Source organism: Aptenodytes patagonicus, chromosome 1 (assembly GCF_965638725.1).
Source record: "Aptenodytes patagonicus chromosome 1, bAptPat1.pri.cur, whole genome shotgun sequence".
NCBI lineage: Eukaryota > Metazoa > Chordata > Aves > Sphenisciformes > Spheniscidae > Aptenodytes > Aptenodytes patagonicus.
Window position 1 is genome coordinate 56,173,335 of NC_134949.1, and position 60,948 is coordinate 56,234,282.

At 39.9% G+C, this 60,948-nt stretch overlaps 1 protein-coding gene across 1 annotated transcript; it reads left to right on the forward strand.

The window, feature by feature from the left end:
* The first annotated feature begins 5,592 nt into the window (after positions 1–5,592).
* On the forward strand, positions 5,593–59,425 carry UBN2 (ubinuclein 2). Its single transcript, XM_076336513.1, has 17 exons — positions 5,593–6,057; positions 10,708–10,800; positions 16,763–16,864; positions 28,078–28,215; positions 29,412–29,524; positions 30,549–31,047; positions 34,536–34,606; positions 35,321–35,450; positions 38,513–38,631; positions 39,286–39,399; positions 40,758–40,901; positions 45,669–45,719; positions 47,093–47,135; positions 47,812–49,350; positions 53,386–53,632; positions 54,409–54,498; positions 55,674–59,425. Exons 1-17 carry the CDS (start codon positions 5,593–5,595, stop codon positions 55,721–55,723), a joined length of 4,008 nt encoding a protein of 1,335 aa, XP_076192628.1. The 3' UTR covers positions 55,724–59,425.
* The last annotated feature ends 1,523 nt before the right edge of the window (positions 59,426–60,948 follow it).

Genomic DNA, 60,948 nt, shown 5'->3' on the forward strand with positions numbered 1-60,948 from the left:
CCAGCATTCTGCTTGCTAAATGCACCCACTTAAAAGCTGATGTTTAATGTCTTAATATCTCACCTCCTCTCCAGGATTGAAAGCTGTTCCCAACAGCAGCTTCTTGGAGCAGCTTGCTCTTCCTTGGCCAAGATGCAGTTCTTCTTTCCATTTTCTCTCATCCCTTTTTCTTCCTAATCTGCTATTCCACGTAAATGCAGCATTTGAAGCTTTCCATTTTCTCTGAGGTTCCTTTAAGTTAACGATCTTATTCTATTTATTAGCTTAAAGAATGTTACAGTATTCTGTAGAACATAAAAATCAATAGTCATACAGAGGTTGTGTCAGTTTTGAAGTCCTCATTGAGAAATTGCATGTGAATAGCACAGATGATAGATAACACCCCCACCTTTGGTTGAGGAACTCACACTGCCATGACACATGCAGTCCTGTAAATCCCTTTACTTTTTCTAACATGAAGACTTGCCCTGGTTTCTAGCTTATTTTTAACATGAGATAAAAGCCAACATTTTGTTTTCGTCAGCTACCTCCTAGATACCTAGTACTGCCATTTATGCTGTCCTGGCACACAACACGGCATTGGAAGATCATTCCTCATTTCAGGAAGTGAACAAAAGATGCACAAAAGATCCACTTCTGAAGGTAAAAAGTGTTTCCAGTTACAGGAGCAGTAACTACCTTTTGCATAAAAACTGTTGCTACTCTTAAAACTTCCTATTGTCATTGAAACCTTGAACTTTTGATCAGGTTTGTTCAAAGCTTTTCTTGAAGTTCTTGAAAGGACTCCAGTGTCTCATAGGCTCAAACTTTCATTCTCCAAGAAGAGAGGTTTTTTATTCCTTGATTCTGGATCTGGCAGGAAGCAACTTAGTAAAACTGTAGGAGGAAAGACAAGTTCAAAAAAAAAGCACACTTGAATTCAAAGAGCCTCATTAAATAGAAAACCAGCAATGCCAGCCAGATTGTTGGTGCAGTGGATTCTTGTGATGCAGCAGCCGTTCTAGTAGAAGCTACACAAACACCATCCTACCTGCAGCTGTATCATCTCCTGACACAGCAATGAAAGTTGCAGCTGCTGCGGCAGCAGTTTCAGTGAAAGGACCACGAGGATCAACAAGATGCCTGGTTGGACCATAAGAAACCAAGATACCAGGAGGTTATAGTGAGGAAGCAACCCATGGAAAATGAGGATATTCTCACAAAAAAACAAAGCCCAAACCTGGTAGAAGCATCTCTTGGAGACTTTTGAGTGGCTGAGATCTGACCGGCACAGGCATGAACTGGCTACCAATATAGCTCCCACCTCAGTGTAGCTCCCAGTGCTCACCTTAAGCAAAGCAGAAAACAAACTGCCGTCCTGTGCCACCTAAGCTTGAGTGGGGAAACTTAGAATCATAGAATCATAGAATCATTGAGGTTGGAAAAGACCTCTAAGATCATCGAGTCCAACCGTCAACCCAACACCACCATGCCCACTAAACTTACTATTGATATAAGCAGAACACGTTTTCCCCCACATTCCCATCCTAGGGCAACAGCCTCACAGCTCATGGAAGTAAAGTATTCAGCCTTTGAAACCGAAAGCAAGCTCCCTGGAGATAGACACAACTGATCATAAGGACAGCTCTGCCTTCTGATGGGACCCTGGGCCTGCTGCTCTGGGGCGTCCAGCCCAGGGGAAGCCGTACAGGCAGAACAGCAGCTTCCATTAGGCCCAGGAGAGCAGCTAGCACTGGTCTGTAACGAAAGAGGGTACAGCTCTGACTCTAACACAACGAACACTAACAGCCCAAAAGGAAGAGAGAGTGCTAGAGGTTTGTCTCCCAGACATAAAAGCCATCCCAAGGCAGAGCAGGAGGATCCCACCTGCACCAGGGTAGAGGCGTCTGGTGGCTTACTGGGCTGTCTCTGTCGTTTTCTGTGTTTGAAACAGAGTCAGGCCAAGAAACTTCCACTCATTGATGCGGCTGTCGCACCTGTAGTTCTGAGCATCCACTTTGTATGATCTGCTCATACTGGCTTTCACCAATGAAATAAAAAGCAGCTTCAAATTCACCTCAGAATTACTCTCTTTCTGCAGTTGTTACATTTTTTTAACTCTTAATGTGCCTCTTTCAAGGGACACTTTCATTATTAAGTGTCCTTCAGAAAACGTACAAAAGCAAGGAATCTGTATTCTATGTTGGACTATTTTAGCATGGTCATATCCTGAGAGAAAGCAAAATAATTGGCAAAACATATCTAATTACTTTTTTTAATTTTTTTTTTTGTGCCCCACTGACAAGTGCAGCACATTATACTATGTACAAACAATACCTGAAACAGAGTTTTAACACCAAAGAACAAAACAGGTAGCAGAATAGAAAAACCCAAATCTAACTCCTCTTGAAACTGTTTGATATTGCACAAGCACAAACCCAGAACTCTTCTGGTGTATACAAAACTAAATTCCTGGAGAACTTAAGATTTAAGATCTTTAAGAACTTTAAGATCTAGTGGATTTGGTTTGTTTCTTGGGAGTCTTTCCTGAGTGCTTCCCGTATCTTAGACCAAATGTAATGATAACATATTCCAGTAACTGCTGGAATCCAAGCAGCATCCACTGCTACACTTGGATCTGCTGCCAAGTTTCTTTGATTTAGTTCAGATACTCAGATCCAGAGCAAGCTGTCTTTGGTGATTTCACTTTAAATTCAAAGATCCAGAACTACTGTTTGTCTAGTTGCATAAACAATTGAGCCTCGTAAAAAAAGATGTGTGCTCCAAGATGCTCTGAGGTTAGATAACACATAAATATGAGGGTTTATTTGTCTAATTAAACTCCCAGAAGAGAGAGAGGAAGTGGGGGTATATAAACAAACCAGTAAATATCTACGAAAACCTTAGATGTGAAAGGCTGCTTCTATTATCAAAGTCTGCAATCTCATAACTTAGAACAAATGGCTACCTGAAACTATTTCCAGGAATTACTTCTGTTTTTCTCTGTAACCCTATCATGGGTCAGATGAGTTATTCCTATCCAGCTTATTTTTTTCCTACTTAAAAAGCATGTTAAAAATCTGACCGGGATGTGCTTCCAGGTGTTATCTACACTACAACCAAGATAATTTGACGTACTGAATTCGGATACTTGCAAAACTCATTTTCTTGTGGAGTACCTGTCCTACATTCATTACTTCTGAATACATATCCTAGGGGACTGAAAGACAGAACTGAGTTTTAGGTTGGATACTTAAACCACACAGCTTATCTTCACCCCTTTCCGAGGATATGTCCAAGTATTACCTGCGAACATAAATTGCTGTATTCCTGTTATTATTTCAATGTCTAGTCTCCCATCTGGTAATTGAAAACAAGCATTCAGCAGAGCTGCAGAAGAGCCCATGATTTCCACATAAGACTTTTGTTTGTTGAGCAATAAATTGCTCTTTTGCTGAGTAATAAATTGCTCTTTTGCTGAGTAAGGGCCCCTTTCTACCATCACAAGGTTTAATGACATAGACTACATAGAAACCTTGATGAGAACTAGAATCTTCCTGGCAGGATCTGCAGGTCTGGAGCTTAGCGATACTCACTCAGTTTGAATCCAGAAATACATTGCCCTTTATGTGCATCATCAGATAGCTGTATGAAATTCTCAACAGGAGAACAAGTGGGATCTCCAAATAATTTTATTATGATGCTTAAAGTAAAAACATATTTGTTTTTTGAGCTTGCTAGAACATGCAAGGTTTTAAGATAAAACAAGTCCCTTTGACTATAAAGCTCCACAAAGCCTTTCAAGCTTCAAAAGGAGACAGCCTACGTTTCTCAGATCAGGTCAGTCATTCCACTGACTTCCTGCTGCAAGCAGTATTCTGGAATGTCCTCCCTTCCCTGTTAGTGAAATCATAACTTTCAATAACACCGTTCTAGTGTCACGGATCTTCTCTGGAGTCTAGATGAATGTAAGCAGTCAAGTCAAAAGACTTCATACGCAATGAGAGGAAAACATCAAGCACTGTGATGCATGCAGTTTGGAAAGTGGAGTAATGTGCTGCACAGAATGGTCTGCTATAATTATCCAAAATAATATACATAAATATACATATGTAAATTATGTTTTCTTTGCATAACATGAGTACATTTTTAAAAAGGGAACAGACTCCCCCTCACCTAGTATTTCTGAGGCTAAAAAAGAGCAAAAGATGGTAACGTCTTTCTCTCTGCTCCGATGAAGCTGGAGAACACAATGCACATGAAGACGTTCATAGCTTCCCGAAACTCAGCAGTGCCTTGGTGGCACACCTCCATCTGGAAATACCAGCCATCAGTCTGTCAAAGTAGGTGGTGACAGACTGAAACACTTGCACTGTTTGCAGGCAGCTCTTGCTCACGAAGGAAGCCTCGGTGCTGCTCATACCCTGCCTTCCTTGCGTTGTCCCCTGTCTAAAGGACAACGCTTCCTCACCAACCCACAACTGCTCCCTGCAACCAGAACCGGCACCCTACAGCCCAGGCATGGCCGCAGAACAAGCTACCTTTCCTCAGAGGACAGCCTGGCTACCAGAGCAGCGCCTGCTGTTCTGCAGGGGCAGGCTGGGCTCAACCCTCTACGGAGCAATTTTGTCAAACCCTGATCTTCTCAGCTGATCCAGCAGCGCTTCATAAGGTGTGCGTTGATGCCACTGAGACAAGAGGCGTTCATGCCATCGCCCTTTCAGCCCGGAAACGGCCAGTCTCCCCCGCAACTGAACTCTCGATCGTGTTTAGGATTTAGGGGTGTTTTTTTCTGGTGACTGACCTACAGCTGCCGAATTCAAGAGGCCTCAGAGCACCTTCCTCTAAGCAGGCCCGCGGGCCCGGCAGCCATCCCACGCTGCCCCGAGAGGACGAGCGTTGCACAGCCCCGCCAACACCCGCTGCCGGCAGCAGGGGCAGCCCCCGTCCCGTCGAGGGCTCCCGCCGCCCCGTCAGCACGAAGCAGCCCGGGCCGGGTCTGCCCCTTTCTCCCGCGCCGCGCCTCAGGGGAGGGGGGATCCCCCCCGAGGCCGCTCCCTTGGCGCCAACGGCCGCCCTCGGGCAGCCGCGAGGTGGATGGGGCAGGGGAGGCGGCGGCGACGCGGCCGCCATTGCCCCGTGACGGCGTGACGGCGGGCGGGGGCGCCCCGCGCCGCTCGGGGCGGCCGGGAGGGCGGCGAGCGGCCCGGCGGGCCGCGGGCCCTTTAAGGCGCCGACGGCAGGCAGCGTGCACATCGCCAAGGCAACTGGGGGCGGGCGCCGGCGGCCGCGGCGTGTGGGCGCCGGCGGCCGCGCTGACGTCGGGGGGAAGCTGAGCAATAACAACAGCGACGCGGGGCGGCGCGCCGGCGTCGGCGTCCGCGGTGCGCCTGCGCGGCCTGCGGGCCTGCTTCTATTTATGTGGGGGGGCGCCAAGATGGCGGGGGTGGAGGCGGCGAGGAGAACGTAGGGGGCAGCTCCGACCGGGCGGCGGAGGGGGGAGGGGAGAGGGAGGAGGAGGAGCCGGTGGGAGGGAGCGCGGAGAGCGGTGTCACCGAACGCGTGAGGCGGGGGCCGGCGAACGGCGGGCGGGGGGCGGGGGGGCGGCGGAGGATGGCGGAGCCGCGCCGGGTGCCGTTCATTAGCCTGTCACCCGTGAGGCGCCGCGAGGGCGAGAGCCCGGCGCTGGAGCGGGAGCCGGGGGGCCGCGAGCCGGAGCCGCCGCCGGCGGGCCGCGAGGCGCCGCTGTTGGCGCCGCCGGAGCCGCCGCACGAGCTCTCCCGGCCGGAGCCGCCGCCGCCGCCGCCCCGCGAGAGCGCCGCCCGCCTGGAGCCGCCCCGCGAGACCGGCCGGCCCGAGCAGCAGCCGCAGCGGGAGCCCCCCCGGCCCGAGCCGCCGCCGCTGCCGCCGCCGCAGCTACCGCCGCCGCGCCAGAGCATCCGGCAGGAGCCGCCGCCGCCGCAGGAGGCGCTCCCGCTCCGCCAGACGGTCCGCCTGGAGGTGGTGCTGAAGGACCCCACCGAGGAGGGCTGCGTGGAGTTCAGCTACCCGGAGCTGCTGCTGTGCGGGGACTCGCGGGTACGGGACCTCCCCTTCCCCTTCCCCCTCCCCTCCCGCCGGGCTGGGCCCCGCCGCGCTTCCTCCTCCCCGCTCAGGGCCCGGCGGGCAGCTGCCCCTGTCCCCGGCCTTGCCGATAACGTTATCGGTCGCCCCGTCCTGCTCGGGGGTGGTCCCGGCCAGGCGGGGCGGCGCCCTGGAGGGAAGTCCGGCAGCCTCGCCGTCGCTCCGGGCTCCCCCTGGGGCTGAGGTTGCGCTTGTGCCCGTGGGGGAAGGGGAGGCTTCGCACTTGTCGCCCCTGAGCTGGCCCAGGGCTCCGGGGTGGCTTTTCTGGGAGCTCCTAGCGTTTGCCGCGAGCAGGGGCGGGGGAGGGTCAGCGTCTTGTGCCCGGCTTACCCCCAGTTCTCCTTCCCTCACCTTGCCTGCCCGGGGAGCGGTAGTGTTGTATCCTCCCTTCCTGGGATCGTTTTCCGGCAGCTGAACGAAACTGTTGGTAGGCCGGTCCGTTTTCCGCATTGTCTGTAGGCTGTGTGCAGGTAAATGAAGTGTTATTAGCCCGGCCCTGCTACAAGCTTTGAGAAGCAAGGAAGTGAGCGTTAGCAGACTTGGAGACGAGTTTCTGCAGTCTTGGGGAGGCGGGGATGAATTAGAGTTAATGTTGTTGAAACTAGAGCCTCACCTGTAACTGTTACGAGCTTCATTCAAGAAAAAAAAAGTACTTTCCTCTTTCCAATTCCTCCCAACCAGAAAATATTTGGTACTCGAACTACTTTGGTTTTTAAGGAGAAAAGCTTGTGCAGACAACTTTAAGAAGCAAGCAGCATTAGCCAATCAACAGGACCTAGTGTTCAAGTAGGAAGGAGAGACGCGTGCCCTTATGCTGGTCACACTTAAGCCACTCTGGGTTGAAGATACCAGTGAAGTTGCACTTGATTTAAATAGTTGTGGCTCCTCTTAATTCTGGTACACAGGCAATTTTAGAGAAGGTTTATATCTTATTGGAAAGGGCAGGGGACAAGGAAGTAACTACTGCTGAGAAGGTTGTGATAGCTCTGGTGATAAAAGCAAACCTCAAATACTAGTACTGATACCGCCATTGGATTTTTACATCCAGCATGAACTCGAGAATGGTTAAAACTGCTGTTTTACGAACCAAAGTGTTTCTAGGTGATGATGATGCTGTAACTATACTTAGCAGCCTGCTCGCTTTTTGTTCTGTAGTAGGAGGGATGTACACACTAGACTGTGTTCAAATGTGGAAGACAGAAAAATCAATGACTGTGATTTTAATCCTTCTGAGATCTTCTGATGCGAGTTAAAAGGTTCCTTCTGTTCATCCTGTCCCACAGCTGTTGTGGGCAAACAGTGCCAGTTATGACTCCTCCGAATTGGTGTAGCATAAGCATGCTGCTCTGTGAAGTGCCACCTTTCTGGGCAGTTCCTGTGTGAAGGTGAAAATTGTGTTAGTGTTTAGAAGTGGTTCAGTATGTGGAGGTTGGCTTTTCCCTTTGGCAGTTCCCAGTTCCATAACTGCGTTTCTTCTGTAGGCTGGTAATATGTTAATCACGTAATCGAGGAAAAATAGCTTTTTTTATGTAGTTCTGATGCAAAATCCATGTCTTCTGGGGGGGAGCATTGATTTAGGGGATTTTTGGTACAATTGGGATCAGAGACTGCTTTTAAGATAGAAGTAGTTGTAGAAATGCTTTATAAGAAATTGTGTATGTTTTTCAGCTTTCTGTAGAGTCCAGATTGAAATGAATGTATCATAATGGCCTGTCTATTGCTGGACTGGGTGGAACAATCAGCTGATTATGTAAAACTGTCATAAATTATGATCCTTTTAAAGTGATTCTGGACTTTTATTCTTGTTTAAAAACTGATGTGTACTTGGCCTGTCAGTTTAACTTCTTGCTTGCTGTATGGTAGAAGCTGGAAAAGCTACTCTGATATGGTAGGGAGGACTTAAAATCTTGTATTAAGCAGCATGAAAAGAGAGGGGAAACACATTTTATCCAGCAATAAAATTAGTGCATGCTGGTTCCTTCATAATTAAAGCAAATGCAAGAAGAGTGTTTGCTCTGCGCACAGCACAGGAGGCTTAGGATGACAGAAGTCTGTCTTTTACCCTGGTTGTTCTCAGACCGACAAATTATGTAACCTGTTCAAAGTCCTAAAATACAGAAAAAAAAAATGTGAAAGGAAAACTGATCCTGCTTGTGGAGTAGAATAGCTGTGCTGATTTATACCAGTTAATGCAGCAGAGAAAAATACCTTGTTAAAATGAAGCTTGACTGAGAAACGCCTGCCCTCTACACTTTGCTGCAGAATTTGAGATTTGCTCTTTCCAAGTAGGTAGTAACTAGTCGGCAGTTAATGCTGTGGTTTTAAGTGGACTTTTAGATTTCCAAATTTGTTGTTGTTTTTGTAGTAATGATTCAGTTTAAAATGAACAGTTCATATAAACTTAGCTATGCAAACCGTTTTTGTAGGGTGAAGATTGATTGGGTTTTCTGAAAGCTATTGTTGACTCCTTATCCCTTATAAGACATTGCTCAACTTCCTTATAAATATTCCCATTAAAGTTCAACATTACAAAATTAGGAGCTTGTCTTTCTGTCTTGTAGTGTCGCTTGGAACTGGAGTAACCAAGAAAGGTTCTCCAGAGGCAGGCTGTTCTGGGAATGCAAGGACTGGTGCACAGGAATACCTTCAAACGTTGCTTTAATAGGTCTCTTAATGAAATGGTAGAGAATCGCAAAACTTACTTGACAGGATGAGTGCAACTTCTTTTTTTTTTTTTTTTTTGTTTCAAATTTGCGTTCCTAGCCTGAATCAGAAGTTAGTGGAAATGCTTGTTTGAAACTCGTGCTGTCCTTGTCCTGCTTTTTTGCCTTGATGAAGAGAACATCCTTTGATAGGGTTGTTGGTAGAGTTCATCTTTTGGTAGGAATCATTTACGTAAAGTTTTTGGATGTGAGTAATACGTTAGTGTGGTTGAAGAGTTTATTTGCCTCTTGAAAACTGGTGGATGTGAAAGTGTGCTCCCTTTTCTGTTGGTGCAATTGAAGCTTGGTGTGTAAAACTTAAAGCGGGTGAGCCAGAAGCCCAAGTTGGCTTCTGTCAAGCAGGCTGTAAAGGTGCTGAAGTAGTAATGTCTTAAAGGTACTGCAAAGCCTGAAAGCCATCCATCAGAGCCCTCAGAAACCGTCAAAATTAAAACTTGCTTGGATTTGAGATTCCAATAGTGCTTAACTAATCAAAGTGATAGTCAGCTACAGCTTTGAGAGTTTGGTGGAGAGAGGCAAGTTAACACTTCAGTACTAAATTTTGCTTGACCTCTGGCCTCAACCTTGTCTTGTTTCACAATTAAAAGAAACCAACATTTGCCTAGCAGATGACATGGAATACGTTTTCCCAGCTAAAAGTAGAGAAAACGGTGTTGCATGAATTAGGCAGTATTTTATATTTAATTATGCCTGCAGGAAATATGTATGTAACTTAAACTTAAGTTTCAGGATTAACTACAACCTCTATTAATTTTTTCTCTAAGTACTCAGTTTAGAAAATGGAAGATAATTATATGGTGTTTGCAGTTTTGCTCAGCTTACCTTCCTCATTACATTGGTCTTGATACTATTGAGCTAGTTTATCGTTATTTGGTCACCATTTAGTCAATATATTGGCTTTTCATACTGTGGAGGAAGGATCTTGCTTTTCTGAACTTAGTGTTGCTTTTTGTTCTGTCTTAGTCTACCATAAATCTTTGTTTATTCATTGATGAGTGGTCCATGTGCAGTGAAGTTAGTTGCCATCCATAAAGTTCTGTAAAATGGAACTCCATTCCACCATATTTTAGCATCCTAGTACTTTCTCCCCTTCCAACAATTACCATGTTTTATGTGAATTCTACTTTGAAGAAGGCAGCCCTGTTTTTCTGCCATACCTTATTAAAAAAAAAAAGGCACTGTGTATACCCTTGACTACTGTTCATTGACTTCATGTCAGTGAAAACCTCTTTCTCAAAAAAAGAAAAGGAGGGGGGGTACTTCCGGCTTATTTGTACAGCTGGAATATTAAATCTTTATTGTCCTTGTGGCTGCCATAGTGGGAATCTTGTAGAATTCATGCTATGATTACTGAAATTATCTGAAGAAAAAATAACAGTACAAGAGTTAAAGGAGTTACATTAGTTATGGCTGTAATTTACTGAGCTTTTTAGTCTTTTGGCTGCTTCCCTGCTGATTAGTGTACCAGGTACATCTTGTGTGTTGTATCTAGAAGGATCACAGCACCAATAAGAGGCAGCAGTGGAAGCAGAAATGAAAAGGAGTTTGGTTTAGAGAGAGTTCTTTCTCTTTGAACCTCAAATGGCCATAGTTCTCTCTTATGCTTACACTTTCAGTTGAGGTTGTGGTGGAATGCTTGGGAAAATATAACTCTGAGTCTCTCTTAACTTTTCTGTTTGTGTTCTCATTAGAAAAAAAGTAACTGAATGATAATTGAATGGGTCAAACTAATTTTTAGAGACTAAAGTAAGTATTTGGACTCTCAGTACAAATTCTGACTGCTTAGTCATCAGAGCATTGTTTATTGACATTTAATAGGTTTTTATTAGATGTGCTCTGTGTGTTTCTTATGGAATGAATATTGAACTTCTGCATTTTTCAGAAGAAATTGGTTCACTTGGAAGATCCATTTAATGATGAACAACGTGAGCGGCATGAAGTGGAAATGCTAGCCAAGAAGTTCGAGGCAAAATACGTGAGTTACTGTACCTGTATTAAAATACACAAATATTTAATAGTGATAACTTAGGATGCTGCAGAGATGTTAACATCAGGTTTTTTTCCTGAATAGGGTTGCTAATGTAGTGTCAAATGACTTCTGTACATTTCAGAGCTGACTGTCTCATTATATTTCATTTAAGCAGCTTGAAGCTGCTACAAGCTTATTAGACAAGTCTGCTAAATAGATTTGCCTATAGGATGTTATAGCTTGTGAAGCTATTCTTGGAAAAGCTTCCTATATAAATACAACTGAGTAATAGATGCAGGTCAATATTCATGATGAATACTGTGCCGGAGGAAAGAATTTTTATGTAATGCTGTTGTACACTATTGAACAGCTCTTCTGTTTGGGCTAAATACTCATGAATCTTGATGAATTTCTGACTACTTTTGAATGCTTCCATGGGAAGTTATTGTTGAATAGCACGTCATTGCTTGATGAGTTTATCTTGTAGCTGCCAGCTGCCTAAAGATACTCTGCTGACTCCTGAAAGTGTGACGTGAATGACTTGAACAACACTAGGTAGTAACATAAAGAGGCTTTTACTAATAAATGAAGGTAGAAATCAGAAAATGTTGACTAAAACCACACCCAAACAGGTCTTTAAGAATTCATATGGGTAGGGTTGGGTGATTAATTCTGAGCCAGCAATCAAAACTCATCATCATGCTTAGGCATGTTGATATTCTGGATTACTATTAAAGCACCTCAATAATAAAGAAGGGAAACAAGAGCAGTCATTTGTATCTTTTGCTATTAATATACATATTAAAATCTTTCTTGCCTGATTTATTTAGATTTTTTTTCTGGCAAAGGCAGATTTCTGAGTGCCCAGTCTGTACGTTCTGTAGAAGTAATTACTATTTCAGGGCATGTTAGCTGTGATACATAACAAAAGAAACCCTTAAACTAAAAAGAATCACTTTCATCTTTTAGAGGGATTGATGGAACCCAGTATACCCAGTGAATTGAGAACGCAGTTCCAGAATACTGTTTGCTTTTCATTTGAATGATAATTTATTTTTTGAACTTCTAGAAAAGTACAGTTGAAGCATTTTTCTGAAAACTCATTTCCATAATACAAGTTAAGGGTTTTATAATGTCCTGAAACAAGTTGCTTAACTACAGCAGATGAAAGTCAGTGTAGAGCATGTAAAGCAATATATGTAGGAGGGAGTGGTAGTGGAAGCAATCTAATTTTACATATACATTTATGCATACATCAAAGCTAAACACGTACGTTTATGGACAAAACATGGTCTTATTAGACTTATGAAAACTTGAGTTCAATGTTCAGTAGTCATAAAAAGGGGCAAATAGATACTTTTTGCTATTAGAAAGCAGTAGGTAACAAAAACTATAATTTTACAACAGTTTAAATTCATGGTGCACTTGTATCTTGATTACTATTTGCACTTCTGATTTCTTGCCTTTCTCCCATTCTCTGCCATACCTCATGCCCCTCAGCCCCACAAAATTCCTGGGAGGGGAATGTCTTCTATATAAAGGACAACTTATTAGGTTAGGGCCACTAAGCATGGAGGGTGGTGAGGGATTAATAGTTCTTGTGTGAGATAAACCCTGTCCTTTCTCTTCCAATATGAGAACCATCGGTCTCTGCTTACTGTCCATGTTCAGAGGAGTTGCATCTCTGTACACTGACCCTGTACAGCTGCTCGTGTTCTGACAACATCCAGCCATCTTCTGATTCTTGTGGTGAGACGTTCGCTCCTTAGCTTAAACTAGAACAGGGATCCCATGAAGTAGATACCCATTCTCTTCTCTTTAACAGCGCTTCAGTGTAAAAGTAATCACTGGTTTGTATGAGAAAGTAGAGGTTTTTTCAGATTTGCAGGAAGTACTATATCCTCCTTTAACTAATTAGGTATTACTTACCTATATACATTTAAAATGGAGTCAAACAATCTTTTTAACCATAGCACATGTGGCAGTACTTCTGAAAAACTTCACATGTGAAGAACAGTCTTCCTTGAAGACTTTTTACTTCTTTTCAGATAAATTCCTGTACTCATAATCAAATCAGTACAGTATTGGATATATCTTGCAGATAATAAGAAAAAACCTATGAATAAATATGTTTTCATAAAACAAGATGCATAAAGTTAATGTACCATTTGTTTACTTAATTATTCAGAACTTTTTTGCAGTTGTTGCGTATTTTAAACATCAGCATAAAAATCTGTTCCGAATGGTTCCCATTTTCATTTTTTTGATTACTGTTATTCTCTAGACAAAATCAAACACTGTTGTAAAAACATGATATTGAATCTCGGACGATATTATACATAATGTAAGAATTTTTACTGGATCAAAACAAAGGTCGATCTAATGGATGATGGCATAGTCCTCTGACACTAGTGGAATCTCATACTTGAAAAGTATAACAGAGTAAGTGTGCATTGATATTACTTCACTGTGCCTGTCTAGCAATCTGTGGCTTAATTTCTCCCAAAGCCAAAGGTTGCGTGTTTAACTACCCTTTGTATAGCTTTCTGCCATAAATTTGCCAGAGCATTTTGGGTTCACTGAATTTCACATTGTGTTCCATAGCACTGTGTACCATCATGATTATGTCCTATGAAAACATACTTTGTGTTTAAACCTGATGAGTTCACTTGGTGCTCCATAGTTTCTTTACTGTAAGAAACAGTGAAATATTTCCTGTTCTTCTGGATGCTGCATGTGAATCTGATGCTATCATCTACATTCAGCACTTTTGTTCCCCAGCTGAAGTGTCTTAACATTCTGTTATTGTACAGAAGCAGTGGTTTTTACCTTTAAACATCCTTGTTGGCTTACTGTTCCCTTTTTTTGTTCTAATTTCTTTTTTTAAATGAAAGGATATTAATGGTAGGATGCCCTGATTTATCAGTGATATCATGGTGACTTCTGGTTTTGTTCTCTGTTCCTTTTTTTCCCAAGTCCCAATTCTTTTCTTTTTTGACCACTCTGGATTGTTGAGCAAATGTCGTAGAACTGTGTGTAAAAACTGCAGTGCTTCCTGAGCAGCATAAATTGGGAGCACACTGTACTTTCTCTTGTTTGGGTTGTACTTCCTTTGTGTAGATTACCTTGCTTTTGTTGATACTGAATTCAGCTGATGATTTATCATACTAAGTTCAGAGCAACTGTGAGGTCTTTCAGTGATTCTTCAGTTGTCTCTTTTTATTTACTATCCTCAGTAATTTCTGTCATCTCACACACACCCCCAACTGTTATCCCTCTCTGTTGCTTCTAAAGATGAATGAATACACATTCCTTGGTGATTTCACTAATTACTTTCTTTGCCAAAATGAAATATTTACTCCTACCCTTCCTTTCCTAGCCTTAAACCAGACATTAATTTGAGTGGACCCTCCCTCTTATCCCATGATAGTTTCTGGTCTTTAAAGATCTTTGGACCTTTTTTAAAGCATTTGAAGTACTGCTTCCTTCTACCAAAATTCTTTCCTGCTCTGGAGTATATTCTTGTGCCTGCTGGTTCTGTTCTTCATAACTTCTATTAACTTGCCCAATATAGAGTTCAGGTTTACTGGTTTATAGACTCTGCTGTGGCCCTTGGAAGATTCTTCAGAAATTTGCATTGTATTTGCCACCTTCTAGTCCTGTTGGGCAAAGGTTGTTTAAACCTTAGGTTAAGTGCCACAGTTAATTTGTTGCACTCATATTTGCGTTTTCTGAATACTTGCATGAGTGCTATTTGCAGCCTCAGGAACTAGACATCTTAATTTGCTTTAGTATCATGACTGCTTATGCTCTGGGGCAGAAAGGTTTGGAGGAACTCTTTTGGGAGAGGTGAAAAGCTTCAGTGGTAAAACTTCCCTGAACTGCTGTGTAGTAAGCGCTGATGCAGGTAATCCCTACAGTTCTTCTGCTGTGGTCTTGCATCCTTAACATCTTGATCATACAGACTTTCAATATACTTCCTTAAACATAACTGGGTAGAACCAGGCCTGAAGGAGATTCTCTAACTATACATACAATTGTTCAGATATTTTCATATGTCTGAGTACAGGTTACTATTTTAATCCTGCTTTTATTCATTCGGGTATTATGAGACTTCTTTTTTATTAACTTTGTTCCATATCTGCACTATGTTTTTATGAACAACAGGCAGTCAGAGTGTATTGAGACTTTTAAAAATTTTTTTTTAATGCCCATACACTGAAATCATAGAATAGCCATTGCTGCAAAAGGATTTTGGACTCAGAAACAAGGATGGTGATGGTTACTTAGGCTTAGCAAGAGATGTGGTACAGAGGTGGATGACTTTACACGTTAGTGAGATCACTAGTGGTAAAGTATAGTTTATGTAGCATTCTTCAGACAGCCTGCTGGCGCCTCAGTCAGAATCATGAGAATTACATAGGCTTTTGCACTGGAGTTTAAACAGAATTCTTAAGTGCTACCTTTATTTTTCTAAGATTTTTTTTCTTATCTCATCCAAACTTTTTTTAAAAAGAAAAAAGGAAGTACTGCATGTTTGGGGAATGTGCAGTCATTCAGATGTCTTACCAGATGAGTGACTGTAGGGGATGATAGAACTGATAGGAGAAGTTAGGAATACTTAGCTTGGAAACCTGAGGCTTCGAATATAGCTTGGAAACCTGAATTAAAAATGGAACTCACTTTTGAGGCTTTTCTCCTAGGACTATTGCATTTGTTTATTTAATTATACTTGAGAGATTCCTGTTTGCTTGCAAGAGCATCTGCTTTACTTAGTTACAAACTTGAATTCTTGCAAAATATTGTTAAAATTGAGGTGTTCAGATGCTTATGCTTCTCATAAAAGAGCAAGGATGAAACCTCCTTTGAACAGTGTCTGCATACTCATAGTAACAAGTGGGTTGTGATATTTGGATGTCACAACTAAAGAGACTCATACTTATTCTAAACATGCTTAGAACTCTAGAGTACAGGCACAGAAGCTTCAGGAGCAAGTCTTTTTGAATTCGTGGAAGAACACTGATTACCATTTTAGCAAAGGTGGTGCCTTTTGGAGAATTTTATCTTTTAAGACTTTTATATTGACAATTTTGACAATATATGGGAGTCAGAAAACTAGGCCTTATATCCTAAGCAGATTCCCATTTGTATAACTAAGTTTAGATTCCCTGAATGTTTGAGCTGGGTCTGAGTTTTTACTTGACTTTATTTAACAATAAAACTTTGACATGAGAAAAGTACTTACAGGTTAAAATGAAGTTTACTGTCTCCTGGAGGTAAGTGAGCCCACAGTCTGTGATGCGGCTTCTGGCTTTAAGTTATTCAAGTAACCATTTCATGTCCAGTCCTATTAACTGAGGTGACAGCTCTTGCATTTCAAAGGATTTTATCTTAATATGTTTTTCTTCAGTTATGTTATATGAATGCTGTAACTTCTTGAAAACTCAGACACCATATCTGCAAGTACCAGATCAATATTTTTCTCTTTTGACTTAGGCTTCACTCTTCTGTAGAGAAGCAATCCATCTTGTGTGGGGAAACACTTTACTGAATGCTAGGCTATCCGTATTTTCCTTTGTAATGACTCTGTGACATACTGAAAAACTTAACACTTTCTAAATTACCCCAGTCCTCCTATCACTAACAGTCCTACCACTATGTTTTAAAAACATAGGACAGTGAAACATCTCTAAATAGGAAATGTTAGGAAGATCTCGGTCATGCAGAAACCAGGTGGCTAGTGAATACCTTTCAGGGATGATTCTGGTGAGGCTATAGTAAAGCATGTTTGCCAGAACTTACTCCTGTGTGCAAGTTTTCATTAGTCATCTAGACCATCTTCAAGGGAGCATCCAAGAAAGCAAAACTACTAATTCCCTAAATGACCATCCCTCCAATGCCTTATGTTTTGTAGACTTTACGTTGCTTCCCCGTTTCCCAAATGATACAGTGCTTGCTTTGTTTTCAGGGTGGAAAGCCCCACAAACATCGGAAGGATCGCCTACAGGATCTAATTGATATAGGTTATGGTTATGATGAAACGGACCCTTTCATTGATAATTCTGAAGCGGTAAGTAAAGCCTCATCAAAGCAGCAACAAGAAATAAGACAATTCTTTTTCTGATAAAGAAGAAAAGTAAGGGAAAATACTTTGTATCCATGTATAACTGGTATGGATCCAAAGGGCATACTACTTTGGGAATCCAATGAATGATTGTATCTGTAGTCTCATTCAGGTATCATTATGCACTGCAAGAACTAAGAAAGCTATTGCTATATCACATAATTTTCCAGCTTTAGAAATTAAATTATTTTTATTTGTGCCCTTCATTTACTGTTGACTGAAATTACACTGGCTCTGTTTAGTTTCTTGTACTAGCTATCTGGATTATTAGTAGATTACTGGTGTTAGATTTCCTGCATTAGATCAGGATGCAATTCCGCTCTTAAAAACGGATAAGAATAGGATGGTTATTCTAAACATTCACTGAGTATGTCTGAAAAATTTGAGATAAAACAGCTTGATTAAACAACAGGATATTACATCTTATTTTGTCTGAATATTTTTCAGAAATGAAACATCTCGAGGTAAAAGAAAAAGGTATTTGTTAGGTGCAGGCAATATCAGGGATATCAAGAGGTTTATAAGAGGGCATTTGAAGATATCTTAGAGGTGATATGTGAAATTACGAAAATGAGGAAGTGTGGAAGAGAGAGTGGATGATATGAAATCTTGGAGACCTCTTATAATTCTCCTTCATTAGATGTCAGGAAGAAGTAGGTGTACTGTTTAGTCAAGTAAAAACAAACAAAAAAACCCCAACAAAAACCACGTGACACTTTCGCCAGCCTTCAGTTTCCTCCACTGCTGAGTGACACTGGACAAAGCAGCAATGATCTGCTGCTCTGAAGGAGGGAGCTAAAAGTCTGAGTGGGAGAGGAAAAATGATGAAAAGGAGTTGAGAAAAGAGTAAGAAAAGCACAGAAGTGAAGTGCGTTGCTTAGCATACGTTATGTCAGGCCTCCATTTGAATGTGGTAGTAGATCTGGGAAATTACAAAACTTTCTAAAGAGCTTCTATGAACACTGAGCTGTGAGGTTTCTAGCATATAGCATATGCAATGAATATTGCTCTTAAGAACTGTGTAAGGTGCACAGAAGGTGTGCTGCAGAACTGTTACCTTCTTGAGCAGAAGTTCAGCTGTTAACTACAGTGGATAGCAGGCTGAGCTCATCTGTGTGTGTTAGTTTTGAACTAGGTCTAAGGCACGTGAACGAGTTGCATGAAAAGTGAGTTTGCTGTAAATGCTTATTGTAGCTTGTATTAATTTGTCCTTTTTCTTGGTCTAGATTAGAATTTTAGTTGAACTTGCCAATATTAAACCGTCCTATTATTATCCCTCAACTTTTGGTTGTGCTGCTGGAACAATATTGGGGCCTAAGCCTTGGTATGGCCTTTCCAAAGGTCACATTCTGATCTTCAGCTCAGTAAGAACAGATGTGCTTCACTCCAGCTGAGAAACCACTTGAGTCTATAGACTTATCTGGTTTCTCACTGTTGCTTAAGTTAACCATCCTCAGTTTTGAAATTTTATGATACAGGACCCAAGTTCTAGCTTGTTTTTTTCTGGATTTGTTGTGACCTATCACAGATCTGATACGTGATTTGGCTAACTTTCAGTACTTATGGTACAGGTCTCTATCAAAGATGTACATGAGTCCAGCAGGATTGAACACTCACTGGTGTATTAGTATTTCTCATACTGTGCCTCCTTCCAGTGCTGTTCTTGTTACCAGCAGCAGATCCATTGGATTTGCAGGAGCATTTACTTCTGATATCTCTTGCCAGACTCCTTGCAAGAACATACAAAAGGCAGTTGTTAGAGGACCAGATGGTTGCATCATGTGGTAGCTGTGGAAGCTACTGGGGAGAATGGTGTATTCTCTAAAGATTGCTCTCCTGAACAAATCATTATGCCTTGTGTCTGCATTATAAATACAGACTACTGAGAGGCCATCTCTGTTTTGCTTTTATCCCCATTTCTACATAGAAAAGAAGGAAGAAAAAAAAAAAATTGCACCGTGTGCCAGCTGCGGTCTAAGTTGCTGTTGCAGAGCTTAAGGGTCCTGTAATGTAGGAGTTAAGTTCAACAAATACTCTTCATTCCATCTCAGATGCAAATGGGAAGTGTTCAGAAGGAAAATCTACGTGTCTGGCTTGCTCATCTTCTGTGTGGCCAGCTATTAAATCACCGTGTACCCTGACAAATGTCAGAGCCAGGCTCAGGCTGGACTTACTTCCTTCTGGAAGATATACTTTCTTACTCATAAAAAGCTATATCCTGGGCACAAACACCTGAAAAATGAGTATGAGTGCCTCTTGAATTGTTCCAGGATTGGCATCCTGTTGTCTCCCTCTGTATCTCAGAAAAAAATAATTGAAAGCTTCCTTAAAATTTTAGTCCTTTCTCTTGTCACAGGTGTGAAAGAAATACTGTGTTCCTTGGCACTGAAACAGATTTATTCCATAATTTTAGAGATATTTTCCTTCTAAAAACAGATTTTGAGGTAATGCCATCAAATATTATTCAAGAAATTAAACAATAAAACTCTGAGCATGTTTTTAGCAGGCATTGTAATTGAATTAAGGAATTTGCTTCCTTTGGATCCATTTCCAATTAAGCAATTTTGTATATATAACAGATGCATATATATCAAATAGCATACGTAACAGTATTTGGGTCCTCCAAGGATCAGGAAGGCAGTTGTTCTGCTTGTTTTCTTGAGGGCAGGGATCAGGGTCAAGTGCAGGGAAATCTGCTAATGGCATGATTCTCAGGTAATGGATTTTAATGGGGCTGGAGTACAGACAGGTACAGATAATGCTTTTCTGGAGGAAGGTTCTTGGAAAGTGCTGATAGAAGGGAGCTTCTCTTAAGCAAAGAGATTTTCCCTGTCAGACTCCTCAAAGGGCATTGGTACCTGCCCTGATGAAGTAGGGTACATTTTGGGCTGCTTAGTAGGCTAGATTGCCATCGTTTACCTTCTGTGAAAATGAAAACCATGCATGAGGTTCTTACAGATTTGCTTTAATTGTTTACCCTGGAAAGAATCAGTACTTTCCTACAGTGTAGTAAAGACTTTAGCAGCATGGCTGCGTTAAGACCATCAAAGTCCCTGTGGCTACTGAACGCAGAAAAGTAAGGGCTCCTGAAGAGCAATTCAGTGGACTCAGACATGAAGCCATCTAAAGGAAAATATTGGAGAAAGGTTCTTGGGTACATTATTACCCTAAGTGACACAGTCAATTCCTACCTCCCATCTCCCCTCAGACTTGTCTCCTCTTACAGGAATAAGTACATAGTTACAGGTTGCTGTTTGCTTTGGATGTATCTGGTATATATGCTGCTCAGTTTTCTACCGTGCTGTCCTCCTTCCACACATATGCATACACATGTATATCAGCCTGGTTTGGCTGGACTACTTGCTCTTGTGATGACCTCTGAATATTTGGTTGGTTGAATACCTTCCTGACAATGTAAGCTTTATATAGATAGCGATTCCAGGGGAATACAGTGTGCTCTGAGCTTTCTGCTATGTAATATAGAACAGGGATCTGAAGTAATAGATGGTGCTTAGTGAAAAAGTATGCAACTTTCTCTTACTCAGAGGTAGTAAGACTTGCACATCCAGACAAAGACCAGCTGGCACCTTCCCCTGTGTTGCACAGATGAATGCAGAGGAAGAACATCCACCTAGAAATCTGTAACCAGTACGAGCTGTATTTTGAAGCAGCCATACTAGGTAGCCACACTGACAGGAACTGAAGCACAACATGAATGCCAAGAGCAATGGGAAGCATGCAGTTCAGTACTTCAGAGACCCAGGGCCGTATATCAGTATTTAATCCAGTCTACTATAGTCATGGTTCCACAGCAGCCTTCTAAACACTGGTGTAAGAGTCCTGTGCTGCTGGGTAGAGAAAACTAGCCTGTCAATGGCTTCTCATACATGGCAAGTTTCTTCAAAACAGGTACTTCAACTTCAAGGAAAAACTTAACTTTTCTTCAGCTACATCTTGCCTCAAGAGCTCAGACCCTCTTAAAAGACAGCCTTTCAAGGATTGTATGTTGATTTTAGTAATTCCGAACACCTTGGTAACAGAGTTGCTCTTTTTCTATCTGGGTTCCCTAGAATACTTTCCATAATTTAAGGGCTTAGTCTTTGCAAAAATTCTGTGTCATGATATACAGTTTTCACACGTTCTTAGGGTAAATTTGGTTTACTTCATCTTGTAATCTCCAGGCTTATTAAAGGTGTGATAGATTTAATATTCTCTTCTCTCCCACTCTGGCTTTCCCTCAAGAGTTCCTGCTGTTGTGATCTGAAACTTGGAATCTGATGGATTGCTGGTAAGAGCATCTTGCTCAAGACTCTTGAATATCTGAGATGCTTTTCCCAGTGAGAATGGTATCTATTTGGGGAATGGCACAGCTCAGTGTGCTGATGGTGATTTTTACCTTTTTTGTGGGGTTCTGGGCCAGATGTTGTTTTAGGCCAACTTGATGCTGTTCTCTCATCCTTCCTACTCAAAGGAGCTTGTTTTATGCATAGCTATGGAGAGCAGTGTTGTTGCTTGAGAAAGATAAATGTCTCTTAAAAACAAAATGAAAAAGCCTATCAACCCGCCAATGTTAGAGGCATATACAGAAAAATGCTACATAGGATACATTATTAAACATACTTTCACATTGGATTGAGAGATAAATTTAACATTGCTGCATTTTTCATGTGGAAAAAGCTGTCTTTGTAGACATCTATCACAAACCTCATCCACACTGAATATGTGAGGGTGCATTAAAGCTTCTTTTTTTTTTTAAGAGGTTCACTTACTAGCTGTTTCATTGGCTAAGGATTTGTGTGTTTATATTACTGGTCTGTCTTCCTTGTTCATTGTCACTTTGCCCAGTCTTGAAAGTTCTGTGGTTGGGGAATAGTGCTCACTTAGCTGAGTGCACCATGTCACTTTTAATAAAAGATGTCTTGCATGCTTCCCAGGTGTCTTCAGGGTAGATCTGCCTGTTGGTACATGACCTATCATACGTATTTGAGTGAATACAAGGGCAAATTTCAATTAGGAGACTCTTGATTTATCTGGGAGTTAGGAGGGATAAAAAGCAAAGAAAGGTGTAAAGTGGAGTACCAAACAAATAAAGCAGATACTGTTCTGCGTAATGCAGAACAGACACATTTAAACTATATACCCAGTAGTCCTCTAGTACAAGAACCATTATGGCTAGAGGGGCAAAGGTAGTTGAATTTGCAGAACAAGTCTGATGTTTGTTAAAGCAACAGTAATGTTCTCTTGCTCCTTCTGCAAAACATTATATCGTTTTTTCGGAAGTAATAAGTAATTTCTTAAATAATTTTTTTAATCCTGTGTTCTGGCCTAGGTTTCAACCAGGTAGTTTAGGACTGCACATGTATTTAATGACCTTAGTGGGACAACTGGGAAACTGAAAACTCAGCATCTGCATAGGTACTTGAAAAAACCTGAGACTTATATCTGGCCATTGTAGTAGCATTGTTTAAATTTGTGTACATCAAGAATGTAGGAGTAAGAAATAATTAAGAAATAATGTTAGTAGGTGTAGCAACTTCTTGCTTTTAGCTAAACTTAGTTTTCTGAAGAGCACAAAATCACTTTTCAAAGTAATCTGAGCTACTAGAGGGGTAGATCATGGCCTAGGATCAACTATTCTTCATGAGTAGATGAATTTATTTAAGCAACACAAGGAACTAAAGTGTTTTCCAAAAAAATATACAAACAATATGATTATTAATATAATATAAAGGGGGGTTTATAACATGCCAAAATAATGGATTTTTGATAAGAGCATCTGTCTTAAGTGTCATATGGTAAGTTGCTCTTCATATTAAATGAATGGAAAAGGAAAGTGTAACTTTTTTCTACAGAATCTTCTAGTAATTGTAACATGAATCCTGGAGAGGTTAAGTAATACATTGCATACTTATTTGTCATAAAAACACTGAACTATATTTTCAGTGTGGATCAGAGCTCAATCTCTGAAAGAATTGAGTCAAACAGATAAAGGTGGTCACATAAGTGGTCATACATTTCATAACTTAGGCTGAAATATTTTCAAGGCGGTAAGAATGTCATCTCATTGCACTGAAGGTCACTTAAGCTAATAAGCTAATAGCCTGACTCTGGTGACTGGTGGAAGGGTATAAAAGGTGGTGGTCATGGTGAGAACAAAACAGGGCAATATATATATATTGGTAGTTCTCTCGAGATTGTCTGGTAGGCTGACAGATTACAATATCCTGACTACTAAACTAGGGTTCTCCTAGGAGACTATCCTATCCTAGTCTAGACTACCCTGAGCCAGGTATTATATCTTTATTTAGTAGTCTGTTACACTTTTTTCTGTTGTGCTTTGCCAGCTGTCCTTTGCCCCAGGATTAAAAAAAAAACAAAACAACAAACCAAAAAAACCAACTTGCCTATGCATTGTGGAAGAGGAACCTTCTTTACCATGGGAAAGCTCTTTCTGCTTGCTCTTTGATGTCGTCTTGGATTAGAAAAGCAATGTATTGTTCCCCCTTAACCTTGTTCAGGATTTCATTGTATATTCTATTATGCTATTTTTTTGGAAAGATAGTTCTGTTTTTTTGTTTGAAAACTTATCCTTGAAGGATAGCAAAGCCAAAGAGTGCATTTCAGTTTTGTGTCTTTAAGAAGCATAGAGATCAGTCAGCTATGTTTGTTTGAAGTATCTTGAAGTATGTAGTGAGCTGTATGGATATTCAGTCCATTTGACTGAAGCAACCATATTCGACATAATTTCAGGAGCTTGACTATTCAGTGGGCTAGTGATGATCAAAAAATAAACAGCCCCCCCCCCAGCTGGTTAGAGCCATCTCAAAAATAAACTGAACAAGGAACAAAAATGATCCCTGCTTATCTTTTATCTAAATAATACCAGTTCACAACAAATAATGTACAGGCTACATTTCTTAAAACACTTGGACATGTTCACAGCAAATCTCATTTCCAGGACTTAATACAGAAGTGCTAAAAAGCCTTTTCACATGTATATTTTCATAGTATAGGTTGTTCGCTGGAAGGGAGCTGAATGAGGAGGATCATGATCAAAATATCTGAACACAAGAGTAGACAATATTAATATACTGCTATGTGCTGTGGGTCTGGATTTCAGAACTAAATTGGCATAATCCATAAAATGTCACTGTTCTTGGTATAATAATGAAGTTGAAACTGGTTAACTTATTTTAAAAAAAAAAAAAATTATCTTAATGGCACTAGAAGCATAGTAATGTAGCTCAAGGACAATAGTTGAAAATAACTTACATACTGATCTGCTTTTAGATGATCAGACAATGCATCAGTCTTATTTTTATCTGCAGAATGATTCCATAATCTTTCGTGGGACAAATCCATGTTCACAGGAGTCAATGGTATATGAAGTCTGTTTGTAGGTCTGAGAATTTTAATTCTTGATCTTGGAATGTATAAGGAAGAGCAGAACACTGTAAAGGGCTTAAACTGTTTTCCTTAATAGGATCATTTCTGCAATTTCATATGCAGAAAAAGCTATTGCAAAGCAAAAGTCTTGAAACCAATTCATCAGAAGATTTAGAAGTTGCAAGAGCCATGTTCCCTTTAGCTGAGAGTCCTGAAAAGGCTTTAAAATGAAGTTTAATCTAGCTGTTGCCAATATCTTATACAATCATATTCAAATTTTCTGTTCAATTAGGGCCCTAGAAAATAGTAAGCTTACCTCAAAGGAGCGGGTACTAGGTACATTGTGGTCTGCAGGCCCCAGCTTTAGGTAAGTTGAAAATAAAATGAAATGTTGAGTTATAAGTTATACCTTGTTCAGTAGGCTGAGGACAAATCAAATTTTGGTAGGGAAAAGTAAACTCTCAAGGGTTAAGGATAACTGAATGTCAAAAAGGTCTTTGAAAGTCTGACTAAATTCATAGTCCTCAGCACAAGCTGTTGAAACCTCAACTAGTAAGTTACACATCCGTGTCTTGCTGACCTTGTTTGCCTGCAGACTGTTATGGGATAGTTTGTTCATCTGTATATTGAATAAATTCTGCCTTTCTGTTTGCCTTGTTCCTATGGATCTGTGCCACATAGCATGTTGATCATTCTAATCATCTGCTGTGATTCATGGTTTCCTCACTTGTGGACTGTCTTTAATACTTACTTTTTCTTGTGTGTTCTCCAGGGCTTCCTTTACTGCTCTGCAGCCAAGTCTTTACTGTGTTTCCCTTTACTTGTTCTTCACTTCTTATGATAATGGTCCCAGCTTTGACTGTGTGCTTTCTCCTTCAAACTTGGCAACTACTGTATTCTTCTGTTTTGATCCTGTACCGCCCCAACCTCACCAATTCAGTTCACACCCTGTCAGCTCAAAAGGGAAATGCCTGCTCTGTCTATTAAACACTGTGGGTAATAATTTATTTTCTTTCCCTTTCATCTTCCTTGTACCTAATGAAGCTGTTTCTGAGAGCTGTGGAAAAACACCAGATTTCTCTGAAATTCATACCCAGCCTCTGCTCAAGTTTACTTTGCACCTCCTACTTTGCGTGATCGTCCTGGTCTCTTAAGATGAATGCCAAGTCCACAACTAAGCCACTTTGCTTTCATTTTGTCCAATTAATAGATTTTCCTGCTTTCTTGCACTAGTCTTTCATATGATCTTAGGGTATTTCATAGATCCTGTCACCGCTTTTCCTTTCCCTTTCTGTCTTTCTCTACTGCTTGTTAAGCCTTCCATTCCAGGAAGATAAAAGGTGGTGACTCATGGAAATTTCTAACTACTTACTCAGATCAAATCCACATAAGTCTTCAGTTCAGGCTCTTTCACCAGCTTCCTTGTTGAAGTTTACATTCACCATTTTCCTCTTCTGTGTAACTCTTCTTCCTGTCTTAATGATTTTGGTAGCCCAGAGTTTTTGGTTCTTAAACCATTTTATCTTCAGTATATTTTGCATGGTGTGCAGGGGGAAATAAGCTGGTAGCTGACACTTCACTTCGCACTGTGTGTGTTCCCTTCGTGTAGGTGATCTCAAGTCTTCAGTTAATGTTGTGGCAGTTAAAACTGCCTACTAATTTATTCAGCCTGTTGAATTCTGTCTTAACGGACATGCGGTGGAAGGCCTGCTGGTTCGAACTTCAAAATAACAAACACATTGTTTCATTCTCAAGTATCTTACTTAATTCTTAATCATTTGGCTGTGCTACCAAACATTTATTGCTTGCAGCTGTGACTCAGAATAGACTTCTTCCTCTGCCAGAGTGCATACCTCTGAGGTGTGTCAAAATCCTACCCTTTCTTTCAGAAGAAGGGCAGATATTGATTCTTAGTCATTGCACTCTTACTGTGTCTTTCTGGTACTTTTGTAACACTTTCTAGGTCCTGTAAATGCTTCCTCTTTATCTTTGTTGGCAGGTATGTGTCTCAGGCATTCTGGTTTTATGCTTCCAGACAGACTTATAGCTTCCAGAATTGTATTTGTTGCTTAAGTTCACCATCTTACAATTTTCAGTATTTGAAAACTAAGACCGGTAGCTCGAATTTGGAGTAGTTCAGGACAACATTGTCCTTCTGCATAGCGATAACAGCATTGTCAAGGCAACCCTCCCCCAGTTCTCTTGCAAACACTTCCATGGCTTGCTTTGTTGATACTTATGCATAGAGCTAGAATGAACCTACTCATTTTCCCAGCCTTTTTGAGAGTTTGGTGTTAACAAGATATTTCCTAGAGATTAACAGTTTTCTGGTAATCCTGGGGGAGAATGTCATTCTGAGGAGGCTGCTGGTCATGAAATAATAGAATTAATATTGTCTTCCACTATACTTAATATTGACTACTTTTCCTATGTCTTTGGATTTCAATATTTTTGATACAGCTTTGTAATTCTAACTTGGAAATTCCTTCATAAATACTAAGTGCTTTTCAAAATAAAGTGTGTATAAGAGTTTGAAACCTTTTGTGGTTTTAAAACTGTCTAAACAGAGTGAGAATATATCTGCCTTTCAATGAAACAAGTCCTGGCATTGTGGTATTTGTATAAGAGGCAATGTCATATTCAACACCTAAAATTGGAAATAAGCTAACAGATACTGTGGCTAAGTTTGTCATGTCTGGGGTAGCATTTTTAACAAAAGAAAATTTCAGAGAACTTTGTAAGAGAAGTAGGTTTTTGAGCAGGGCACTGTGGTTAAGAGTTGGTACTAAATGTAGTGTGTGTTGGAACAGCTAAACATGTCAAATGTGCTGCAGAGTGTTAATGAAAACTGTGGCAGTCTTAATGAAACAAAGCATATAATCTGAGAAGGTTTTTTATGCTTAATTTACAAAAACATCTCTACTATCTTCAGTCCTATTTCCTGGATATAACATCTAATTCTGTAAAATTCTGATACAGATTAGGCTTCTTCCACTGTAATATAGTGATTGTTCAGACTGTCATCTTTTTTGAAAATATGGAAGAAATAGGTTCTGGAAATAACTGTAGCTATCACTTACAGATAACTTAATGGGCCCGTGATAAAAATGTATGACTAACAGAAGGTAATTTGAACCGCATATTGTCTCATAAAATTGAAGGGTAATCAATAGAAGTATGAAACTTTAAATTTAAAATCGACAGAGGCAGGGTGTTCTTGTTTTTACAAAAATTGTTTTCAACCAGTGATGTTGCTGGTATGCCTGTAAGCCTGTCGTAGATGAAAACAAATAATTCACTGTGTCTACCTACTTCCTGGACAAAAACAACCAGTGAACAATGAAGTGAAGTTGCTCATAGGCAGGTGGTGTATCATTGAGATTTAATGTCTAGCATAATGTAACATGTTCTCAGAGACAGAATATTGGGGAAAAAGTTTAAAAGTTTTTGGGCTTTTTTTTTCCAGGGGCAGGGGGAAGGGAATGCCTCTGTGCCCATCCTCATTTCCTTCAGAAAACAGTACTTTAATGCTGTAATTCTATCTTTTCTTTCAAAAAAAGGGCGTTATTTTGAAAGTAGAAAGGTTATTCTGTGATATTAATGTTCTGTGCCTTGGCCAGTAAGTTTTCAGTAGCATTACTGTTCTGTTTCTATTCTAGCAAGCTGTGCTGTGTACTTGTATATAATTTTTCATGTATAGGGACTGGTAAATGAACTACATATTCATTTTATTAAGAAATGCTGATAAACTCATCTTCTTTTTTCCTGCCCAGTATGATGAATTGGTTCCTGCATCCCTGACAACCAAATACGGAGGGTTTTATATCAACACTGGTACACTGCAGTTCCGCCAGGCATCTGACTCAGAGGATGAAGACTTTGCAGAAGACAAAAAGCATAGGCCACCTAAAGTGAGTGATCTTAATTATGCTTTTTATAGCTAGGTGGACATTGGGAAATACTTGATACGCTTAGAATGGCTCAGATGAAGAGGCTGAAAGCAGAATGATGCACAGTACTGTTTTATTGCATTTTCTGTTTTGTGGCTCATGTACTAGTGTTCGGGAAATAATTCAGGATGTCCACAGGCTGTCCAGTCTTATAAGACTAACCATCTGTTTAGGCAAGCTAACAAGTTGTGTCCATGCATTTTGAAGTGACAGATGATTCTGTAATTTAATAGGATTTTTATTGTATGAGATGAGAACTTAGATTCTCCAACACTGCTTTTATGATTTTGCATAAAGCTTGCATGATTTGAAATTGTTCCTAATACTCAGAATAACACTTAAAATAAAACATCTTGAAATAAACTCAGTACATAAGAATAGCTGTATAAAAAGTATATATACAGTCTTTCCCAAACAGTGTGTTGTTCTGTGTACTTTGACAAGTTATGATTAATGCAAACGTAATTGCTTGCATATGACATTCACAAGTTCCATGCCATTCCTGCTTTTTGATGTCCTTTCCTGCTCTACAATTCTTTAAATTTAGCATAATTTTAAGGTTCTTGTATTGGATCTGACTGGGATGGAGTTAACTTTCTTCATAGCAGCCCTTATGGTGCTAGGACTTGGATTTGTGACTAAATAGTGTTGATAACACACCAAAGTTTTATCTGTTGCTGAATAATGTTTGCACAGTGTGAAGGCTTTCTTTTTCCCTACCCTGCACCAGCAGGTAAGCTAGGGATCAGCAAGAACTTGGGAGGGGAGACAGCTGATCTGAATTGGTCAAAAAGATATTACATACTATGTAACTTCATACTTGGCAAATGAAACTGTGGTAGCAGAAGAAGGTGCGGGGATTCAGTCTTCCAAGGTGGCCGTTGCTCATACTGGCTGGGCATCAGTCTGCGTGTGCCTTAAAGTATTTTTCTTATTGAAAACTCTGAATTCAGTAACTGTTTAAAAATGATTAATGATTGAGGCTTGTCAGTAACTGCAATTGCTGCTAGGAATCCAGTGATACTGTTTGCCTTTACACACATTGAGGTATTTTTCCTGGCTCTGAATTTGAAAGTGTAAGGAAAACTAAATGTTTCTTGCTGTAAAAGTCCTTTAGGGTGGAAGAATCATTGTCCTTTATTTGATCTCTTTTCCAGATTGCAAAGTTAAAAGAAAGTGAAGATCGTGGAATGAAGAAGCGCAAGCGGAAAGATGAAGGGACAGAAAAGGAGAAGAAGCCTCGGAAAATGAAAGTTCCTAAGCAGTTGGGGTAGGTTTCTTTCTTTAGATGAACCCTTGAATTGTATGTGAGGTTTGGTTTCAAGATTGTGTGCCATAGCAAGATTATCACAGCTGTTTAGAATATTGTATTTTTAAACTATAATTAATAGCTAATAGATTTTGGAATTTGTGTGCGTTTTTGGCATAAATAAGTCCTACAAGGTAATTTTTTGTCCCCCAAAATTTTGAACAAGGAATAATAAAACAAGGAAAGACACATTACAGAAAAGAAATTTTGAGTTTATGAATAGCATTAGCCATCATTGTTCTACCCAAAGTCTTGTATAGCACTAAGAACTACATCTGACAAAAAATAACTTTCTTCCCATCCCTTGGTTTCTAATCTGGAAAACTATAAACATAGCTTAATTATTCTACATGTTTCTTATAACTTTGTGTGCTTTCCTGAGTTCTGAGGATAGCATGGAAGGATTAAGGTGGTGGGGTTTTTAATTGGCTTCTAGAAAACTGCTGAGTGAAAGTTGTCTTATTATGAATATTCAAGTTGGTACTGAAAATTTACTGATAGTATTTTTCATCAAGGTGATCAATTGGCAGAAAATGCTCAGTTTAAGTAACATATAGAAGTTGAGCCTGCATGTCAAAATTCTTAGCAATGAAGAGAATTTTTTTAATGTACATGGTGTGCCTAAACTTAAAGCAACCTGCCACCATTCAGGAGTCTGAGGCAAGTTTAAGTATTTTAGTAGCATAGATCAGCCATGAGTTTAACAACTGTGCCAACTTCTCCATAATGAGAGAAGTCAAAAGTAAACAACTTTTGCCTTAATGTGTAGAAAACTTGGCAAAACAAATCAGTTGGAGAACATGAAATCACATGACCAGCAAAGGTTTATGGTAGTTGATAGAATAGTCTGAAGATGGAAGGACAAAGTACTTGCTGCTTCCCCCTGATAATTTTTTAATTGTACTAAACTCGCAGATTTTTGTTAAAGGTTACTAAGGCCTCAAAAGTTACATGCATTCTAATGAAAGATTTCTTTCCTCTACAGAGTAATGGCCTTAAATTCACACAAATCTGAAAAGAAGAAAAAGAAATTGTATAAAGACTCGCTCTCTCTGGCTGCCATGATCCGTAAATTTCAAAAGGAGAAGGAAGCCATGAGGAAGAAGGAATCGAGTCCAAAACCTTCAGTGACTGTTGCAACCTCTATCCCTAGTAAAATTCCTTCCTCTTCTCTCAGTGCAGGAAACGATATCTCTGACTTGAATCTTAGGATCAATGATCCTGTCCTCTCCATTTTTGGTAGCACAAATGAACGTGAGCTCCTGCAAGAAGCTGAAAGTGCCCTGGAGATGCTGGGAGACATTGACTTTGACAAGTTGCTTGATGGCACTTCTGATGGCAGCCCGGTATCTGAGCTGTCAGGAGAAAATGGAAATGTCACTCAGGCAACCTACACCTCTCAGGTCATGACACCCAAGCAGGTGCCTGCCCTCCCAGAAGGTCTGCCTATGCTACTTGAAAAGCGCATTGGAGACCTTCGAACAGTAAGTATGAATTCACTGGTAAGGGATTGCATTCAAGAATTTGAGAGAACGAGGAAGAATAATTAGGGCCTAAGTTGTCATCCTTGAATTGTTGGCTGAAACTCTAAAAAATGTAGAATTGATCTCAATGTCAATCTTAATATCTGTATTTATACTCAGATGAAAACAGGCACAGAGATGATGCAGGTCAATTGTTAAAGCAGTGTTTGTTCCACAGTGGAGACAAGGTTTTCTAAATCTTCTGTGTACAATAACTTGTAATGTTTGTTTGTTTTTTTCCATAATGGAAATATCAGTGTTACTTTAACTTGAATTATTAGTTGGTGAAATGGATGGGTGTTTTCTTACTTTGGAGGAGGAAACCTGAAATATGACTGCAGCTGACAATTCAATGTCTTGAATTTTTGGATTTGTAACATAAATTTAACTTGCCAGTTTAAAAAAAAAAAAAAAAAAAAACAAAAACACAAAAACAAAACAGCAACAACAAAAAACCACCACCCAACTACAAAAAAACCCACCACAAAACTGAATATTTTCTTTTGGAAGGTCAGAATGGAGTCCAAACTTGTCAAAAATATTAATGAAAATTATTAAATCCACAGGTTACAAACACCCCAATAGCTTATTGAAAGGGATCAGAGATATTAAGGTATTATATGCTCATGTTTCAGTTGTGGATGTTATCTTAAGTTGAGAATAAATTTGTTGTTTGATTGTCCAGATTCTGATATTAAAGCTTTTCCTTACTCGGAATAAAGTGCAGCTTTTCCTTACTCAGCAAGTTTTGAAAAAGCAGTTCAAGTTACTACCTTTTTGGAAAAATAATAATTTTAACAGTAGCAGAGCTTGCTTTGCTACAGGTTAGAGTAATGATAAAACATAATGTTTATCTTACCTGCATGTGAATGTCTTATAGTGTTCTTAGTTATTTTTAAATGTACCAAGCTAAATAGAGCCAAGGGGTTAATATTTACAAAAGTGAGAGAGGTGATTTTGTCTACCTTTGAATATTCAGGTTAATTTTGCTATGAATCAACAACAAGCTTCTAGCAAAACTGCAGAAGAACTGGATTAGGCCAAAAGTCAGGAAGTGTTAGTGGCCTGCCCCAAATTCATGCTGCTTCACTGTATAAAAGCCCCATCCAGTTGGAAGAAAGCTTTAATTCAGTGGCTCTTGGAAAACCTAACTCTTCTGTCTTCTACTTCTGATAATGTCTTCTGGAAGTTTGGTGCTGGCTGAGCAGAGCAAGTCTACCCATATACTTGGGGAAAAACTAGGCTGTGTGTTGACTAAAAGATTGCAACTTCCTTACCTTCTGCAAATTGCAATCAACTGACATGTTATCAGTGAGGGAAAACATCTTCTAAAAAGCAGGAAAACAGAAAGGGGTCTTGTCAAATACTTACCAGGCTCACAGCTTTAGTGCTCTTTAGTGCAAAGAAAGCGAAGAAGTTTATAAAACTGGGGAAAAAGCCTATGTTCCATGAATGGAGTATGATATATCTAGATTAAAAAAAAAAAATATTTAGAAAGCCACTGACTAAATACAATAAAAACTTCCTGACTTCCTTTTGTACATTAATGTCTTCTAGTTCCCTAAGTGGGCAATTCTGAACTACTGTGACAGAACACAATTTAGTACACAAGCAGGAAAGCAATAGAATGTCTTTTTTCTATTGTGAAGGTAACTGTCAAGATAATCTGGGGCGGGGCGGGGGGGGGGGGGGGGAACCAAAACCAAAACCCCAACACAGTTCAGTGATAGCAATGCAGTTTTTGAATCTGCCGATGTTGCTCTCTTCAAAAGCCAGCAACACTGTCCAGTATGATAATATAATGCTGAAATTGCCTTTTAAGGTCTACCTGGGACTGAAATGTCAAAGCATCTCTTTCCTTCCACTTTATATAAATCAGAAGATGATAGTAATCCTTAGGTTAATTATGCTTAAAGATACTGTATTTAAGACTTTCAAACTTGTCTTTTTGGTATCCTATCACTTGTAAACTTCTATAACGTTTCTAATTTTTTTAGCAGGACAAATGCTTCAGTATTCTTAAACAGATAGTACCATCCCCTCAGCAGCTGAATTTACGGTAGAAAGTAGTGAGCAGAATGTAGTCCTTACAGGAACTTAAACTCTGGTATAATGTTCATGACTGAAGCAGTAAAGCATTCAGACAATGGGCTACCTTATGGTTTCTGATAGAGTATCAGACTCCTGTTTTCCTGTGCAGTGTAGAGTTCACAATTCCAGAAAATACCTTTCTTTCAAACTTAAATGGGTCAGTTACACAAGAGCAAGAACAGTATTTCATAGTAATAAAGGAATTTTATCAAGTTAACACTTGCATTTATTTGTAGTTTTTAGCTATGTTGTCACAAGTCATTTTTTTTAAAGGCAGAATTAGAGATTTTTAATTTATTTGAAAATTCAGCCTCATAGCATGTTGGCTTCCTCTAATATTTGTCAGTCACTATAGTGATACCACACTTGCCTACTTTTCTGCATACGTATCCTTTTCCAGCTCTTTTAAATACTCACTGTCTGGTCCCAGTGCCAGAATATAAGATGACAATAGGCCTCTAAAAGTGTTTGTTTTTTTCTTTGTCTTGACTTCTATAAATCTGCAGAGTGGATGAACACTAGAGAGGAGATCTTACTGATTCTTGTAGAATGGTGCAGGGAATTGGCTTTCTCCTACAGGCTATCATTGTTTGTGAAAATAAGAATCTAGGAGATAAGAACAAAGATAAAGGGGATTCTACATGGGAATTCCCAAGAGATCAGGAAAAACTTCTAATAAAAGGAAGTATGTATAGGAATAAGGCTGTCTTTTTTTTTTCCCACCTCAAACAGACTTGGGAAGTGACTAGACAAAAATACTAAAGAGAGAGAGTCTAAAGATGGCAAGAATGCTGGACAGCACCAGAAAAGAGGGATGAGGTATTCCTCTAGCGTACGTAATCCCTTTGTAGAAATTGCAATGAAGGTTTGAGAAGGATCTCAGAAGGCTGGGAAGTTGTAACTGGGTGAGGCACATAACAGAGGCGGAACAGGAGCCTTTTATAGATTGAGAGTAGAAATGTGATGATGCTCTTGCCTGCTTGACTTGTCAAGCAACACTCTTCTTTTTAAAGCAAACAGTGGTAGTGGAATGTTGCTGGTGGTGAGATAATAAAACATCTCTACCATTTTCTTCCTTCGTGGTTATTGAAAAGATGAATGTGTTAACATCAGTGATCCAGGCAGATTCTAAATAGAATGATTGTTTGCCCTAGAGCAAGGAGTTTTTAAGTAGTATAATAATAATATTCACCTCTTTCCTAAACAGCTGAGTATAGTTTGGTTTTGTTTATTTTTTCCAAATAATGCTGTTCTCTGGAAAATTAGAATGTGATACAGCAGTAAAAGTAAAGATACAAAGGTTGTTGGGATAAAATGCTCTATGAACTTTTGGATACTCTTTATTGCTGTATTTTCAGGCTGCCAAGATGTTTGATGAAGAAGGCAGGAAGAAGTTTTTCACGCAAGACATGAATAATATTTTGCTGGAGTAAGTGCTTATCTGTACAACCTTCGCTTTTTGGAAAGGGGGTGAAAGGAAAAGTACAGAAGAGGAAATATTATTGAGGTTGTTCCAACAAAGCCCTTAAGTCAATGAAGGTAGATCAGTCTAAGCTAGTTATTAGCTAAAGAGATTTATATATGAATACAATTCCTGTCATGACTATCTGTCTGTCTTTATCCAGTGTAAAGTGTTTTGTAGTGCCCTGTGTCCTTGACTTCATGTGCAAAATTCAACAAAACTGCCAAAACCTGCCATTATTTCTTCCTGTCCTCCACTTTCATAACTCAAAACACCATCAGCTTTCATGAAGGAAAATGCCAGCTTTTTTTACTCTACAATCCTTCAACTAAGCATTTAATACAGAAGGTTCTCTGTTCATATTCTAAGAAACAAAAAGTAATCTCTAGAAGACTGTAGCAGTTAAAATTGTGTCAAGATTGATGTGAAATGGTGGGAGTAAACGAAATTTGAAGGACAGTGTTCAGCATTGCTGGAGATGTATATGAATGGTTACTTGCCATTGATTAAGACTTCCTCCTTTTGTTAAAAAGTTTAACTATCTGAAAATGTCCCAAGCTGCTATTTTTAGTATGCACAGCTAGAATATGTTATGCATACAAAGCTTCCTTAGGTTTTTGTTCAGTTATCATCTCCATCTTGGAGTGCCTCACTGGTTGATGTCTCTTGTTTGTTTGTCAGTATTGAGCTACAGTTACAGGAGATAAATCCTGCCATCCGCAATGGAGTCTACTCTCACCTTGAGGCTTTCGTGCCATGCAATAAGGACACACTGATAAAACGTCTGAAGAAGTTACACCTCAATGTCCAGGTAATGATGGGCAGATTAGCTCCAGCATGAGTCAATTATGTAATAGTGATGAGGACAGAATGCAGGAGAATAGAGCAACAGCCACAGAGTCTCCAATAAAGCAAAAGATTTTGGATCGGTTGCTAGGTCAGCTTAAAAGCTTTTTTCTTTGTCACTGAGGATGAGGAAAAGGCTGAGGTACTTAATGCTTTCTTTGCCTCAGTCTTTAATAGTGAGACCAGTTATGCTCAGGGTATTCAGCCCCCTGAGCTGGAAGACAGGGACAGTAAACAGGATAAACACCACCCCTGGTAATCCAAGAGGAAGCAGTTAACAACCTGCTACGCCACCTGGATGCTCACAAGTCCATGGGGCCAGATGGGATCCACCCGAGAGTGCTGAGGGAGCTGGCAGAGGAGCTCGCCAAGCCACTCTCCATCATTTATCAGCAGTCCTGGTTAACGGGGGAGGTCCCAGATGACTGGAGGCTTGCCAATGTGATGCCCATCTACAAGAAGGGCCGGAAGGAGGATCCGGGGAACTACAGGCCTGTCAGCCTGGCCTCCGTGATGGGGAAGATTATGGAGCGGTTCATCTTGAGGGCGCTCACAAGGCATGTGTGGGACAACCAGGGGATCAGGCCCAGCCAGCACGGGTTCATGAGAGGCAGGTCCTGCTTGACCAACCTGATCTCCTTCTATGACCAGGTGACCCGCCTAGTGGATGAGGGAAAGGCTGTGGATGTGGTCTACCTGGACTTCAGTAAGGCCTTTGACACCGTCTCCCACAGCATTCTCCTTGAGAAGCTGGTGGCTCACGGCTTAGACAGGTGTACTCTGCGCTGGGTAAAAAACTGGCTGGATGGCTGGGCCCAAAGACTTGTGGTGAATGGAGTTAAATCCAGTTGGCGGCCGGTCACGAGCGGTGTTCCCCAGGGCTCAGTTTTGGGGCCGGTCTTGTTCAATATCTTTATCAATGATCTAGATGAGGGGATCAAGTGCACCCTCAGTAAGTTTGCAGGCAACACCAAGTTGGGCGGGAGTGTTGATCTGCTCGAGGATAGGAAGGCTCTGCAGAGGGACCTGGACAGGCTGGATCGATGGGCCCAGGCCAACTGTATGAGGTTCAACAAGGCCAAGTGCCGGGTCCTGCATTTCGGCCACAACAACCCCATGCAGCGCTATAGGCTTGGGGAAGAGTGGCTGGAAAGCTGCCTGGCGGAAAAGGACCTGGGGGTGTTGGTCGACAGCCAGCTGAACATGAGCCGGCAGTGTGCCCAGGTGGCCAAGAAGGCCAATGGCATCCTGGCCTGGATCAGAACTAGTGTGGCCAGCAGGAGTAGGGATGTGATTGTGCCCCTGTACTGGGCACTGGTGAGGCCACACCTCGAATACTGTGTTCAGTTTTGGGCCTCTCACTACAAGAAGGACGTTGAGGTGCTGGAGCGTGTCCAGAGAAGGGCACCGAGGCTGGTGAGGGGTCTGGAGAACAAGTCTTATGAGGAGCGGCTGAGGGAACTGGGGTTGTTTAGCCTGGAGAAAAGGAGGCTGAGGGGAGACCTCATTGCGCTCTACAACTACCTGAAAGGAGGTTGTAGCGAGGTGGGTGTCGGTCTCTTCTCCCCAGTAACAAGTGATAGGACAAGAGGAAATGGCCTCAAGTTGCGCCAGGGGAGGTTTAGATTGGACGTGAGGAAAAATTTCTTTACTGGAAGAGTGGTTAAACATTGGAACAGGCTGCCCAGGGAAGTGGTTGAGTCCCCATCCCTGGAGGTATTTAAAAGACGTGTAGATGAGGCGCTTAGGGACATGGTTTAGTGGGCATGGTGGTGTTGGGTTGACGGTTGGACTCGATGATCTTAGAGGTCTTTTCCAACCTTAATGATTCTATGATTCTGTGTACCTGCTATTGTCACTACTTTAAGAACAAATATTTTAAGTATTTCAGACCCTTTATTTGAGAATGAAGTGCTTTCATCTTCAAAGCTGGGTACAGGGTACATATCAAAGTAGCAGAACTAGAAAGCCACAATAATCATGGTTATGACAAGCTAAAAAAAATTACTATTGCATTCACTTTTGTGCCGAGAAAAAAAAGAAAGGCTAGACAGATAATAGATGACCCAACCTGTACTGTTTGTGCAAATTTGCCTTTGTGGCTAGGTTTTAAGAATACTTTATATGTCATTTGCAGTTGCTTTTCTCTTAAAAAATATGTTTTCCTATTGAATAAAAGTTATCTGTGATCTGAAGTATCCTGACCTGATTCTTTAGATGAAATCCAGGACTAAGTCTTGCAGAGGATCTGAGGATCATGAATGCAGAGATCTCAGAAGTTGCTAAGAAGGAAAACAGATTCATGTGCTATTTCTAAGCAGTAAGACATAATAGCACATAGTATTCTAGTCTTCTCAATAAGCAGTTATGATTGAAAACGTAAAGTCAGAAGATGTAGGAAGAGAATTAAAACATGTAGGGAAGTATATAGTATATTACTTTAATGTTTGAAGTTCTTAATATTTGGAGACAATTGTAAATACATAGTCCTTACCTTTGAGATATATAAATTACATATAATAATAATCATCTAATACTCAGATAATCTAATCCATATATTTTGTTCATTACCTAGGATGTTTTTATACCACAGAGATATAAAACTTTATATCAAGTTTTGGAGACTTGATTAATTGGATACTTATTTGCAAGTGTTGAGATACTCATTGGTCAAGTCATTGCTTTTTTTCTCAGGTTTTCTTCCCTGTTTTGATGAAAAAGCATTATTTAATGAGATCATGCCATAATGTTTTAGGATATTCATGGTATGTTTCCTTGTGACTATCTTCCATTGTTTCTGCTCTCAAGACTACATGAGTTTTGTGAGAAATTTCAAGTATCTGCATTTCTATATGCTGTTGCACCTAACAGGATTCAAGTGCCATGTAGGAAATGGCTGTTGTGGTCAATAGTTAGTACTGGGAATATTGCCATAGGGGTGATGGGGGAAATAATTTTTGTGAAACTGTCTGAAACACCCTTTACATTGCATCTAATAGGACTACTTTGGTGTTTCTCTTTTCACAGGATGACCGCTTGAGAGAACCACTGCAAAAGCTGAAACTGGCTGTCAGCAATGTCATGCCTGAACAGTTATGCAAGTATCAAGAGGACTGTCAGGCCCGCAATCAAGCCAAGAATGCCAAGTAGGTATTTCTGGAGTCTGTGCATGCCCATTCTAGAGTCCAGCTGGAAGTCGGTCTCCATGTTGTTCATTCCCTGAGCTCAGCAAAATACTCAGCTCCAGTTTACAGGTGTCTATAAGTTTTGAATTGCACAAAGTACTTAGTTTTGTGTAAGTGATGTTATCACCTGACTCTAGAAAGAAATTCCATTAACTGAATGAAATAGGTCTTGAGAGAAAGAAATTATAAACTGTGAGAAGGATACTGGAGATTCTCAAAATGCTGGATTAATGGAGGAGGATGGTGTGTTCAGGTTCTTGATATATTTTGTCCTTGTTCATTGTAATTGCTTCTCTCATAGTTAACTAATTTTAGACTTGGAGAAGCATTAATAGATTGATAAGCATCCTGCCATTTCCCAGTAGAGGCACTACATGAAGCTTATAGCCAGCATCCTTGATAGCATCTGTACAGTGTGTCCTTTTCACTTGTCTCTGAGGACCATGAAGTGGTGGGGAGAGGAAGATGAACTGTTTACCCTTTCAGGAAGGGTATAACAAGAATCTGAAGACAGGTCCTTTTTTTTTCCCTGACACCTAAAACGATACTCCTTTCTCAAGGAAACATTTTGTCTGTGTTTTATACCTGTAAAGAAAACAATTGTTCTAAATGCAGGTTGCAAGCGGAAGATGAACGAGAGAAAAATGGATCGGAGGAAGATGATGATGAGAAACCTGGAAAGAGAGTTGTGGGACCCAGAAAGAAGTTTCATTGGGATGACACAGTGAGGTGAGACAAAACTACCTTTTCCACCAAGAATTTTCACTGACTTCATAAAGGGATCTCCAAGGGGATGTTATTACATGATACTGTTTAATAAGTAATCGTTTTCAGAAGTACACCTCAGAAGTTTTGGAGAGCGTTGGGGCTAAATAGGCAAGGTAGAATGCTGCAATGGTAAAACACCCTTTTCTTTAACTTGAAAGGCAAGATCATCCTATGTCCAACCCTTTTTTCACTGCTTGTTTATCTGCTTTATCCAAATACGGGAGAATTTTCCTTGTCCTAGGACTCTGAGCTTCTTTAAGCAAAGAACAGATGTAAGCAGAGTTATACCTGCTTCCCACCATTCTAGGAATAGGTCACAAAACACTGTCACCCGATGAGCGGTAAAGACTTCTGCCGCAATAGGGCAGACCTCCAAAATTGGCGATGCTGGTTTGGCAAGCCTCTTGGTCCTTGGGCAAGCCAGTGTCCAGAATGCATGAATCTTAACCCCTCCCATCCCCTCTGAAAACAAATTCTGTTATCTCTCAAGCAATACAGATTCTTGTCTGAAATGGTGAATTCTCACTGTTCTGTTTCCTAGAATAGATTTTCCTGAAAACTGAGATTACTATTATTTAAATAATCTAGATAAGCTTTTAAGCAAGCAGATCCTTCTAAATAAGTAATTTCCCATGCGAGTTCTATGCTAATTTTAGTGCAAGTATAGATATTATTGAAAGGGGCTGGTGGACTTCTTGCGATGAGTCTTTTTAGTATGTTAAGACAACAGGGAAGCAAGCTTCATGGAATATATACAACCAGTATAGCTTGGACTGACCTGGAGGGAGCCATACTTGAAGAAGAGATACTTGAATCTGTTGTTTTTTTCCATTCAAGAGGCTCTGAAAGGCCAATGTAACTTAACTGTGTGGGCTTTTATATTTTTAAGGACAGTGAAAGACAGCATCCCTGTCAGAAAGAATCTTCTGTTGAAATATTCAGTGTAGAATGGATTTCACTTGCTTTCAGACATTCTCCATCTTAAATGAGATAGAGGTCACTGTGAGCAGAGTGAGAGGAGATGTTTCAGCTATGAGGAAACCACAAAGAAAATATAAAACCAATTACAAGACGATAGTTAGGATGAAGAAAGAGCCATACGGTCTGTTGGAAATGGAGATGTGGCAGAGCATACCAGTTGTAGTAACAGACTTGTGCATTGGCAAACTTCCAAAAAACACGATTGGAGCTGAGCTCTTCCTACAACTGGCAATGGACAGCAGCTGAATAGCATCAGTGCTTCCATTTCTCAGCCTTTTTCTTCTGAGCTTTTGAAAGGATTGTTTCTTTCAATATATTTATTGTGTTTCTTTCTGCAGGTCTCTGTTGTGTAATCTTGTCAAGATCAAGCTGGGATGCTATGAGCTAGAGCCAAATAGAAGTCAGTCTGCTGAAGATTACCTCAAAACCTTTATGGAAACAGAAGTGAAACCACTTTGGCCTAAAGGCTGGATGCAGGCAAGGTAAGATACCTGCTTTATATATCTATTCATTTTGGTGTTAACTATTCCTTGGATCTTATTTATTATCATACATTTGACTCAACCATGTACTATTAATATTGGTTAAAACTTCAAAATATGTCAGTGGAACTGGAATATTTTAGAAGAATGAATGTTTTTCAGAAGTTAATTTTCTATCTTGTTTGCAAGCCTGAGAGCTAAAACCCCACTGTCTTCCTTGGAGAACTATTTGCTTTTGTCATCTGCTGGAGACTGGATTTACTAAAGTTTGTAACACAGTGCATGATGCTTCATTTGAGGGAGAAGTATGAGGTGGGGGGTAACTGCTTGGGAAGTTTTTTCTGTGATATAGAAAGCGATAGTGATATAGAAAGCAGTTTTGCCTATATGTTTTAAGCAGTCTGATAATGCAGTGTGACATAGACTTTAAAATTATGAGCTGGAATTTCAACACCAGAGTTCACAAAATGCTAAGGTTTGTGCTCTTTCTTTTCTGTATGCAATTGGGATGCTCTGTGATGCTGCAGTTAAAAATACACCAGTTTCTTAATGAAAACTTATACTTGCTTCCTACTAACTTATTAAGAGGAAACAACCACACAAGGGGGGGGGGGGGGATAAAATGAGAGCAATAGTAATCATTGTGAAATGCAAATTTGACAAAGTTTTCAAACACTTTGAAGTGGAAGAAGAGAAGCAAATATAGATGAAGTTCTTTCCTTCTGTAGCACCCATTGCAAAAGACGATTTCCCATCAAATCTTGACCTAACTGTAAAAGCTAAATGATACAACAATACTAATCAATTTGCTCAAGAATACCTTGATTGTAGATTAGTCAAATCTGTATCAAGCTGTGAAAATAACTGTACTGAGATATTTCCTAGAATAGTCAGTGCAGAAAATGAGGGTGTAATAAGCTGCTTGTGAAATAGTAATGAAAGGAACAAATGAAGTTTTACACTTCTTGGCATACAGCTGACCTATTGTTCAAGGACCTAGTTTTGTATAGTAAGTATGCTGATGAACGAGATCTTTTATGAAGATTCTATTGAAGGAGATGACACAAGGAGTCCCAGTTTAGCTTAAGAACAGATATGGAGATCACCGATAGTGGCGAAATAGTCAAGTGATAGTGTAAGGTCATCCAAGAATACATAGAAGTGAAGCATGTTAAAACTTTGTATTTGAAAGCCATATAACATCGATGGTTCTTTCTTTTCCATATGATAAGTGTGCTGGAAATTGCCATAAACTTTTAAACCATCTATGAAAGTGGTTTCAATAAAAAACCCCAAAACCCAACCAAACAATAAAACCTAAACCAAACAAAAAAACAAAACAACCCCTCCCCCCAAAAAACCCCAACCAAACAAAAACGACCAACAAACCAAACAAACCCCAAGAGCTGCGTGATCATAACTTTCTGTTGATCAGCAAGACTTCATTAAATAATGATTTATAAATTGTCCTCTATTTATGGGGAGGTGCTTCCCTGCTTTTTGTTTAGGAAGTGATGTATTGTAATTTGTAGGCAAACAGTTATGCATGGAAAGAGGAAAAGCAAGTATTTCCTGGAGTCTGACAGTGGTAACCCCTAATACAGCACGTTATTCATATGCTGGATGCTCATCTTGTTGGGATGTTAGGGTAGGGATTATCATGCTGAAGGCTTACAATTTTTTACCTTTATATGTGGCCTCAAGTGAGAAGGAGCTATGTAAACGGAAAAAAAAATTAGGCATTTAGTGTTAAAAATGGCCTACAGACTACATATTTCATAAGGAATTCTTACTAATCATAGTAGGTCTATGGTACGAGAACTCTGTGGGTTCAGCCCAGAGGAAAAATTTCTGGCTTTTTCAAAGTTAACTGTATTTAATGTTCCTCATAGCTTAGTATAGAAGCGTGAGGTAAGGTATCGACCTAACTTTAAATTGCACCTCGTTCATTTGTCCATGTGTACCACAACTACCTTTGTCACATGAATTTTCTATGTGTGTAACTTCCATACTCTGCCCCAAGAGATTGTTTTATTAATATTTATGGATTTAGAGAAATACTTTTTGTCCTAAAGGATCCCAAACCCTTTCCAAATAATATAACCCACTTTTTGTGTAACTGAGTTGCATATTAATTCTATGTGTGTCTGAAAAGAGCCTGCAACCTAAATATGTGTATGTTCAAAAAAGAAATGTAAGGAACAGGAAGTCTGTTTCCTTTAATTCCAAGAGTTTCATCTTTGGAGGTGGTCATGCAAGTAAGCTTGCAGCACACTTATTTTGCACAGGTCAAACAGCACGCTTGACTTATAGAATCATAGAATCATTGAGGTTGGAAAAGACCTCTAAGATCATCGAGTCCAACCGTCAACCCAACACCACCATGCCCACTAAACCATGTCCCTAAGTGCCTCATCTACTCGTCTTTTAAATACCTCCAGGGATGGGGACTCAACCACTTCCCTGGGCAGCCTGTTCCAATGTTTAACCACTCTTCCAGTAAAGAAATTTTTCCTCAGGTCCAATCTAAACCTCCCCTGGCGCAACTTGAGGCCATTTCCTCTTGTCCTATCACTTGTTACTGGGGAGAAGAGACCGACACCCACCTCGCTACAACCTCCTTTCAGGTAGTTGTAGAGCGCAATGAGGTCTCCCCTCAGCCTCCTTTTCTCCAGGCTAAACAACCCCAGTTCCCTCAGCCGCTCCTCATAAGACTTGTTCTCCAGACCCCTCACCAGCCTCGGTGCCCTTCTCTGGACACGCTCCAGCACCTCAACGTCCTTCTTGTAGTGAGAGGCCCAAAACTGAACACAGTATTCGAGGTGCGGCCTCACCAGTGCCCAGTACAGGGGCACAATCACATCCCTACTCCTGCTGGCCACACTAGTTCTGATCCAGGCCAGGATGCCATTGGCCTTCTTGGCCGCCTGGGCACACTGCCGGCTCATGTTCAGCCGGCTGTCGACCAGCACCCCCAGGTCCTTTTCCGCCAGGCAGCTTTCCAGCCACTCTTCCCCAAGCCTATAGCGCTGCATGGGGTTGTTGTGGCCGAAATGCAGGACCCGGCACTTGGCCTTGTTGAACCTCATACAGTTGGCCTGGGCCCATCGATCCAGCCTGTCCAGGTCCCTCTGCAGAGCCTTCCTACCCTCGAGCAGATCAACACTCCCGCCCAACTTGGTGTCGTCTGCAAACTTACTGAGGGTGCACTCGATCCCCTCATCCAGATCATTGATAAAGACATTGAACAAGACTGGCCCCAAAACTGAGCCCTGGGGAACACCGCTTGTGACCGGCTGCCAACTGAATGATCAGAGAGAAACAATCTCATACTGATCTCTCTCGTCAACTTTTACATCTAAATATATGTATGCAATGGAGGGATTATTTTCCAAGCATGTTCTTGCTTTGGAACATACGCTGCACTGTCCTTTCTTTGTACCATATCTTTGATTTTGTTCCTGTAGTAGTAACACTTTTGTCTTGAACCTTTAAGGATGATACTATAAATTACTGGGGCCTGGGATTCATTTGGGATTTTCATTCCCAAATGAAAAAGATTAAGGAATAGAAAAACCACCAGGAAGGAGGTGGGGAGGGAAATATTCTGGAGAAGCTGGGTAGGTCAGAAAGTGGCACATTGAACTTTAATGAGGAATGTTCCTTTTGCTCCATGATGATGTTCATAGGCATTCAGTAGTCTCTGATGGGGAGCAATGTAATACAGATTTGGAGGTTAGTATGGTGAAGAAAATGTGAAAATGGAGCTGAAAGTGGAATCTGAGAAGTAAGGCATTGGAACTGTAGTGAGAGGATGTCAATGTTTTCTTACCAGATTACATGAGAGTTATGAGAAATCCAAGTATCCATAAATATTGCAGGTCTACAGAATGTGTTATCAGTGGTGAAAAGCTCTTGTTTAGACAGCTGTTCATGATGTGGTGGTCAGTGTTAGTGTGATGGCAGTAATGTAGGAAAATCTTGTCTGTTCTAGTTTGCCTACCTGGAAACAGGGAAGGGGACCAAGTTTTCATTAATTGTCTATTTATAGCTGCATTTGGGTAGCAAGCTGTAGGATAGGTACAGGTCAAGAATCGTTTTCACTTCCCACTTGTCGGCTCAGGAGTTGGTAACATGGAAATAAAAGCATGTGAAGTGTTGAGATTTGTCATACCAACTTTTGCCATTCATTGGCCTTGTAGTAAAATCTATGTGTAAGTCCAGTGTAATTGAAGTCATAGAAATGGTACACAATGGCCTATACAAAATACTGAAGAAAATTAGAAACAAGCTTGGCTACTGTATTCTGACTTTCCTCTGTGCTTTTAAAAAAAACGCCACCACAACAGACTAACCACAAAACCCGAACCGATGATCAATGTGTGGATACGTAGTGTGAAAAGTTTACAATAATCCTTAATTTGATATTTAAAATATTTCATTGGCCTTTAAGGAGAGAGAATTCAAAATGTATTTCTTCTTTTCAGCTGAAAGGAGGTAATATTCCATTATGTTCACTTCTGCTTGGCCATTTACTGAGGTATTTTGATTGTAAACTTGAAATCTTTTTTTTTTTAGCATTCTTCTGTTTATGGCTGCCTGGAACTGCATCATGGTAGCAATACAGACAAACTACCTACTAGCTGCTTTGGGGACAGATAATCAAAGGGTTCTTCTGAAAATTCAAGGATACTTGCATATTTGGTGGTCATATGCTGATTGTCCCTGTAGAATCACCTTATGTTTCTTTTCTTGCCACTCTTTTAGGATGCTTTTTAAAGAAAGCCGAAGTGTGCACAATCACCTCACTTCTGCTCCGTGAGTATAAATGTTGACAACTTACTAGTATCTTCAGGTTGTTCGTAGCATCTTTTCCCATGTTCATGCTACCTTTTTTTTGGACAGAGGGGAGGAAAGGGAAATATTTGGGAATTTGTTCGAAGAGACTTAAAATGTTAATTTTTTTAATGCTTTAATTTAGACATATAACTAATGTTCTTACGGCATTATATTTTAACTCAGTTATGAAATGGCTAGATAAGTGGATATTCATTCTTGGATTAATGCCTTTTACTCAAAGTATTTCAAAGCACTATACCTAAATTTTGCTGTGCAGCATATTAAATTGAACTCAGACTGCAGTACTTCCTGCTCTTTTCCTCATAATTATGTCTGTAACCACATAAGGCTGTGTATCTTAGCAGAATTTTACCTTCTTGATTTTCAGACAATGCTGTGTCCCTCTCAAAAGCTGCCTGCATTCAGCCAGAAGTCAAATAAACAATTATGACTTTGAAAAACACACAAATTGCAACCTTTGCAATAAATATGATTAACATAAGATACTTTTCTACATAATAGCAAAACTGAGTCATGGTCCACTGACAGTAGGGTCTTTTTTTAACCAGGCATATTCCTAGTTGCTTAGGAAAGAAGAATAAATGACCTGTAAGATGTAAATCTGTTGATCCTCTTGAAGAAATAGAAATGAGAAAAGGATGTGTGAAATGCTTAACTTCTAAGTTGAAGCTGATGACTAATAATCCTTAATGCTGTCCTTGCTCGCGTAACTGCAGTTGGTGCTATGGTGTTCCCTTACACTGCAAAAGAACCTGGAAGTGCGTTAAATGGCTTCTTGCAACAAAACAGAAGTTAAATACAACTGTTTCACAGTTGATAAGCAACAAAACACTTTTTTTTGGGGGGGGAAGCAACTGTTTTATGTGGTTTGAAATATAAATGAGAACACGAAATATATTCCTCAGTGACAAAAACATCAATGTAAAGTGAAATTATATAACTATTATAGGTGACTGCAGTTTAGACAAAGCTCTGCTAAGTAGACAAACTCTTAAGATTATAAGAGGCTGAAATGACGATATTTTGAAGTTTCTCTAAATCAGAAAAGTGAAAAATAGCTCTCCTGTTATATATCAGGTTATATCAGCAATTCAGGGAATTTTGTATCTAATTTACTTAGAGATACATGACAAAAAAGGGATTAAAAGTGTGCTTGTTCTTTCCTCCCTATATTTTAATCCATTTTCTATTTCAAGGATGTCTTATTATTAAAACTGGACTCCAGTAGTCACCCTTCTAGTTTATTGGGGTATAATCAGGGTAACAGTTAAAACTAAAATGACTTTGCCTTTCTTTTGTCTTCTGATGCGCATGTATTTCCTCTGTTTTAGGGCAAAGAAGAAGGTGATTCTGGCCCCTAAACCCAAAGTGAAGGTAAATGCCTATTTAGATATCTGAATTTTATATGACCATTTGATACAACCTGTTTCCTGCCTCTGATCCAGAAAAATTCTGGCAGAAGGGTTCCATTGGGAAATGCTGTAAGAGCTTATTGACTTGGTGGTGTATTACTTCAAAGAAAGTAGTACAAAAGACTTCTGTGTAGCTTTGTGACTTTAAGCTATATTAGTTTTTTGAAAATTGACTACAAAGAGGTACTAGTTCCAGTAAAGTTTCGCATTTTTTAATGTGCGCTTTGTGTTTGTTTTCAGCTTGTATTAAATTTGGCAACACTGGAAAAATGTGTGGTTGGGAGGATAACATAGTAAGTTGATAGAGGTTCTCATTAGACACGACGAGGTGTTGTCTTAGTTCAGTAGCAGTTTTACCTAGCGATCAGGTTAGTTACCCTGTTCTTCACAGCATTGATTATCCTTGACTGTGTGGGGCACTCTTAGTTATGTGGAGCAACAGCACTAGGTTTTTAAATACAAATACTGAATTAGCACACAGGACTCTTAACACCTAGATATCATAGGTATCTTAATATGAAAATTTCAATAGTAGATCTTCAGTTCATCTGAATTTACAGAATAATAGTATTACACTAAAGAAGACTTTAGATCTACTCTAGAAAGGCTATTAAACCTGTCTCTTATCTCTTTCTCAGGACTCCAGTCCAAAGAAAGAACAGAAAACCTGTATGTCTTCAGTCAATTCAAGTTGTGCTACTGTACTGAGTTCCAGCACACCTGTCTGCACCCCAGCCAGCTCTAGCTGTACACCAGCTCCAGAGACGATCTGCTTGGACGACTCGCTGGATGAAGACCTTTCTTTCCACCCACCCTCACTGGACTCTATTTCTGATGCTCTGGCAGTTATCAATAATGGTGCCAAGGGATCACCTCTTGGGTCCACCATAGACACACCAACATCCAGACCTCGCCCTGGGCTGAGGGAAGAGAAACTAGCAAGCATTATGAGTAAGTTGCCCCTGGCAACTTCAAAGAAAGTAGAGCCTGCTCAAACACCCCATTCATCAAGTCTTATTGCTGGTCACACAGGGCCGGTACCAAAGAAACCCCAGGACCTAGTTCACACTGGTATCTCTTCAGGCCTTATTGCTGGATCTTCAATTCAAAATCCTAAGGTTTCCTTAGAGCCTTTGCCAGCCAAACTACTTCAGCAAGGACTACAGAGGTCAAGCCAGATCCAAGCTGCTTCCTCCTCTTCACAGACTCATGTTTCTTCCTCTAAGACCCAAGCAGCTATTTCCACCTCCTCTCAAAGAACCAAGGATGCTAATATCTTGGTAACATCTTCTGAGGCTCAAGGTGGTTCTTCCTCAACATCACAAGTGACAAAGGTGCACCAGCATTCAGCTGTACAGCAGAAATATGTATCTCCTTTACAAGCAACTATTAGTAAATCACAGACCAACCCAGTGGTGAAATTGAGTAGTAATCCCAAACTATCTTGCTCATCACCAGTCATCAAGGCTCAAGATAAGTCTGTAGTATATCGCCTGCCTTTGTCTAATCCCTCATCTGGAAGTGGCTCTCAAGTGTCTCACCCACTGGTTTCTCGGACAACATCCAGCACCTCTACCTCTAGTAACTATTTAGCCAAGGCTATGGTGTCGCAAGTTTCTTCCCAGGGTTTCAAACCTCCCTTCTCCATGGCTGCCTCTCCCAAACCTGCTGCCTCTCCCAAGCCCACTGCATCTAAGCCCTCTGTGACACCCAAGCCCAATGCATCACCTAAATTTTCATCCAAGTCCACCTCATCCCCCAGGCCTGCAACAACACCCAGTTCTTCCAGTTCAAGTGCACTAGTTTCCCAGAGTAGTCACTCCAGCAACAACCCCCTTCATAAACAGACCAGTGGTGTAAATATCAGCAGGCAGTCTCCCACAATGAATTTGTTGCCCTCTAATCGCACCTCAGGCCTTCAGCCTGCAAAGAACCCTCAGGCTTCTTCAAAAATGCCCAACTCTTCTCCTTCTGGAACTGTTGGTAAAAGTAATTTGGGTGGAGTTGGAATGAATGTACCTGCCAGCAGAGGCAGTAACCTTAATTCAAGTGGAGCTAGTAGGACTAGTCTGTCTGGGGGAGCAGGAAGTGGAACACAGGGTGCTACTAAACAATTGTCAACTCCACACAGACCATCTTCTGCCTCAGGGTCTCCAGTTGTAGCAGCCAGTGTGCAGGTATGCATCTAACGAGTTTACATTTAAACCTTACATTAATATTTATCACACTTATTTTGTAAACATTCTTTCCTGCAATATCTTGATTTGAAAATGTGTCATAAATGTAATGTTTATACTTTACTAAGCATAAATGCTAATACTGATGAAACTATTTTACACTAGTGAATAGGTATTTCCAGCTGATGTGAAATGCAAGAATCAGTGTGGAATGAATCCTCACTGTAAAATGTTGGCTGGTCTATACTGTGGAACAGAATTCACTTTTGTATTCTTTTTTTTAAGAACACTAGAAAAGGTAAGCTTTGTGTGGCCATATTTTCAGGGGATGTGGTCTTGCATTATTGGATTTGTGTATTCTTACATATTTACTTATTTGTAATGATGGTGGTCATATGAAAAGGTGTCTTGGTACATTTGTTGCCAAGCTTCATGATTAACTTGCAAAACTAGAGTTCAGTTGCTCATGGTTTGAGTATAATGCAAGACTTGTATTTAAAATTAACACTTGCAAGGGCTTTTCTTTAGTGTTTGTGATTAAATATGTATTTTATTTTGTAGGATCTAGTCAAACTGAATGAGGCACCTGATCAATATATAAATATCCTAGAAATTGTTTGAGAGAGAGCTTATGCAGAACTTCATCACTGGAGATAAAAAGTCATACAAAACAAATATTTTGAAAATACTGTTGTTCTAAAACCCATGCAAACCTATTATTTACCCAGAAGACAACCTGCTTTCCCAAGTTGTGCATTCTTCTTACTGGGAATGATTTAATTACTGAGATGATTTGAGGCTTTCCTCTCTCTTTATTGCTGTCTATCCTGAAGTCTTCACTACTTAAGTAAAGTTAAGAAAAGCAGTATCACTGTAAATCAGAGTCTTGGTGTACAGCAAATGGAAAAGCTGTGTATTTTTCTGAACAATATACATAGCTATTGCATGGTAGTGATGTATACTCAGCTTTTAGCAATGGCTTGTAATCTTTTAGCTTGCTATCAATTTTTTCTTAATGCAGCTGAGTAACAGGAAGAAGATTATTTTTACAAGGCATTTCTATGGTCTTTCATCCTACTGTACCGTAAGTCTGTTACAGTAAACAAGAAATGTCTGGCAGGCTCTGACACAGCCTTCTCATTTTGGGTACTTTGAATGAAAAAAAACATAACCCATATGCTGGTTAAGGGCCACTGAGGTACCACATAGGGCCTAGAGAAGAGCTGAGCCAGATACAGTGCAGTTTGGGTACTCTGGAAGGTGCCTGGAGGAGACAAAAAAAGGCTACAGTGAATGGACTAGGAACAGAGTTGTTTCTTCCTGGTGCAGTCAACAGAATCCAGTGGATACAATTGCTGTGATGTAGAAGAAAATGTGAAATGGGTGTGGTAGTGCTTAAAGATGATGGACAAGGGAAATAAGTAGTATTGTGTTGGATGATGAGATGAATTTTGGCAAACCTTCCTGTAGTTAAAGGCAAGTAATTTTTTTTAGAAACACTGATCAATTGGCGAATGAAATGCATTCTGGCAGACAGTGATGTTAAAGAGGACTGGAGGGGGTGTGGTGGATAATCAAGTAACATGAGTGCATACTGTAGTACAGCAAAATAAGGTGTGTTGGTATATAGAAGGGGGGAAATGAGCTGGAGGTACTGAGCAGCATATGGTATCACTAAAATAATTATTGTGACTTTACATGTGGGGTTTCTTGACACTTCAGAAGTTACTTTGATAACCTAGAAATGGTTCAGAAGAATGGTACAAGGAAGATAAACCATGGAATAAGACTTGCTACTGTGCAGACTAAGGCTTAGTCAGTGGAGTACGTTCAAGAGAAGATTAGAATCAAGTTACCTCCGGGTCCAAGTACACTGAAGGGGAGGAGATTTGTGATAATGGAGGGCTTTATTTAGCCTTAAAGATCTAATGGCTGGCTGCTGAACTTAATCAGTTCCACAGTAGTTGTTAGGTACAATGTACTAAGGAGTACATCTTAAAACTTTGAGAAAGACTGAAAGTGAATCTCCTTTCCATTAAGGGTTTAGGGATTTAATTCTTATCTGAGATGCTATTAATCGGTCAGAAGGTGAGAATGGTACCTGAGTTGCTCGTTAGAATATCCTGGTCTGATTACATTGAAGATCAGACTAGATGATTTTATGTGATAATAAAGATGTTCCTAACTAGGAGGGGTTTCCAAGAAGTGTTTCCTTCCTTTCCCCTTTTGATTGACACAGTTATTGACCAGAATATAAGCTTAAACCTGCTGTAGCTCCACAGAAATTTTACTCTGGAATACTCTAAGTTACATCTTAAGAACACAAAGCCAAAGTAATCTAAAATTCAGCAATTATTGTGTGTGATTTCCTTTAAAAAGCTCTACCTACCATTAGTGCTCTTGAGCAGAATCTGGCTTAGACTTTTAAGGATCTTAGTGACTCAGATTTACATGACCAGGATGAACCCTTTTATGAAGTGCTATCATAGGTCAGATAAGTAGAAATATCTGAACTCTAACTCTTTTAGGGCATTCTCTGTAGCTCTTTCCATCACTGAACTTCTCTCTCCTCCTTTTTGAGAGAGTAAGCAAGGTCTTGGCAGAGCATGTTACAAAGCTTCATTCTGTTTTCAGGCATTTTACAAATACACAATTGCAAGAGAGTACTTGTATGGCTTTTATTTTGTTACACAGTAAAGATTACATAGACAGTAAACGGTTGTCATTTTTTGTACATAGGCTTATTGTGAAATTAGTACTTTTAAAGGCAAAAGAGAATAATCATGTATGTTGAAGTTTTTCATCCATTTTTTTCTACTTGTGGGATGGAGTATATCTTAGAAGCTGTCACTCTGAAGATGACCAATACAAACACTTGCTACAAACATCACATCTGTAGCTGTATACACTTAACAGGGTTACTGTTTTAAAATTTTGTTTTCTCATAAGCAGCAACTAACCTTTCTTTAGCTGCTTTCATCTGAACACCTTAAGACCAAAACTGGTAATAGAAACTTTATCCCTGCTAGGAGTTCTCATCACTTTGCTGTTTCCGTAAATTGATATTACAGAACTCGGAGACTTCATTTTAAGCTCACATATTCATTAAAATTATTCTAAGTTTTGGTTTTAGTTAAGGCTTACTTGTGTAAATGCACAGGTTTGAAGTCCTGTTCAGACTGAATCTTTTCAACTCAAATATCTAAAATATCTGAGCTTGAGTCTGATTCAAAATGCTTTCTATACTAACTGTTTTATAGCAGATCATTATGGAATTGAACATTAGCATAAAATTACTATATGCATAGTGAAAGGAAAGATTGTTAAACAACAACGAGCTTTTCTAATGTTAAAGGAATTAATACAATTTGGGAGTTGTAGCTAAAACGTTCTGGCTAACCTTGCATTTTTATTTTTAAACTACAGTGAATTTAACTTCATTGTGACATATGTAGAGTGGAGAGATTATTTTCCTTTGCCTTTTGCTTTGATGCATGCATACACACCTATACATACATATCTGTCTGCATCTTGGTAACCTGACTTCTCTTGAAGTGTGGGGTTTCTTATGTACGAATCTTAATTTTAAAAAATCATTGCTTCTAAGCAACCTATTTAGAAATAAAGTTAGTGTTTTGTTAAGACCCAAATTTGGACAGGGGAGAGTAATACTGTGCTACTAAAGAACTTCAGATCTACATCTGATAATTTTGTATTAATCTAATAGAAGATGTTGCATTAGATTCTGACTGTAGACACAGTGCATAATTAGAAAGGAGATAGAGGAAATTACCTGCAGGGCTGATGAGAAAAACATGAGATGAACCATACTGTCGTGTCTGAATCTGAGATATAATTGTACTTGCTTAGCAGATGAACAGTGGGAAGACCTCCTAGGTGGATAAGTGGATATTTATTAATAGTTTAATACACTTCTTAATAGGGCCACACTTAACAGAAAATAGTTGATTCTTATCTCCTTAAAGAATTCAATCCAAACTTTAAAATCTTGAAGTACTCCTTTTCTTTGTACAGTCAACAGCAGGAGCATCATTACTGGCTAACGCCTCACCTCTGACTCTCATGGCATCACCCCTGTCTGTAACCAGTCAGAACGTGACGTCTGCACCATTAACTCCTTTTGGGATGCTGGGTGGCCTTGTTCCTGTGACCGTGCCCTTCCAGTTTCCCTTGGAGCTGCTTGGCTTTGGGACGGACACAGCTGGAGTGACAACCACCTCGGGATCTACCTCAGCGGCTTTCCACCACAGCTTAACTCAGAGTGAGTAGAATTAGTTATCACACTGTGCTATAAGGAAAGATGCCTCCTGAAAATGGAAATTAAGAAAGGAAGCAATAAAGTTCTGAGACACTCAAATTTGGTTCATGAAAATCCCTACAGGAGAGTAAAGGTGACTTCTTCTTCACTGGTAAAACTTTGTTTATGTGATTATCCAAATGTTATGAATCACCTCTTGATAAGCTTAACGTCATTGTTACATTCACAGTATATACTTAGTTTTGAACATGCTTTTTTGGGTTAACTTTTAATCCCTTATCTTTAGAAAGGAATATAGTTTAAAAGTCTCCAAATGTCACAATACAAGTAAGAGACTTAATATGGTGATTCCTAAAAATATCCTTAGCTCGGTAATCTCAGATATCAAACAGTTCTCTTATGACAAAGTATCAACCAAGATGGCCTTTATTTTTTCCAATTGCTTAAAAAGAAATTCTTTAGGTTTTTAACTATATCAATTTTTGGTCTTTCTGCCGAAGGAAGTGATATGAAGAGTTGCATCCCAATAGCGAGGCATGGTCCTTGCTCTGACTTTTGATTAACCATATCTGAATAGGTCTGTTTCTGTTGACTTATTCCAACCATCAGAATGCTATCAGTATTTTATTTTTTTGTTGTTGAGATACATCTTCAGAAATCTGTGCAAATTAGCATGCTACTATAGCTACACTATAAAAGCAAAAACTTCCTATTTCACAAAGGCTGCCTCTGTCCTTAAGACTTATTTTTCATCTTTGTTGCTCTTCTTTTTTTCCCAGACTTACTGAAGGGTTTACAGCCAGGTGCTCAGCACACAGCAACGCTGTCTCACTCACCTCTGCCTGCTCACTTGCAGCAAGCTTACACAGGTAAAGACATCGTATTTTTCTTATCACTTATTTTTAACTTAAAAGTCAGATTTCTGCCTTACACTGAAATAAAATGTACACCAGAACTGAAATTGATTTAGAGAAGACACAACACAGGGACAAGCTTTGGTAGCAACAGACAGTACACATTCTATCGTAGCAGTATTTCTGGAACCTGAACAATTTTTTTCCTACTTGTCTTCAATGTCAGGAACAAAAAAAAGTTCAAAAATTTCATTAATACTTTATTGTAGCAGTTCTAGAAACCAAAATGTACAAATTCAACTAGTGGGGAAAAAAGAATGCTACTTACTGGATGCTAGTATGATTGCTTACAGGCTGCATAAAGTCTGTATTGGCAAGATTGTTTCTTGCACTCCATTTTAATTTCTCCTTTGGAGGAGAAACTGACCTTCCAGCTAGAAGCTTCTTCGCGTTTCTTGTAAGAGTGTATACATGTGTGAACAGTGTAATGGTTTCCTAATGGAAGATCTGCATTCCCTGCGAATTTTATCCTTGATAAGAGTTGCATATTTTGATAAGAGAAGCTTGAAGTAGAACATCTCCTTTTTCTGTTTGCAAGGCTTAGAGCTGAAAAACTATCATAAAGCTTTAGAAGGTGCAGTTTAGAGTGTACTCCTTTCTCTGCCACTTGTAGGGGTGTTTTTTGCCAGGAGAAGGAACAGGAAGGGTGGCAGTGACTTGGTGGGGGTTCTTCATCCTGTTCTCAGAGTCCTCGGCACCAAAAAACTGGGCAGTGTTGTTCTAAGGCTGTGAAAACAAACCAATTGGCTATATTTAGTACAACCCTAATTTTTTGTCACAGTGAGTGCCATGGGTTTAATACTAAAAATGTTTTATTAAAATGTAAAGGCTTCTAAAGAAAGGCTTGATTTTTTTTTTAATTTTTTTTCAGTATCCCAAGCTGCAACTTAATCTTTAGAAAGATGGTATCTTTTGGTATGAAGCCTGATATCTCAGGTTTCAACAGTGCTATTTCTAATAAATGAACTACAGAGAAGATGCAAAGTCTTCCACCCTATAAAGACAATCTACTTTTTGGTGATGCTAAAGCTGAATGTGCCAAATTCCTGTATCTTTTGCTGTAAGTTACAAAAATAAAAGTTCACTCATGCTTTTATTCTTCCCTTTCTTTTCCTGTCTCTGAACTACAGATGGAGGCCAAAGTAAAGGGGACACTAAGTTACAGCGGAAAAACCAGTGACTTCTGGACAAGCAAGGGAGCTGAAGCAGTTCTGGTTGGCTGACAGAATCTGCCCAGTTGGGAAAGTGCTTATTGTCACAGGGCTGCTGTTTCTGTCGATGTTTACATATTCTGATCCCAAGCACTGTGGTGAGAGGAAGAAGAAAAAGAAAACAATACTTGATCAAAGAGAGAAGGAAAAGGAGGACTGGTCCTCCTGGTCATGCAGACTGGTCATAGTTTGATCTTGCCTAAAGAAACAAGCTTTTTTATCTGCTCTGATTGGCTTTTAAAAGAAATTGATCGTCAAACCCACAGCAGCACAAACATTTTTTTTTTCTGGGTGATGTCCAATGAAGAGTTGAAAGTGTTGAGAGGAGCTAGAACAGGTTTCTCCATCCATTGTGTAAGGTGGAATCATCCGCTTCATTAGTGCCCGAAGTGCCCAGTATAAGATTATGTGTAGGTCCTGAGTGTACTATATGGTTGTGGACCAAAGGTTATGTAGAGTAGAGGTGGTGCTGGGATACTTTGCATTATAATTAAACCCTTACACAAATGCAGTTTCTGGTACGGGCATTTTTCCAGCTTTACAAGGCTGTTTGGCTTTAGGAAGCCTACAGATGTATGCAGTCTCATTAGAGAGTGGTCTTCAAAAACAGATCTCCTGGTACATTGAGATGTGAGACACAGACTACTGGGAAATCCCTTGCTCCTTGTTTGATTTTTTTTTTTTGTAATATAAAGATTCTTATTTAAGGGAGGAAGGGGATGGAAGTTTTTCCATTTACATGAAAAGAAAACCCATATTTTATTGGTCAGACTAGCATTTCTTTCCCACCTTTTTTTTTTTAAGGCACACTGATTTTTCAGTCCTTCCATTTGTTAAACTTTCTTTTCCTTTGCCTTGTGCTTATCTGCTACTGAAATTAAGTAATGTTCTATTCATGTCTCTTATAAAACACAACCAGTTCTTTACTCATTCTAGATCTTCCTCATCTTTCATCCAACTCCTCCCAAAAGCCATGCATTATACTGATTTGCTAGTTAAAGAAAGCTGATTGTGACCTATTCCAGAGCCAGGTTAGTACTGCTTCAGGCATTAGCCAAAGAGGAGTCGTTCAAAAGCGACCAGAGGTGCCTTCTCTTCTGGGGGCTGAATGGGTTGTCTCCAGCATTTCTAGCCCCTGCTGGCCTGGGGAGTTCCTGACCTGAACTCTTCCTTACATGGTAGCACAAGACTGCAAAGCTGGCTTTTTTTTTTATAGCAATACATCGACTGGTTCATTTGTAAGGTTAGGAAAGTATCCAGCACATGTTGCACTTTTGACACTAGGACAGAACTTTGCAGTTGAGTCCCTTGTGCTGTCGGATAAAAGGTGAGAATGGCAGAAACTGAAATAAGTCATAGGGGAAAGGAGCAAATAAAATAGTATGATGCCCGTCTCCTTCAACCCCAAAACATTCCTTTGATCAGAGATGCTGAAATTCCTAGTAGCTAGTCTTTCCAGTAGTTTGATTTGAGATTGAACCAGTGACTACTGGTTCAATCTCACACCTTCCAGAGAGACTTTGATCCATGAATAATGAATCTTCAATGTTTTTTGCTAGATTAACTTATAGCTTTCAGGTTTCTTTTACATGTGATTTATTTTTCTTAGACCAGACAACAATTTCTTTTCTATTTAGAGCTCATTTTAATTTTATATAAATATATATACGTGAATTTAAAATAATATATATTGTGTATTTAGTATAAAAATGTTGGGTTGAGCTCAGCAATAAATGTTTTTGCACAACAGTTCTGTGAAAGACAGATTGAATTAAAATAAGATGCATTAGTTCGTTAATTTCACTCCACAGCATCTGCCAATTAAATGCTTTTTAGCTAGTGCTAATGTTTTATGTGGTGTGTTGATTAGATAAGCTTGCATCTCCATCATCAAGGTTATTTAGAATTGAAACATACAGCTACGTAGACTCTGGCATTCTTAATACTGTGCAAATTCTGTCAAAATACCATAAACTATTTAGAATGCAAGCTTTATCTGATTTTTTTCTCTTTTCTCCAGGAAGGGTTGAAGGAAGACAACTTTTGGGTTTTGAGGCCTAACAGTTCTGGCAGGATGCTAATTCTCTGAACTGTGTCAAACCTGATACTTTTTAACAATGCATGTAGCTACGGGAGTTGCAGCAGTGACCCATCAGGCAGCAATATGTTTAAAAGACCCTGTCCTAAGAGAGTTCTACCTCTTCTATGTTTTCCTCATCAAGGCATCTCATTCAAATTGCCATCTTTTGTCTTCATACCTAATGAAATTTTAGATTGGGAGACTTGGAGCCCTTCATAACTACAGCACAAATTTCCTTTCAACATTCCTCTCTTCCTGGAAGTATGCCTCATCTTCGGTTGAGGAGTATCCTCTCTAAATCTTGAGGGTAGGAGTAGTCCTGTCTGTGTGGCCTATTGAGCTTCTCAGTCTTGGGAAACAAGTAAACTAATACTTATTGTGGAAATAGGTATTAGGATGATGAGAATAAAGATGACCATACATTGTTCGTGAAGCCAGTTCAAACAGCCCCCCTAGAGGGTAACTGTTTTCAGTCATTATGCTCCTGAGCTTCTTAGCGAACCTTCTTAGGAATCAGCAACATAGTGATGAAAGGGTTTACATTCCCTGTTCCCTATTCTCCCTGGTTAAACCTAGCAAGGCCAAATCAAAGGAAATAATAGGGTGGCTCCCAGAGACCTTTGCAGGTAGCATAAACAGGATGGGGAAGTGAAAGATTTCTGCAATGTCCAAATGCAAAATTAGGTTAATGTTTTACTATTTTCTGCACAGCAGCTCTTCTAAAGACATTTTCCCCCAAGTTTTTACTACTTTTTAAGGGCCTTTGTTAATAAATAAACTGTAGTTGTACATACTAAATAACCCTCAGTATTCACAAGCAATAAGAAAGCCAAGTAGAGCTGTCTTTTCCAGGCAGCAGGGCTGAACTTGGTTTGGGGACTGTATATGAGCTAACATGTCAAGCTCACTGAAAGCCCCAAACAAATGCAAGCAATAATTTCAAACACAGGTTTTAGATGTTAAAACCATCTGGGTCATATTTTCTGCTACATGATCCAAAGTCCCAAAAGTCGTGGTAGCTATTTTAAATCCTTTCGAGACACTTGCAAAGAAAGAAGACAGGCTAGATGAAAAACAGGCTGCAAAGTTTCCTGATACCTTGGACTATAACTGCAGTGTTCTCCCACTCCAAGATGCAAATGGCCTATATCACTTTGTCGAGCCTTCTCTGTTGATTTGAGATACATGACTAATACTGATCAACTAAGTCACAAGTGTGGATGCTGTGGGTTTCACATCTGTTTTCTGCTAATCAGAAGTAACTTTTAATTACCTGGGTTCTGCTTCCTGTTTGAATCCGATCAAAGTTGTCTGATGCACAGATTTGGGGGTGGGACAGGTGCCAAGAGCCTGTTTCCTTCCCGCAGTCCCATCACCTGACCCTTCCTCCACACTCCTTCTCCACTTGGTGCAAGACCCTTGAGGACATGAAAACAGAGAAATCCTGCAACTCTCCCAAGCTGCCATCAGTTGTGTGAACCATTAACCCTCTGGGAGTCATCTTGGACTCCAACTAACTTTATCACATTTGCTGCTACATTCGTAAAATGAACTTTTGGCTGTATTTATTAGCAAATTTTAATCTAGTTTACAGTTTGTTTGGTTTTCTTTTGAGTAGTTTTTGCCCACAGATGGATTAGAAGTGTTGGGGTGTTTGGGTTTGTTGGGGGGGTTTTTTTTGAGTGAATTGGTGAAGGCACAGTGGTCCCTCTTCTGCTTTTGTTTTGGACTTTTTTTGAAGATGGCACTGCAGGGAAAACCTGCAGCCAAGCCAAGCTGTGGAAGGCTTCCTCCCACACCTAACTTTCATCTTTTGCTGAATCGGGGGGAAATCATTAAAGGGACACTTGCTTTTTGTTTGGGTTTGGTGGGGTTCCCCCCCCCCCCCCCCCCCCATAAAATGAACCAGAAGGTGAAAGCAGTAGGTAAATGACTGATTAATTAACACTTTATGCAATTTTAATTTTATAGAAATTTAAAAAAGGTTGGTAGATTTTGATTGGTCCTAGCTCTGGTGAAATGGCTGTTACCCTCCATGACTTACTTGATTCAGGCCTTTGTCCTTTGTTTAAGTGCCTTTTTTTTTTTTTAATTTTATTTCCCTACCCTCTTTAAACTGTTCTCAGAGATCCTGAAGTGCTGGAAGGCATTTTGGAGGAAAATCTTAAGCTTGCCAAGATGGCTTTATGCTGTTATACTATTTTTTTCCCTTTTGTAAAGAAAAAGTGTGTAATGTGTGTAACTTCATAGCTGCTGTACCATGGCATTGGTTCTGTGTGCTTGTGCATTCTTTCTCTCTCACACTCACACACATGCGTGCACACACACACATATACAGCAATATTCCTGCGAAACCTGTTCATCCTTCTACGTTCTGCTGGCTCTGTTAAACACTTAAAGGTGAACGTTTGCGCAAAGATGGCAGTACAATAAAAGTGTGTGAGTGTGTGTAAATGTGCATGAGAGAAAGGAAGTGGCTAATGGGAATGAAACTTCTTGCATTTTTCTCTGAAGGTTTTAAATTTGGATCTTAATAAGGTCACAAGTAAAACATTATGGGCCCTGTCTGGCAGCCTTATTAAATACTGGACCACTTCACACAATTACTGAGTCTGAGGCAAAGACGTGTGGCTGACAACCCCAAGGGGGTGGGGGGAGAGAAGGTTAAAATAGCAGCTTGCAACAAGTTTGAGTTGAGATTAATTGCAAGGAATCTTGTGTGTGGCTAGTCACATCTGCTTGACACCAGTTATTGCAAGGATTCTCACATTTACCAAAGTTGTCACTTTCTACCATGCATCATATGTAAGAAGGAATTTGGTAAAACCTGTAGGAGTGCAGCTGCTAATTGAAGTTAAACTTGGCTATGCTTCACATGCTGCCTAAATCATTCACCATGAAGTACTCCTCTAGTTGTACTTTTTCTCAATTTACTGAGATTTCACTAATGGTTTGTTCTCTTAATATAACAAACAGTAAGTTCATGTATTGTTAGCTGCAAGTGAACCCTCATAACAGTGTCTGTGCTTGTCTCCTTGTTCTCTGACAAAATTAGCAATCTGCAATAGATCATCTAGTGATTTTAACAATTCTGTGCCGAGGATCTATCTACCT

Bases quoted from the DNA above. Each gene is read 5' to 3' on its own strand.
- UBN2 (XM_076336513.1), top strand. From the start codon at position 5,593: ATGGCGGAGCCGCGCCGGGTGCCGTTCATTAGCCTGTCACCCGTGAGG. The intron at 28,216-29,411 runs GTGAGTGATCTT...TCTCTTTTCCAG, and splicing joins AAAAGCATAGGCCACCTAAA to ATTGCAAAGTTAAAAGAAAG. The intron at 31,048-34,535 runs GTAAGTATGAAT...CTGTATTTTCAG, and splicing joins GCATTGGAGACCTTCGAACA to GCTGCCAAGATGTTTGATGA.